This window comes from Miscanthus floridulus, chromosome 4 (assembly GCF_019320115.1).
Source record: "Miscanthus floridulus cultivar M001 chromosome 4, ASM1932011v1, whole genome shotgun sequence".
Lineage (NCBI taxonomy): Eukaryota > Viridiplantae > Streptophyta > Magnoliopsida > Poales > Poaceae > Miscanthus > Miscanthus floridulus.
The window spans coordinates 97,184,230-97,253,692 of record NC_089583.1 but is presented as its reverse complement, the minus strand read 5'-3'; the positions used below and the strand labels follow the sequence as shown (position 1 = coordinate 97,253,692).

Genomic DNA, 69,463 nt, shown 5'->3' with positions numbered 1-69,463 from the left:
GTCACTGCATGTATCAAGGCATTTCTTTCCCTCTTTGTCGATACTGGGGCATACCTGTCATGCAAAACAAATGTCAGTTCTGCATTTTCTCGCACAAGCATGTGATTGCTCATGTCAGTTCTTGTAGTAACTCGTGTTCTTTTGAAGGTATAATCATCTTTATAATGCATCCATGTAATTTAATATGAATGTGTGTATTAAACCCATAGATCAAGCATGTGACTGCTCTTCTTAGTTCTTCAAGTCACTGTTGACATCCCCCCTCTGTTTTTGTCTGTGAATAGTGCATAGTTTTCTTTGGTCCAACATAGCATGTCTCCAATAATACAGGAGGATGTGGATATTTCCATAGTGATTCACCTAGTCTGATATCTCATCTTTTCTGCAGAGTGGTAAATCTTGCTTGGGTGAGATAATTTACCGATACATAACAGCTGAGCAGTTCTCACCAGAATGTCTCCTAGATTGTTTGGATCTATCATCTGAGCACCACACACTTGAAGTGGCAAACAGAATAGAAGCTGCCATCCATGTTTGGAAACTGAAAGGCAAAAAAAAATCAACACCTCAAGCCAAATCAAAGAAATCTTGGGGTGGAAAGGTGAAGGGTCTTGTTGGAGATAAGGAAAAGAGCAACACTTTGTCTGAAAGAGCTGATGGTCTATTGCAGAGCCTAAGATTGAGGTATCCTGGTCTGCCACAAACTTCCCTTGACATGAACAAGATCCAGTATAACAAGGTAAAGCTCGTGCAAAGACAAGTAACCATCCAAATCAAAATTGATCAAGTCTTTCTTTTCAATTAAACAAATCATAATATTCACTTTGTTTCTTGCATATTTTTCCAGGATGTTGGACAGTCCATACTTGAAAGTTACTCAAGGGTTCTGGAGAGCTTGGCATTCAACATAATTGCGAGAATTGATGATGTGATTTATGTTGATGATGCTACAAAGAAATCAGCTGCTGCCGAATCTGTTTCGATCTTCAATCGTGGCACAGGTGTGCCAGTTCAGAAAAGGATCTCTCCAAGCCCATTCTCTATTCAGAATACGCCATATGCCTCTCCATTTGCAACACCCACTTTCTGCTCCTCCACCCCAGTTACAGGCAGCCCTGGAAGAGTACAACCCCCATTCAACAAAAACAATCTAGGAACACAAGAAATCAAGGTCGAAAAGCTTTTTTCTGGCGATCTAGAGAAGGTCTGGACATATGCTGGAAACCTGAGCGCAAGGAAAGATGCGGGAGATGCTCCTGAGAGAGACTGAAGGGCGGTGGAGGAAGGTAGACAGGTACCGACAGTCGACAGATCCTGTAATTGCGAGTAGCTAGAATTTCCTGTACAGAAGCAGCATGAGTAATTTTTTGTGCTTTTGTAGCAAGCCGATCATTGTGTACTCTGCTTACAATGAATGGATGTCACCTGATCTGAATCTGAACAGAGAAACTTGTAGTTTCAGCTGTAGTTTTTCTGGATTAGCTATTTAGCGGTGTACTTGTTCGTGTTTATACTGCAAGGCTGGGTTCAGCAGCAAGTGACTGAATTCCTGCTCCTGCTGCTGCTGCTTTTTTGGTCGCTGAAGGTGTTGGTCAACAGCTAACTTTAGGACTTGTTTAGGACCTTTCAAAAGTTTACTCTATATCCTATCGAATGTTGGGCGTATGTATGAAGTATTAAATATAAACTGAAAAAACTAATTACACAATTTATGATTAATTTGCGGGATGAATTTTTTAAACCTAATTAGCTACGGTTTGACAATGTGGTGCCCCAGTAACACATGTTAATGACGGATTAATTAGGCTTAATAAATTCGTCTTGCGGATTATTAACGGATTTTGTAATTTGTTTTTTTATTAGTATCCGAACGTCTCATGTAACACTCGATGTGACACTTCAAAACTTTACGGCCCGTTCGGCTTGCCGAAACTTGACTGAAAAACACTGTTCTGGCTGAATTGTTGTGATAATACTGTTCCGCCTGAAAAAACAAGCTAAATAGTGTAGATTATAAGGTAAGCCGAACGGAGCCTACGTCCTCATGTAATATTGGACGTGACACTTTAAAACTTTATGCCCTATATTTATACACGAGGCCGTCGCAGTGGAATGTAAGCTGATGTTGTATTCCGATGCCTGATCTTCTGCTGCCTGTTTCTGTATATGCATGATCTGTCCAGTGCTATTGAGAGTTCGTTGCTGATCACATCAGCTGAGCGGAACCTGTCTGACGCAGCAGGTGCTGCTTGTTCACTGCCGCTTTTGCTAGCGTCCAGGTGAGATGTAGATGCGCCAAATGATAAAATGACACACTATTCATTGCGGGTACTCAAATCCAGTTGACAGATCGTCAGATCTCTGTTCTCTCTTGCTCTTCATTGCAACTGGACGGTACTGGTTCGTGTTTATACTGTAAGGCTGCGTTGAATGCCTTGTCTTATATCATATCGAATATTTAGATACTAATAAAGGACATTAAATATAGATTAATTATAAAACCAATTACATAGATATAGGCTAATTTGCGAGACGATTTTTAAGCCTAATTAATTTGTCATTAGCACATGTTTACTATAGCACCACGTTATCAAATTATGGACTAATTAGGCTTAAAAGATTCGTCTCGTAAATTAGTCGTAAGTTGTGTAATTAGTTTTATAATTAGTCTATATTTAATACTCCATGCATGTGTTTAAACATTCGATGTGACAGAAATTTTAGGAGAGCACGTAGAAACCAAACGGGGCCTTGTTATGGGGTGCCTGATCTAAATACAAGTGAGGAGTATCCAGCACGCTTTACCCTCCACGACCGTTGCCACACTCGCAGCCGAGTACATAGGTCGTGTTTGGCCGGGCTCCGGCTCCGGCTCCGGCTCCGCGGCAGCTCCGGCGGAGGAGCCACACCAAACGCGCTGGCCGGAGGAGCCGCTTCTGCCCGTCCCCACCAGAGGGGCCGAAGCCCTTTTGCACGTACGGAGGAGGAGCTCGGATTTGTGGCTTTGCAGCTCTGGCTCTGGCTCCCGCAACGGAGCACCGCGGGCGGAGCCCGGCCAAACACGGCCATAGTAGCACGAGGGCAACCAGCCAGCGCACCGAGCAGTAGCGGTCAACAACCATGTGTCCCGCGTCGCCCACACATTGCCCCGTTCGGCTTATCCCATATCCGGCTCGTTCAACTTCTTTTTTCAGCCGGAACAATGTTTTTCTCTCACAACATTTTAGCCAGAAACAATATTTTTCAGCCAAGATTCAGCAAACCGAACGGGGCCAATAATTGGCTTTTAAGCTAGCTCTAAGTATTTTTTTTCATATTTTAATAGAAGAGAGAGAAAAACTAGCTCTTAATTAGGAGCTAAGCTCTTGCACATATTTTAAGGTTTTGTGTGAATGTCATGTGGACTGGTCTATGTTAAAAGCTATGTGCTAAAAATTAGCACTATTAGAGAAGTTAGCTCAGAGCTAGTAACTAGCTCTAATCATTACGGGCGCCCTAAGCAACTGACACCGCCCGTTCCTCGATCAGAGATCCACCTCTACCACCTCCTTCCTCACCGAGCCACTCATTTGCTCATTGGCTCCCCTCTGCGTTTTGGGATGACTAGCAGGAGCAATACTGAGGGCCTGTTTGGAACGAAGAAATCCAAAACGCAGGAATAGGAAAAAATGCAGGAATAAGATATGATGAAAAGTGAAAAGCTACGGGATTTCAAAATACACGAACAGAAAATTTAGGTTGTTTGGAACACAGGAATTTATAACATAGGAATTGTAATATGTTAGGCAAATATGGGTACTAATTGTAACATGTTACTATTGTGGGACCCATGCACTTACTCATCCACCCGCTTTTAGCAGCAGACAACCATGCATCTGATGAATTATTGCCGTAGTCACCTCGGGCTTCCGCGAAGGAATCAGAAACCAAAGATTGGAGTGGAGTTTTGCTTTCCCGTGAAACTGCAGAGAAGCTACAGTGTTTCATAGGAAAGGAAAGATTACTTTCCTATGTTCCAAACGCTCTACTGCCCTCCTGTTCCTGTGTTTTTGTTTCCTTTGATTTTCCTACGAAAATCCTTTGTTCCAAACGCCCCCTGAAATCTGGATGTTCATATGCTTACTCGAGCAATTGCCTTTGTATGGAAGGGATTATAATTTAACACCAATGACATATACGAGAATCATGTTTTTTTTGGCAAATAAGGGATTTAGGTCTATTCCAATGACATTGTAAGGAATTTTTGTTTCCCAATTATTGAAACCAGCCCACATGGGTGTGTGGGGTGGGTGGTGGTGGGGGGGAGGGGGGTGGTGATGTACTCTCGGTCGATTCACGCTTATTTGCAACGTGCCAGTATGCAATGCAGGCGCGTACGAGATGAAAAAACAACACAAAAAAGGGTTCTAGATCGAAATCTAGACAGATGAATGGGCGAGGTAGGTCTTCATGTCGGACGCGGAAAAGCCATTGAAGTTACAGCTCAGCACGGTGGTGTAGGCGCCGACCTCGTGGAACACGAGCCAGTCCCCGATGCGTAGCTCCGGCAGATGGTAACCCCCAGTCGCACGTGGGACCGAACACCGTCGACGGGTGTGTCTCATCACTCTCACCGCCTTCGTCGTCGTCGCCGGCGGCAGCGCGACTCGACACTGGCACAGGGCGTGGCACGTAGTTCTCGACGTGGACGCAGCACAGCGTGCCGAAGAAACCATCGTCGATCCAGTACTGGCGCACCTCGCCGCGCGTGCGCTTCCCGAAGACGCGCGCGGCGAGCGTGAACGGCGTCTCGGCGAAATAGCGCCCTGGCTCGCCAATCACCTGGAGGCCGGGGACGTCCCCAAAGTGGCGCGTCAGCGCGGAGTTTATCACGTCGCACGCGTCCTGCAACGTGGAGGCGGTGCCAGCCGTGAAGCCCCCGTCGATGTCCAGGATGCGCATGGGTGGCATGCCGCGAGCGGCGGCGGCGTCGAACACCGCGCGGGCCTCCTCCACGGCAGCGTCGTAGACGCCCACGCGGGACACGGCGCTCCCGACGTGGAACGCGACGCCCGAGACCGACAGGTCCGCGCTCTGCGCGGCGCACAGGAGCGGCGCCACCTCCTCCTGCCGCGCGCCGTACTTGGTGCCCAGGTCCCATTAGGGCGTCTCCGGCGTCGGGGACCTTGAGCCGGAGCAGAAACTTGCACCTGGGGTGGAAGAGCCTTAGCTTGTCCACCTCCTCCACCGAGTCGAAGGTGGTGAGGTTAACGCCGACGCTCGCGGCGTGCTCGATGTGTGCCTCGGGCTTGCATGGGTTCGCGTAGATGATGCGGTCAGCGGTGACGCCTAGTGCGAGCACGGCGTCCATCTCGGCAGGGCTGGCGCAGTCGAAGCCCGCGCCGAGAGCGGCCAGGGCTCCGAGCAGCGCCGGGTTGTTGTTGCACTTGACGGCGTAGTACGGCGGCACAGCCTTGAGCCCACGCCGCGAACAGCTCGACCACCTTGCCGAGGTTTAGCACGCTGAACGCGCTCGTCACTGGAGGATCTGCCGTGACAAAAATGCGGCGGATGAGACCAGTGACGGCGTCCTTCTCGTTAGTAGCGTCGTCGCACGGGAGGCGAGCACCTCCAGGCCCTTAACGCCGGGCGCCTCAAGCACAGCTCGCATGGCTGCTGCTTCAGCCATGGACTGTGTACTGAGGTGAGGTCTACGCGCGCGCGAGATAGGGGGCAGACCTCCTGTTGGTTCAGGTCCTTAAAGAAAGGCAGCGTGTGTGATGCTGCCATTGTATTGTACTCCTCCTATATCTATCTATATATGTATTATATACAAATATACATACATATATTAGTAATTAATATTAAAATGTATAACCGTGGGAGAATCCGTGGCCTCCGAGCGACCAGCGTCTCTGCTGCATGACGGCCTCTTTATTGGTCACGTGGCCCTCTCGCGCTGCTGTCAGCCAATCACAAAAACTCTGGCTGCTCTCGGTTTAGTGTATAAATAAATACTGCAAAACTATCCCTCCAAAAGCATCTCCAAGAGACTTTTTTATATCTTTTCTAATTTACAGTAATAGAGATTTCAGTGAAAAAAATACCTCTAACAGTTTCTTCAATTGAATATCTAAATATAGACATCTTCTACTCCGAATTGTCGCTGGCCAAAGATGGACATCGAAGATGGTTCTCTATACTACATACAAGATATTGAAAAATAGTTGGAGTGTACAGAGATATAGAAAACGGTTATTACTCAAGGCTCTTGGAGATGCTCAGAGTTACTTTGTCTTTAGGGTATATAATAAATAAATATTTACATAGGTGCAAAACTATCCATATGAGTTACTTCTTTAGCTCAAACTGCTCCAACATTGTAGCTAACTAAAATTTCTAACAAAGAGACCCAAGGAAAATAATAAAATATTATTTCATTTTAGCTACTCCTTCCATCCCATAAAGAATATCATTCTCACTTTCCAAAAAGTAAAATATTTTTAACTTTAATCAAATACATACAAAGACTATTAATATTTATTGTGCATAACAAATATCTTTAGATTAATAGTTGAAATATTTTTATAATCAGCTTATTTGGAGATACAAATTGTCGGGTACCATAAAACAGGGTACCCCGAGCGTATACCAAAAGAATCACTTAAACCCCATCAAAAAACAAAGCCAAAGGGTAACCCATTTGTTAAACCCCGGCCTCGTCCGAGCCCACCGGCTCTCCGCCTCGCTCCTGGCCTCGCGCGGGAGGTCTCGGCGGCCTGCCAAACCTCCGCCTCGCGCGAGGCCTTGCACGGGGGGCCTCGACGGGGAACCGATTTTCCGTCTCGCCCGAGGCCCCACGCGTAAAGCCTCGGATGAGATGTCGATTCTCCGTCTCGCTCGAAGCCGGCTCGGCAATAATCCGTCGCTTCTGCCTCGACCGGGCTCCTCGACAGAGCGTCACGTCCCATTAATGCGTCAACCACTCCCGCAATCTCAGCCGGACGACGGCTCGACACCGCAGAGTGACCGACGGGACAAGGAGTCGCGTCGACGCCATACCGACTAGGACAGGGCGCGGCTGGGATTACCGGCCACTGTGTTCTGGTGCTGTGCCCACGATCAGCGCCTGCACTACACTGTACCACGTAACCCCCGCCCCGGAGACAACGCGGCATGGGGAGTCTAGTCCGGGTCACCATAGCCTCGAAATCAGCGTACGAGACCAACTGTTCCCTCTAAGCCTCGGTAATCTACTTCAGAGGCTCGGCAACCCCGGGATTCACGTCTGCCGAGCCTCCCACGATGGTTCGGCCTCGGCACCCACTGAGCCTCGGCTTCTCGCGCAGTCAACACACAGTGACCCGCACGCCGACCGCCACGCCCGCTGTGAGGTAACCCTGGAGCTCCCACGACGCACATGATCGGATGTGACCGGCGCGTCGCACCAGTACTTCAAGGATGGGACCACTCCGTCGCCCACGCCGCCACAGTAACAGGCTACAGGGCTCGGACACGCCGCCTCCGTCCACACGACGCCGTGTAGCTAGCGAATGTATCACCCTGGTCCCCCCTTCAACTATAAAAGGGAGGGACTTGGGCCGTTTTTAGAGAGAGAAGGAGGATTAGGCCTACGCCCACGCAACGAACTCACGCATAAACGCACAGACAAACACTCAAGCTTCCCTGCTGCCTGAGATCAACATCTCAAGCAATCCACGCCGCCCCACGTAGAGACCTGGGATTAGCTCCCTCTCTCGCCCTGCTTGTAACCCCCTACTACAAGCACTTCGGTGCAAGGAATACAAGATCGATCTCTCAAACTAGACGTAGGGTGCTCATTACCCGAACCAGTATAAATCTTGTGTCTCTTTGCATCACCATCCGGGATTAGGAACATGCAGTACAAATTTACTAGTTGGTTGAGGGCTCGCTGGTCTGAAACACCGACAGTTGGCACGTCAGGTAGGGGCCTCTGCGTGTTAGCTTCGTCGTCCCAACAAGTTCCGGATGGCAAACCCCGTACGACCGCTACGTCTCGGTACAGTGATCTGGTTCGGGAGCTTAGAGTTCATGTCTCTAGGATGTGAGTACGATATGGTACTTCTCACACCCCGAGCCCCGCCGACCGATGACGACGTCACGCACCCATAGCCCAGGCGCAGGCAGCGCCCGGGCGGCCGCTCTCATCGCGCTCCCCAGGCACGACGCGAGCAGGGCCACGCCGACACCACGCGAACCCAGGGCGACACGCCGCGCCCCGCCAGTATCCCATGCCCAGCTGTTGGCACAAGGTCCCTGGTTGGGGACCTGTCTAGCCTGTGCCTGGACAAGGGAAAGATGCCGGTGGCATGCGGCAACGCCCCGTCATCAAGCTCCGCCCCGCCACCGCGTGAGGAGCCAGCTCCGACGAAGCAGAACTCGGCGATGGCACCATCTCGGTACCCCTTCGGGTTGAGAAATGCCGCTGCCTCCTATGCTTATGCCTACACTTCTACTCACGCGAAGCCCTCGGGACACCACCAATGTTTCACCCTTGACTTCGGTACCGCGACTTCAACTCACTCCCACGACGACTCCTCGGAGGAGGACGAGGCGTGGGCCGGAGTGGATTTCTCTAGACTTCGCGACCCTGAAGCCATGCGTCGCTTCTTGGCCGCGAGCGACTACTGCTTCGGCTACTCCGACTCCGACGATGAAGGCACTTATGATCCCGCTCGTGAGTGCTTCCATGTCGGACTCAGGATGCCAAGCATCGGTGATGAGGACGAGGGGGCAGGCAACCGTACCCCGCTTCGCCAGGGAACGGGCGATGCCACGCCCTCACGCATTATCCCACCAGCAACGCGGAATGAGAACCTTGCCCTCGGACAGCTTCAACGCCTGGACCTAGAGCAACTCCGAGAGCTTTAGGCCAAGGTCGAGCAAGATCGACTCCTTCTGCAATAGCTCCAAGACACTCTCGAGCAGGAGCAGTAGGGTCGTGGTGACGGCGGAGGAGCCCGGTGGTGGGCCCGCGACGTCACCACCGCATCAACGACGACGAAGGGGGTGAGCATCCCCCTATCTTCAATCGCGCTAGCCAGAATGTCGCGGCTGCGGCAATGCTAGTCCGCACGATGCCCGAGCCCTCTACCACGGAGGGGCAACGGGTCCGCGGCGAGCTCCGGGATCTCCTAGAGACCGCCGTGGTGCAGCAGGCCGAGAGTTCCACCTCCCGACGGCGCGGAGCCGCCTTGGACCTTCCCTCGGCACCACATCGACAGGATAGGGAGGCCTCGGTTCGTCCCGAGCCCGCTCGGGCACCGATAATCAACAGGGTCCCCTTGCTGCATGACCGCCTCGACAACCAACGTGAGGCACGGGACGACCATGAGGTGGTCAGCAGGCGACGACGCCACAACAATGAGGGGCCCGCCCGCGGCTACCATCCACACTGAGGCGGCCGCTACGACAGTGGGGAGGACCACAGCCCCTCTCCTGAACCGCCTGGCCCCTGAGTTTTTAGCAGGGCCATCCGCGGCGCTCAGTTTCCAGCCCGGTTTCACCAACCAGCCAAGCTCACAAAATACAGCGGCGAAACCAACCCCGAGCTTTGGCTGGCCGATTACTGCCTAGCTTGTCAGCTAGGCGGCGTGGACGATGACCTGCTCATCATCCGCAATCTCCCCTTGCTCTTGTCAAACTCGGCACGAGCCTGGCTCGAACACCTTCCTCCCTCGCAAATCCATGACTGGCGCGACTTGGTTAGGATCTTCATCGAGAATTTCCAGGGCATGTACGTGCGCCCTGGAAACTCCTGGGACCTTAAGAGCTGTCGCCAGAAACTGGACGAGTCTCTCTGAGACTTCATCCGGCGCTTCTCCAAACAATGCACCGAGTTGCCCAGCGTCGGTGACTTAGAAATAGTCCAGGCTTTCCTCTCTAGCACCACCTGCTGAGACTTGGTCCGAGAGTTAGGCCAAAACGTGCCGCGCTCGGCCGCCGCGCTCCTCGACATCGCCACCAACTTCGCCTCGGGCGAAGAGGCAGTTGGAGCCATCTTCCCCGACAACGATGCCAAGGGGAAGCGGAGGGACGAGGCCACCGAGGCCTCGGCTCCCCGCCTCCCTAGGAAAAAGAAAAAGGGTCATTAGGGGAAGCAGGAGATCCTTGAGGCTAATCTAGTCATAGCCGCGGAGCGTAAGAATCCCTGAGGCCCCAGGGGCCCTAGGCTCTTTGACGACATGCTGAAGAAGCCCTGCCCTTATCACCAGGGCCCGGTGGGGCACGCCCTCGAGGATTGCACCATGCTTTAGCGTTATTATGCCAAGCTCGGGCTCCCCGACGACGACGCCAAGAAGAGGGGCGCCGGCGATCGGGACGATGACAAGGACGAAGGGTTCCCCGAGGTGCACAACGCCTTCATGATCTTTGGTGGACCCTCGGTGTGCCTTACAGCACGCCAGTGAAAGAGGGAACGCCGAGAGGTCTTCTCGATTAAGGTGGCCACTCCCCGATACCTCGACTGGTCTCGGGAGGTAATCACCTTTGATCGGGATGATCACCCCGACCATGTCCCGAATCTCGGGCAGTACCCACTCGTTGTCGACCCGATCATCGGCAACACTCGACTCACCAAGGTGTTGATGGACGGAGGTAGCGGCCTCAACATCCTCTATGCCAACACCCTGGAGCTCCTAGAGATCAACCAGTCGCGGCTCCGGGGTGACGCCGCGCCTTTCTATGGCATCGTGCCAGGGAAACGCATGCGACCCCTCGGGCGCATCGACCTTCTCGTTTGCTTCGGCACCCCCTCCAACTACCACAAGGAGGTCCTCACCTTTGAGGTGGTTGGGTTTAAGGGAACCTACCATGCCGTCCTGGGGTGGCCGTGCTACGCCAAGTTCATGGCAGTCCCCAACTACACCTACCTCAAGCTCAAGATGCCAGGTCCCAACGGCGTCATCACGATTGAGTCCACGTACAAACATGCATACGACTGCGACATCGAGTGCATCGAGTACGCCGAGGCTCTTATGGAGGCCAAGACCCTCATCGTCGACCTTGATCGACTCGGCAGCCAGCTACCCGAGCCCAAGCGTCAAGCCAGGACTTTTGAGCCTATGGAGGCCATCAAACTTGTCCCAATCGACCCCGCCTGCCCCAACGACTGGGCGCTGAGGATCAGCGCCACTCTCGACATCAAATTGGAAGTCGTGCTCATCGACTTTCTCCGCGCGAAAGCCGATATGTTCGCATGGAGTCCCTCGGACATGCCGAGCATACTGAGGGAGGTCGTCGAGCACGCCTTAGACATCCGGGTTGGCTCCAGGCCGGTGAAGCAGCGCCTACGCCGATTCGATGAGGAAAAATGTAGGACCATCAGTGAGGAGGTGCAGAAGCTCTTGGCGGTCGGATTCATCAAGGAAGTATCCCATCCAGAGTGGTTGGCTAACCCCGTGTTAGTCAAAAAGAAAAATGGGAAGTGGAGGATGTGTGTAGACTACACTGGTTTGAATAAAACCTGTCCGAAAGTCCCCTTCCCATTACCTCGAATCGATCAAATTGTGGACTCCACTGCGGGAAGCGAGACCCTGTCTTTCCTTGATGCGTATTATGGAACCATCAAATCAAGATGAAAGAGTCTGACCAGCTTGGGACTTCTTTTATCACACCATTCGACATGTACTACTATGTGACTATGCCTTTCGGCCTCAGAAACATAGGGGCCACATACCAGCGGTGCATGACCTAGGTCTTTGGCGAGCACATAGGGCAAACCGTTGAGGCCTATGTGGATGACATCGTGGTCAAGACTAGAACAGCCGGGGATCTCGTCGATGACCTGGGGATAGCCTTCAAATGCCTTAGAGAGAAGGGCATCAAGCTCAACCCCGAGAAGTGTGTGTTCGGGGTCCCCCGAGGCATGCTCTTGGGATTCATAGTCTCGGAACGTGGCATCGAGGCCAACCTAGAGAAGGTCTCAGCCGTAACCAGCATGGGACTGAACCGAGACCTCAAGGGGGTGCAGAGGGTCATGGGATGCCTTGCGGCCCTGAGTCGCTTCATCTCGCGCCTTGGCAAAAAAGGCTTGCCTCTGTATCGCCTCTTGAGAAAATCCAAAAGCTTTTCTTGGACCCCGAGGCCGAAGAAGCCCTCGCCAACCTCAAGGCACTGCTCACCAATCCTCCCGTCCTGGTACCGCCAGCTAGGGACGAGGCCCTCTTACTCTACGTCACTGCAACAACCCAAGTGGTCAGCGTAGCCGTGGTAGTGGAAAGGCAGGAAGAGGGGCACGCTCTACCCATCCAACGACCTATTTACTTCATCAGCAAAGTGCTCTCCGAGACTAAAACGCGCTACCCCCACATCCAGAAGCTGGTCTACATTGTAGTACTGGCCCAACGCAAGCTGCGTCACTACTTCGAGTCCCACCCAGTGACCGTGGTATCGTCTTTCCCCTTAGGAGAGATAATCCATAACCGGAAGGCCTCGGGTAGGATAGCCAAGTGGGTCGTCGAGCTTATGGGGGAAGCCTTGACTTTTGCGCCTCGAAAAGCGATTAAGTCTTAGGTCTTGGCCGATTTTGTGGCTGAGTGGACCGCACCCAACTACCATCTGCTCAAATTCAGATAGAGTGCTGGACCATGTACTTTGACGGGTCCCTGATGAAGACCGGGGTAGGCGCGGGTCTGCTCTTCATCTCGCCCCTCAGAGTACACATGCGCTACATGGTTTGGCTCTACTTCGCCACCTCCAACAACGTAGCCGAGTACGAAGCCCTCGTCAATGGCTTGCAAATCGCCATCACACTTGGGGTATGGTGTCTCGACGTCCGGGGCGACTCGCAGCTCATCGTCGATCAAGTCATGAAGGAGTCAAACTGCCTCGACCCCAAAATGGAGGTGTACTGCAAGTTGGTACGTCGCCTAGAAGACAAGTTCGACGGTCTTGAACTCAACCACATCGCGCGGAAATACAACAAGGCCACGGACGAACTGGCAAAGATGGCGTCGGCACGGGCTCCGGTCCCCCAAACGTCTTTGCCAGAGACCTCCACAAACCTTCCATCGACTGCGCCTCGATAGTGGAAGAGGGCCCGCTGGCCGAACCCACCGCAGGGCTCGACGCCCCCTCTGCCGTCGAGACTCCTTCAACCGAGCCTGAGGTCATGGAAGTCAACACGAGGCCTCCCCAGACCGACCAGGACATGGACTGGCGAGTCCCGTTCCTTTATTGGCTCACTCGTGAAGAGCTTCCTACTGACAAGACCAAAGCCCGGCAGCTTGTGCGACAAGCCAAAACTTACGTCCTTTGCAACGGTGAGTTATACCGGCGAAGTCCATCTGGCGTCCTCCAACGATGTATCACTACCGAGGAAGGCCAGGCCCTACTTTGGGACTTGCATGCGAGGGCTTGTGGGCACCATGTGGCGCCTCAGACGCTCGTCGGAAATGCCTTCCGTCAAGGGTTCTACTGGCTGACGGTGGTTGCTGATGCCACCAAGTTAGTACGCTCCTGCGAGGGATGCCAGTACTACGCGCGGTAGACGCACCTCCCGGCCCAGGCCCTCCAAACCATCCCCATTACATGGCCGTTTGACGTGTGGGGGCTCGACATGGTTGGGCCTCTACAGAAGGCCCTAGGAGGCTACACCCATCTGCTGGTAGCAATCGATAAGTTCTCCAAGTGGATTGAGGCTCGCCCGATCAATCAAATTAAATCTGAGCAAGTGGTGCTGTTTTTCACGGACATCATCCACAGGTTCGGGGTTCCAAACACCATCATCACCGACAACGGGACACAGTTCACCGGCCAAAAATTCTTGACATTCTGCGACGACCATCACATCCATGTGGCCTGGTCGGCCGTAGGACACCCAAGGACAAATGGCCAAGTAGAACGTGCTAACGGCATGATCCTACAAGGCCTCAAGCCAAGAATTTACAACCGATTGAAGAAATTTGGCAAGAAATGGCTCGCCAAACTCTCGTCGATCATCTGGAGCCTAAGGAACACTCCAAGCTGAGCCATGAGGTTCACACCTTTCTTCCTAGTCTATGGAGCCGAGGTTGTCCTCCCCACTAACTTGGAATATGGTTCCCTGAGGCTACAGGCCTACAACGAGTAAAGCAACCGCACCACCCGCGAAGACGCCCTCGACCAACTGGAGGAAGCCAGAGATGTGGCGCTACTACATTCGGCCAAGTACCAGCAAGCCCTACGGTGCTATCAGGCCCGGTGCATTCGAAGCCGAGACCTGAAGGTAGGCAACCTAGTGTTAAGGCTAAGGCAGAGCAACAAGGGCCGCCACAAGCTGACCCCGCCATGGGAAGGACCATACATCGTTGCCCAAGTGCTGAAGCCCGGGACCTACAAGCTAGCCAACGAGATGGGTGAAATCATCACCAACGCTCGGAACATAGAACAACTACGTCGCTTTTACCCTTAAATTTCCAAGCATTGTATACATTGTTTCTCAAAATACAATTAAGAAGTGTTCTTTAGTTGTTCTAATTCCTCGAGAAACCCCCTGAGCCTCGTCATGGGCCTCGGCAGTGTGATAACATCACAAGGGAGACATGGCTCTACTTCTGCAGAACTGAGCCTCCCTCGGGAGCTAGATGGGGGACTCCCCCCTAAGTCCCACGTACCATTTTTAGTCATTTTTTGAAAAAAAAATCCTACGCCAAACTCTCTAGCATGCTCTGACGAATCGGTTGTGAAAAACCCAAGGACCAAAAGTCTGTCTTGGGGCTAGAAGGCCGGTAGAGTCGCAAGACGGCCTACGCCTCTGGGCTACAACACTCCCTCACCACCTTTCGCCCAAGGGGCAGCTTAGGTTCCAAAGAGGTTTTTTTGCAAAAGACATCTGATCAGAGACAACAGAGGGCAGAGGCTCGGAAATACAAGAAAAACGATTAAGAAGCACGAGTATGTTAAAAAAGGCCTCGACAGCCATAAGCGTTACGATACAAAGTTAATCCCTATTCTATTTACATGGCCTCTTGGGCCCAGGTCAAGGCTCAGGGCCTTCAGCGTCGATAGACGGTGGGGAAGGGACCACCTCCTCTTTGAATAGCTTAGCCAGCGCCATGCCAGGGCCCTCTGCCGCCTCTATCAGCTTCACGACTGCCTCGTTGGCCTCCTCGTCATCGTCGGGCAGGACGTAGCCATCGCTGATGGCCTGGAGGTCAACGTCGATGTAGTGCGAGGCGATGACGGCCAATGCGCGCTTGACACCCGTGTGCAGCGCTCCTCAGAGCCGCTCGCGCACTTGGCCGCTCAACGCGATCAGACGGCTCCCAAGGGAGCTACCTGACTAAACCCCCTCAACCTTTAGGGCCTCGTAGGCGGTACGGGCGACATCTTTCAGTGCGTCGTGCTCCCCGATCTCAGTCTCGAGCACCGCCTACACCGCGACAGAAGCCTCGGCTACCCGGGTGACCTCCGCCTCTAACTCTACGCCATAGGAAACAAAATGGGGTTGAGCGCAAAGGGAAACAAGCGAAATAGGGATGGAAGCCTACGAGACTCACCCTTGGCCTTCTGCTCCCAGCGTCGGGCCTCGACCCGAGAGGCCTCATCTTTCTCCTTCCAGCGCTGGGCCTCGACCCGGGAAGCCTCGGCCTTCTCCTTCAAGCGCTGGGCCTCGACCCGAGTAGCCTCGGCTGCCCTAGAAGCCTCGTCCCCTAGCTCTGCATCACAACAGGGAGTTAGGGGCCGAATACAAGAAAAACAAACTAAATAAAGGGAACGAGACTCACCCTCGGCCTTCCCCCTCTAGACCACAGCCTCGGTCCGAGAGGCCTCAGCCACCTTAAGGGCCTCATCCAAGGCACCTTTCATCAGCTGGTGCGCACTCTACCCCACCCCTAGCTGCCCAGCAAGGACCTTGCCCGAGGCCGTGGCTTCTTCAGCCCGGGACCTAAAGGCATCCTGATCACCGACAACGCGGGTCAGGTCCTCCTCCAACTCCTTGACCTACATCGCCAGAGGGGCGACCTGCTCCTGGGCCATGGCCACCTTGACCTTCGCATTGGCACAACGAAGGCGCAGGTCCTCCACCTCTGCGCTTCGTGCCGATAGGAGCTCATTGGCGCCAGCAAGAAGGCCCTTCTGCCACTGGAGTTGGTCCTAGACGTCCCTCTCCCATCAAAGAAAGACCGACTTCCTAAGGGACCGGGCCTCGAGCTCCTAGGGAAACAGAACAGGGGTCATTCACTACAAGAAAACACGGAAAAAGACAACACCGCATGAGAAAAGAAAGCGTGAACCTGGGTGACTCCGGGCAGATCGTCGGCCACCACGAACAGCGCCATCCATAGCGACCGCTCCGCTAGCTGGCGGTATTGCTCGAAGGTGTCCCAGCGCCTGCCCTCGGCCGCGTCCTTGAGGGCGAATAGAGGCTCTGCCTTAGGGTCGTCCCGGCTTTGCCACAGGACATGCGGGTGATCCCACCCACGGGGCTCGGGTCGTACCTGCGCAAGGGCCAAGCTTCCCTCGCCCGAGGTTAGAACCAGCTGTTCCATGGCGCTGGCCACCTCGGCGTCAACCACCTCCTGCGCCCAGGAAGTATCGTTGGAGGAGATCGGATGGACCTCCACCTCCTGGGTGCTCTTCCGCAATGACAGCGGGCCTTGAACCAAGGGTGCCACCGAGGCCTCCACCGCCTTCATCTCCACTTCCTGGGTGGACGGCCTCACCATGATCACGTTGACCTCGGTGGTCCCGAGGGCTCTAGCCTCCGCCATCGTAGCCTCGGTGGTCGCGGGGGCTTCGGTGCCCACCGCTGTGGCCTCAGTGGTCCTGGGCGCCTCGGCCTCTGCCGCCTCGGCCTCGGAGACCCTAGGGGCCTCAACCTCAGTGGCCTCAACATTTGAGGCCACCTCGGCCCCATCTGACTCACGGGCCTTGCCCTCGCGGGGCGGAGGCGCTCCCTCCCCCGTCTATGTCGGGGCCGCCTCGGCAACCCCTCCTTGGGTGGCAGGCTCCTTCGGGTCGACCCTCGCTAATGCCGCGCCACGTTGTAGGGTGGCTTGTGCCTCCGCCACCCAGTGGGCGGTGGAGCTAGGGTTCACCTTAAGCGCCTTAAGGGGCGCCAAGGTGGGCACCTCCGCAGGACGCTTCTGGCTAAGGACAAAACATTTACAGGGTCAGCACGAGACAAAAGAATGAACGAAAAACGCTGCGGCTCCACCAAAAATATGCTTACCTCGAGCGGGGCTGCAACCGCTTCGGCACGGTGACCCTCGTCTACAAAGGTGGTGGCGGCGGTAGAGGCACGACCTCTGTATCCATCGGCACCTGCCGGTCCTCGACGGACCCCGGCGCCCCCTCGGTCCTCTGCGGGGGCAGTTGCATCACCCCCACCGCCACCTGCTCCACCACTGCCATCGAGCCCACTGGGCTGACGGCATGCTTTCCCAGCGCTCGCACCTCGGGTGTGTCGGCCTTGACCCCGAGGCGAGCGATTGCCGACCCCAGGTCAGCTCCTCCTCCGCCCCCTAGGAGCGCCGGGCTACTTGCCGATGCCCCGGGCACCGTCTCCCCGATGTCAGGGAGATGGTCTAGGGGACCCCGCCCCATCTCGCCCTCGTCATCTCCGTCCGAGGCATCTGTCGATAGTGACAGCGACGGGGACTCCTCCAACGGGAGACCATCCTTCCTTTGCTGCCGGCGGCGCTTATCTAGTTCATCATGCGCGAGGATCTTCTTCATGCGCTTCGCCACCTTGGCGTCCTTCCGCCTTTTCTACGCCTCGGCGTGTGCTCGGTTGATCGCCTGCCACCTCGCGTCCTTGGGAATGGCGGTGGGGAGGCTCGCACATCCCTCATCCCCTGTAGGAACGGCAAACACGGGTAAGGGAACAAGAAATAATGAAAAACAGGGAGGCCTCGGGGGCTGTAGTGGCACGTGACTTACCAGCGAGAGGAACCCCCGCAATGGGCGCATCGCGAAGGGGATTAGGCCACCGCCCCTTAGCTTTGCCTCCACCATCTCCCTCATTCGGTGAAGAATTTCCTCATCGGAAAGGGCAGAGGCAGACATCCGGATGCCCTCCATCGGCTCATCCGGCCTCATCTCGAACAGGCGCCGCCACCGAGCCATCAGCGGTAGCACCCTCTGGCGGTGGAAGGCGGCCACGACCACAACCGCAGTAAGGCCGTGGTCTCGCAGCCTCTCCAGCCCCTCTAGGAGCGACTGTAGCTTGGGCTGATCCTCCCTTGGGATGCCATACTTCCACCTCTCCGGGCAGCTCCCCACGATCCGTTCGATGTAGGGGGGAAGTCCACCATCATCATTATGAAGATAGAACCAGCTCGTGTACCATCGGTGATTGGTTGACGCGAACTGGGCCGGTATGTAGAGGTGCTGACGGTCCTAGCGCACTTAGAGAGTGCAGCTGCCGGCCCTCATCACCTTCCTCGTGCCCGACGTACCCGTCGGCTTAGTGGTGTGCCCCGCCCGGAAGAGGTGGAGCCATAGCTCCTAATGGGAAGCAATCCCCAGATACCCCTTATAGACAGCAACGAAGATCGCCGCCTGTGCAATAGAATTATGGTTGAAGTTGTGGAGCTCCACGCTGTAGTAGTGTGGGAGCGCCCACATGAATCGGTCCACCGGAAGGCCGAGGCCACGCTCGTGAAAAGACATGAAGCTCACGATGTAATCGTCGCAAGGCCTCACCTTCGGCTCGCCCAACGGAGCGATCCACTCTGGCCTATTGGGGTCGGTGACCGGACGAAGAAGCCCGTCGTCGACGAGTGACTGAAGCATCTCCACGGTGACGTCGGATGGACCCCAAGGGTCCACCTCGAGGACAATGATGTCGCCGGCCATGAGTGCAGTGGAGGGTTCGACTACGGCGGTGAGTCCCTCTCTCCCTCTCTCTCTCCGCCTCGCCTCTCTCCCTTCTTCCTCCTGAGGCTCTCTGCTCTAGTGACGGCTCAAAGGTGGCAAAGCTAATGTAGGCAAGGTAAGGAGGGGAGGGGCAAGGCTCATTGCGTATTTATGTAGGATGAAGGCGAAATGGACAGGCAATGAAATTGGGGAAGTTTCCCTCAGATCCGGCGCGGTTAATCCCGATCCGATTTTACCACCCACGTGCCCACCTTTTCCTCATTAATCACGAGAACAGTCAGTTACGTCCCATCCACTGACACCACGTCACATCCGACCGCTACAGCGGCAGGTGTCATTCTGCCTCCCTGAGAAAATCGCCTCAAAAGGTGCGCTAGCCGTTGTTGAGCCAATGGGGGAGATATCTCCCCACCCTATTCCTTTCAGACGAAGGAACTAGGCGCCGAGCCCATTACGGTCTAGGGGTTCGAAGGCTGGGCCCCTAAGGGTTTCGACAGCCGCCCCAGGGCAATAGAGTCAGGGACGACCGTGGGCGAGCCCACACAGGGCCGAGACCCAAGCAAGCGAAACGCTTGGGACGCCCTAGGTCGTGTTCGAGACCGGTAGGGAGGTCTCCGAATGGGATCCCACCGTAGGGAGGCACCGAGCCACTGGGGCCCAGCGAATGGCCCCGGCACCCACTAGAGAAACCCTCTAGTACTCTTGGAGTGCGTCTCTAGACCGCTAGCCAACCCCTAGAGAATAGGGCACGGGCCTCCACTCGGACTCACCCGATAATAGCTCACCGGAAGTGCCACCGCTCGCGCCCATCGAGGGTAGCTTGGCATATTCCACCCCTCCTTCTGAATGAAAAGGAAGCACGAGGGTCGTACAAAAAGCTAGGGGAACCCCTGATGGCCCTCTTGCTCCATGCAGAGGCTAAGGGGCTCTTCCTGCAACCTTGCCGAGACCCAGTGACCCAGGCTCGCATTCGAAGGGGCTTGGCAAAACAACCCCTCCTTCCGAGCGAAAAGGACGCGCAAGGGTCATTCAAAAAGCCACGGGAACTCCTAACGGCCCTCTCGCTCCGTGCAGAGGCTAGGGAGCTCTTCCTGTAGATATGCCGAGACCCTACGACCCAGGCTCGCACCTGGGGGGGGCTCGGCAAACAAACCCTCACGTGCGAGGGGCGTACAAAAAGCCAGGGGAACTCCTGATCACCCTCTTGCTCCATGCAGAGGCTCAGGGGCTCTCCCTGCAATTTTGCCGAGACCCAGCGACCTAGGCTCGCACACGAGTGGGCTCGGCAAAAAACCCCTCTGTCTAAACGAAAAGGATGTGCGAGGGTCGAACAAAAAAGTCAGGGGGGGCCCTGACTACCCTCTCGCTCCGTGCGAAGGCTTGGGGGCTCCTCCTGCACCCAAGACAAAGACAAGCGACCCAAGCTCGCACTTGAAACTCGAGAAAACGCGATAAAGGGCATCGAGCCCGTTACGATCCAGGGGTTCGAAGGCTGGGCCCCTAAGGGTTTCGACAGCCACCCCAGGGCAACAGAGTCAGGGATGACTATGGGCGAGCCCGTACGGGGCCAAGGCCCAAGCAAGCAAAACACTTGGGACGCCCTAAGTCATGTCCGAGACCGGCAGGGAGGTCTCCGAATGGGATCCCACCGTAGGGAGGCACCGAGCCACTAGGGCCCAGCGAATGGCCCCGACACCCACTAGAGAAACCCTCTGGTACTCTTGGAGTGTGTCTTTGGACCGCTAGCCAACCCCTAGCGAACGGGGCACGGGCCTCCACTCAGACTTACCCGATAACAGCTCGCCAGAAGTGTCACCGCTCGCGCCCACCGAGGGTAGCCTGACATATTCCACCCCTCCTTTCGAGCAAAAAGGAAGTGCGAGGGTCGCACAAAAAGTCAGGAGGACTCCTGATCACCCTCTCGCTCTGTGCAGAGGCTCAGGGGTTCTTCCTACGATCTTGTCGAGACCCCACGACCTGAACTCGCACTTATGGGCTCGACAGATATGATAGCATCCCTTGATCAACGTGAGAAAAAGACCCTGGAGGAATGAATCCACTCCCCCAGGGCCTCGGGGGCTACACCTGGCGGGTGCGCTCGCACGCACCCACCGAGGCCTCAAAGTACGAAACACTATTTCGCCAGGAGCTACCGCATGTCAAGCCTCGTCAAAACCTCAAGAAGAGCATCACACTCTCCCTGAGGCTCAGGGGCTACTGTCGGGTACCATAAAATGGGGTATCCCGAGCGTATACCAGAAGAATCACTTAAACCCCAACAAAAAACAAAGCCAAAGGGTAAGCCATTTGTTAAACCCCGGCCTCGTCCGAGCCCACCGGCTCTCCGCCTCGCTCCTAGCCCCGCGCGGGAGGTCTCGGTGGCCTGCCAAACCTCTGCCTTGCGTGAGGCCTTGCACGGGGGGCCTCGATGGGGAACCGATTTTTCGTCTCGCCCGAGGCCCTGCGCGTAAAGCCTCGGATGAGATGTCGATTCTCCGTCTCGCTCGAAGCCAGCTCGGCTGCCTCGATCGGGCTCCCCGACAGAGCGTCACGTCCCATTAATGCGTCAACCACTCCCGCAATCTCAGCCGGACGACGGCTCGACACCGCAGAGTGGCCGACGGGACAAGGAGTCGCGTCGACGCCATACCGACTAGGACAGGGCGTGGTTGGGATTACCGGCCACTGTGTTCTGGTGTTGTGCCCACAATCGCCTGCACTACACTGTGCCACATAACCCCCGCCCCGGAGACAACGTGGCATGGGGAGTCTAGTCCGGGTCACCATAGCCTCGAAATCAGCGTACGAGACCAACTGTTCCCTCCAAGCCTCGGCAATCTACTTTAGAGGCTCGGCAACCCCGGGATTCACGTCTGTCGAGCCTCCCACGATGGTTCAGCCTCAGCACCAACTGAGCCTTGGCTTCTCGCGTAGTCAACACATAGTGACCCGCATGCCGACCGCCACGCCCGCTACGAGGTAACCCTAGAGCTCCCGCGATGCACAGGATCGGATGTGACCGGCGCGTCGCACCAGTACTTCAAGGACGGGACCACTCCGTCGCCCACGCCACCGCAGTAACAGGCTACAGGGCTCAGACACGCCGCCTCCATTCGCACGATGCCATGTAGCTAGCGAATGTATCACCCTGGTCCCCCCCTTCAACTATAAAAGGGAGGCACCTGGGCCATTTCTAGAGAGAGAAGGAGGATTAGGCCTACGCCCACTCAACGAACTCACGCATAAACGCACAGACGAACACTTGAGCTTCCCTGCTGCCTGAGATCAACATCTCAAGCAATCCACGCCGCCCCACGTAGAGACCTAGGATTAGCTCCCTCTCTCGCCCTGCTTATAACCCCCTACTACGAGCACTTCGGTGCAAGGAATACAAGATCGATCTCTCAAACTGGACGTAGGGTGCTCATTACCCGAACTAGTATAAATCTTGTGTCTCTTTGCATCACCATCCGGGATTAGGAACACGCAGTACAAATTTACTAGTTGGTTGAGGGCCCGCCGGTCCGAAACACCAACACAAATATTGCTAATACTTTTCTAAAAAAATCTTACTCCATCTGTCCTAAAATAGATAGATGACCTTATAGCATTCAATTTTTTTCCCAAAATACTTGTGACTTTCTTAGTTTTCTATACACCTTCTCTCTTTTCTCAATACGTCTCTATCTCTACTCTCTACTCTTTGAGGGGCATTATGGTCTTTTGTCTTCGGTGTTGGTTTTGGAGAGAGATTATAAAACATCAACTAATATGGGACGGATGAAGTAAGAAAATTTGACCCGCACAAAACCCTAGGCAACTCTCTTTTTAGGATGGAGGGAGTACTATGCATGACAACATCTACCAGCCAAGTGATCTTCTGGCTTTTATTCTTTTTTTTATTCTATGTACCGGGTGCTCAAATAAGCTAAAAGTTTTTACAAATGGTAACATAGCATCGTTGCACCTATTCTTCTTTACTCTCTCTCTCTCTCACACACACACACCTCCTTTCATCACATGCTAGAGATGCTAAGCTTTCCTAGCCTATTTTTCCAACCAAAACAACAATGAAAACAAGTGCAAGGCTAAAACAAGTGCAACGAAGCGCGCTTATCTCTATCTAGCATATATAAAGAACTACTGCTCTAAAGCTGGCTATAGAATACCTTATTTATTATATCATACCTTCTAGATTTTAGTCGCCTGAAATCTAGAGGGATTTTAGGCAACAATGACGTGCCTACGCCCGCGCCCCACTCACCCGCGCTCGTCTTCCTTCTCTCTGGCGTGACTTCCTCCTCCCTGCGCACGTCTTCCTTCTCTACAGCAGCGGCGCGTCATCCTTCTCCCTAACTCTGGTGACCTTAGAAAAAGAAGGGGCCCAAGGGAGGCAGGCTGGCTAGGCGGTGGGGATGGCAGGAGGGTGATTTAAGGTTCTGGCGGCGGAGGCGGTGGCCTGGCTAGGTCGGAGCGTAAGTGAGGATGGCCATGACGGTGACGGGATTAGGGAGGGGTAGAAGGAGGCCGCCGCGGACGCATAGGGTCTCGCCGGAGCTTCACACGTAGCATTCAATGAGCTACCGGAGGGCCGCCTTTCTTTGGCGAGAAAAGAAAATCTAACTGTACAACAATAAATTACTCCTCTCCATGCATGCGAATGGCTATCCCACTAAATTCCTGAAACTCAACGCAAACAGTCCTAATTAATGGCACCCCATGATAATAATAATTATTCCGATGCCTGATCTTCAGCTGTTGATGAATTTGATGTGGCCCTCTTTAGCGCTTACTACTAGTGTATTGAGAGTTGCTGGGCCAGTTCCTCCGCGGTCCATTTGCCAGTGAGCCAGCTGCACAGCAGTCGACTGCAGAGAGGCGATGACCTATCTGACTCACATGCTGCTCGTTCACTGGTGCTTTTAGCATCGAGATGAGATCTAGGTGTGTCAAATGATAAATTGGCACACTATTTGTTCATGCGGGTAATCAAATCCAGTTGACAAATCGACAGGTCTCTTCTCTCCCTTTGCTATGCACTGCAAATGGACGGAGTACTATCTAATCTCCAGCTTCTGCGTGGAGGAAGTAAAGGACGCCTTGTTCCAGATTCTCACGGCAACGTTACCAAACCCACAGGTGAAAGCAGCATGCTTCAACCGCAGATATACCAAGCTGCCTCCCTTCGTCTCCGATCACCTCCATACGGAGCAGCATCTTTCTTCTCCATCCACGACAAGTTTGGCAACCGGACAGAGACAGTGCACAGTATAAGTAACTTGGCCGCGGCCACGTACAACACAAGCAAAGCTCTGCAGCTCTCCGCATCAAACAGACCAGTACCAGCACCAGCCGCGGCAATGGCGTCCACGACGGCAGCTACAGACGCGAAGCCGGCACCGGCCGCTGGCGGTCCGCAGCTGAAGCTGCTGGTGGACCGGCGTTCGCGGCGCGTGCTGTACGCGGAGGCCCGCAAGGACGCGGTGGACTTCCTGATCGGCCTGCTGCGCGTGCCCGCGGGCCTCGCGGCGCGCGCGCTGGCCAAGCACGGCGAGCCCGCGCCGGGCTCCCTGGGCTCGCTCTACGCGGGCGCGCTGGCGCTGGACGACGCGTTCTTCGCCTCCGGCGGCTCGCCCAACCGCGACGCGCTGCTCAGCCCCGCGGCGCTGCCCTCCGCCGCGCTCCCGCTGCTGCTCGGCGGCGCCGAGGGCGCGGTCTCGTCGCCGCTGGCGCCTCCTCCCACGCCGCAGCGGTACTTCCGGTGCAGCGCGTACATGAACCCGTGCCGCGGGAACCCGACGAACGTGACGGACGTGTCGGGCCTGCCGTGCCCCGCGTGCCGGCAGCCGATGACCGTGGAGATGCGGCTGGCGCCCGGGGCCGCGCAAGGCAAGCTGGCGCTTGCGCAGGCGCAGGAGGACGCGGGGCTCGGCGCTGGCGGGTACGTGAGGGAGGTGGTGACGTACCTGGTGATGGATGACCTTACCGTGGCGCCCATGTCCACCATCTCCGCCATCATGCTGCTCAAGAAGTTCGACGTCAAGGACTCCTCCGCGTTGGAGGAGATGACCGTTGAGCTCGGCACAAAAGAGGTGAACGAACGCTAGCTCATGCACTAGTACTGCTGTTATTCAAAGTCCCATCCATGCGCAGATGGACATGTGTCTGACGATGTTCTCAACATTTGATCCATGGACAGGCCGTGATGCTCCTCAAGGCGTCGCTGCAGTCGTCGACGGCGCTGACGGATGTCTTTAGCGGTGGCGTCTCCATTGACAGGATTGGCGGTTAATAAGCGAGTCGTCGACGTCGAACATGTACAGCCCTCTTCGTTTGGGCTTGTTTGGCTGCCATGGCTAAAAGTAACGTTGGCTGGTTTGATGTGAGAGAAAAATATTATTCGTTAATTGATAAACCATGATTTATAAGCCAAATACGATCGAGCGAACAGGCTGTACATCGGCTCGCTCGCCTTGGATTGGAAGAACTCGTAAGTCATGATCAGTCAATTGAATTGAACCATATATCAAAGCAAACGGGTATCAATGTGTACATAAGTCATGCGAACGAATCAAAGCAAAAGCAACCATGATCTCCTAATCTGAAACTCGGTGTTAATGTGTAACGATGTAAGGATGACTATCATTGCTAACAAAATAATGCAGTAAAATGGATCAATGGCTCATGTCCTATGCGTGAACGCTGAGATGGCTCGACATGGCCATGGCGGGTACAAACGACGCATCAATGACGATGTGCTGGACGCAGTGGTGAGAGCCGCCTGTGTAAGAAAATCAAAATGTTTTATGGGTGTCACTTGAGAACCTCCTATGTGTAAATACTCACTCGGTCCACAAAATAATGTAATTCTCGTTTTTTAGAGTCAAATAGATTTAACTTTGACTTAATTTGTATATAAAAAGCACTAACATTCACGATATAACATATTATAGAATATATTTTTATAATAAAATTATTTAAAAACATAAATGCTAATACTTAGTCAAATATCAGCTAGTATATTAGTATATATAACCGGTACGGTTTTTACAATTGCATTCTTTTATGGACAGAGGTAGTACAAACAAGTGATATATTCTTTTTTAATTCACTAATACACATTTGAGACTCTAAATAAACTCAATTGAAAAAAAGTTTGAACTAGATCTTTTCGTGTACTATAACTTCGGTTTAGGTCATTTTTCTTTGTAAAACTATAAAAATATTAATTTTAAAATCATTGATTAAAATAGAATTTCCTGGCTCTTATGGTTTCAAATAAAAAAATATCAACTAAAATATCGTAGATCTTTTCGAATAATACTACTTTGGTTTTGATTATATTTCTATCCAATCACATTTGATTTTTTTAGATAAATGCCAATTATTTGTACTCATGGTTTATTCTACTTATAATGGCAATAGCTGACAATGGCCCTGTTCGCTTTGCTGAAAAGCCATGACTAAAAGTATTGTTCGCTGATTTGTTGAGAGAGAAAAACACTATTCATTCGTTGAAATAGCACGCTTTATAAGACAACCGAACGTGGTCCTTTTAAGATAACTGCCTGTGTAAATCAATTTATATTTTATTAAGGCTATCACCAATAGAAGGATTCATAGTGGCGGTACTCCGCTCTTGCCGGAAGCGACGATGGCGGAGGCGAAGCCGACGATGGTGTTCGTCTACGGCACGTCGGCACCCTGAAGCGCGGGTTCCCTAACCACCCACTCCTCGTCGCCTCCGCCACCCCGTTCGTCGGAGCCGCCTCGACGGCCGGCCCGGCCTCCCTCGTCATCGGCCCCTACTCGGTCCCCTTCCTCCTCCCCACTCCCTCCTCCGCCTCCTCCGGTCGCATTGTCTCCGGCGAACTCTACGCCCCATCCCCCGCCGCTCTCGCCGAGCTCGACGCCCTCGAGGCAAGCGCCTGGCCTCCTCATTAGACTCGTTGTTCCTTTGTCCACTGCTTTGGTTTTTTCCCTCATCTCAGCCTCCCATTTTGTCGCAGGGCACCCACATCGGTGTGTACGAGCGGCGCCCGATCACCGTCGTGGCCGACGGGTCGGGCGAGGCGGTGCAGGCGGAGGCGTACTTCGCGCACCCGAGCTACGCGGAGGCGCTCTGGCGGCGCTGCGGCGGTGAGGCGGCCGAGATTGGGGAGTACACCGTGGATCATGCCGGTGGGTACGTCCCGAAGAGTGAGCGCGCTGCCGGCGTTGCTGGGCTCATTGACGCCGTCCATAGATTCCTCGCCACTGCCCCGGACAACTGACGTGGTGTGCACGGATTACTACCATAGTTCAGTGAATTTGTCACCTGTTGTTTCCTGGGCTAGTGCTTCTGTTTGCAGCTCTTGTTTTGTGGAGTCTGTTGACTGTTATGAACTGTAAAATAATATTCATGCTGCAAATTTGCAGACACTAATTTTAGGCTATGCAAGTCGTCCTATTCAGCATGACTGAATCCAAGTTTTTCGAATAATCATTCAAGGTTTGCATACAGAGCCATTTTGTCTTGTTCAGTGTAGATTGCATACAGAGCCATTCAAGTTTATCTAAGCATTGCAGTTGTAAAATCCTGAATTCTTTGGTAGTTTGGATAAATAAATGTACTTGCTGTTGGACAAGACAATTTTCACAAGTGCTAATCCATGCGCTGTTTAATGCAAAATACATCCTTGCATATAGGGAAATGTTCAGAAACCTGAAAGAAGGAATACTTTCTAGTTCTATGCAACCTAGAGATGAGGATAATTTGACAGCTGAGTTGCTAGTAAGAGGATTTGGACTGCATAGATGCATTTCTAGTAAGGGCCGTGTTGTTATTAGCAGATTCTGCTGTCCTTTTACAGTGAGGTTGAAAGTTGAGACCCACTGCTGTCATTTAGCTAGATGGGTTCGGAGAATTTATGCTCACTGTTTTCAACAAGCTGATATTTGTTTCCTTGGTGGTCAGCACACAGTTCATGAATTTCGTCTGTTCCATCTTGTTTGGATGGACTGGACCGGCAGACTGGGAAATCGTCGAGTATTGGCGCCTGTTTCATTTCATACTGTGCAGAGCAATGAACCTGAACTTGGCAATGGAGTTGATATTCTTTTCTTCTTCTTTTGGTTTCGTTTGATAAATAGAATGTGTTTTTTTTTAAACAATGGAGTTGGATAGATGCTTGGCTTGCTGAAAGGAAACAGGGACGTGTCGAGAAGCCATGCTGAATCCTTAAATCTCAGCCATTCTAAAATATAAAAAATAAAATAAAAATTCTCAGCCAGTGCTTTCCTCGTACATTGTTTTGTTTGGGCCAACCAGCCCATCACATCTTATTTCTCTATCTTTGGGCTGGGCTCGGATGGACTTAGGCACCCGTGACTGGTGGGCTAGACAGGGAAATCCCAAGTCACGACGACTTCCCCGAGACGACGGCGAAACAAGGGACTTTGGCATTTCACCCATCGTGGCAAATTGGTTTCGCACTTTTATCATCCCGCAAAGTGGTTTCGCTCGTTTACCATTATGAAACCGGTGTAACCCGCTAAAATATACTTTGGCTAGTTTTAATTCATAGAAAAAAAAAAGAAAACACCTCCTTCCGTTTCTACCCCTGCATGTCGTTGTCTTCGTCAAAACGGATCGGCCCTCTCCGGCTAAGAGCGAAGGCGTGTCTCCATCGGCGTCGAGGCCGTGCATGACCCGCCCGTGCTCATCCTCGACGAGCCCACCTCCGGCCTCGACAGCTCCTCCGCGCTCCGGATCGTCGGCGCACTCCGCGCCATGGCCGAGACACGCGGACGCACCGTGCTGCTCAGCAGCGCCTCCATGCTCCAGATCGTCGACGCGCTCCGCGCCATGGCCGAGACGCGCGGACGCACCGTGCTGCTCAGCATCCACCAGCCGGGAGCGTGCATCGTCAAGATGTTCGACTCCGTCCTCCTGCTAGCCGCCGGCTGCGTCCTCCACCAGGGCACCGTCGACCAGCTCCGCGTCCTGCTCGGGAACACGGGCCTCCACCTGCCCCCGCACGCGGACGCCGTCGAGTTCGCCATCGACTCCGTCGACGCGCTCCGCCTCCACCACCGCCGTTGTCCCCGTGATGGCTAGGAAGTAACGGGAGGCGAGGACGGCGGGCACGAGGGCAACGCGTTCCCCGCGCGCGAGGTGGACGGCGATGGGGAAGATGGCCTGGCGCATGGTGGACTCCGGGTGGCTCGGGAGGACGAAGCGCATGAGCCAGAGCGCGAGGAAGGCGGCGTGCTCGAAGACGGGGTCGACGTTGTCGTCGGCGAGGAAGTGCTTGACCCAGGCGGAGTGGTGCGCCTTCTTGCAGGCGCTACGGTTGAAGCCGAGGGCGGGGAAGCCGACGAGGACGGCGACGTCCTGGAGGGTGACGGTGTCCGGACAGCATCGTGGATGTCGAGGTGGCGCCAGAGGCGGCGTGGAGCGGGCGGAGCTTGGCGACCCAGTCTTCCCAGTGGCGGGGAATGCCGAGCCAGCCGCGGAAGGAGAGGCGGTGCTCGGCGGATGCGGCGGGGGCGGCGAGCGGAAGGGGGGAGGAGGGGGCGGGGGAGGCGTGCGGTGGAGCGGGGGGAGGAGGTGCGTCAGGCGGGGCGCTGGCCCCTCCTCCATGTCGAGGGGAACCTGGTGGACAAGGAGGAGGACGTCCTTGTCCCCGTCGTCGCAGGCCATGGCGGCGGCGGCCTGGACCTCGACACAGGACAAAGCAGGCAGGGGTAGAAACGGAAAGAAGTGTTTTCTTTTTTTTTCTATAAATTAAAACTAGCCAAAGTGTATTTCAGCAGGTTACACCGATTTTATAATGGCAAATGAGCGAAACCACTCTGCGTGCTAAAAGTGCGAAAGGACGATGGCTGAAATGCCAAAGTCCCCGAAACAAGGGGAAGCGGAAGAAAGGAAGGAAGGGGATCGCCATGGCGGCGTCGCCGCAGCAGCAAGGCCAGGGCGGCCCCGGCGGCGGCGGGTGGACTCCCGAGCAGTTCTGGTCGCTGCTGGACAAGGCGGACCGCCGCTTCGCCCGGGTGCGAGACCTTCCCCCCCTCGGCCGCCAGGAGCCCGACGCGTTCGCCAAGGCCTTCCGCGCCTACACCCAGCTCTGGCGGATGCAGCAGGAGCACCGGCACCGCCTCCTCGACGCGGGCCTCCGCCGCTGGCAGGTCGGCGAGATCGCCGCCCGCATCGCCCACCTCTACTACGCCCAGTACCAGCGCACCGCCGACACCGCGCTCCTCTCCGAGGCGTTCGTCTTCTACCACGCTGTCCTCGACCGCGCCTACTTCCAGGACGCCGACCACCACCTCTCCCCCGCCAAGCACCTCCGCTTCCTCGCCAGGTTCCTTCTCGTAGCGCTCCTGCTCGCCAGGCGCTCCCACACCGTCCCGCGCCTCGCCTCGGATATACGCACGCTCCTCGATGACTCCAAAAAGTCCTTCCAGGTGCGTCCCACTGCAATTCCAGGTTCCACACTCAAATTCGATTGATCCAGTTATCCTGATCATCAATCAATGTAATTCAATCTTCACTCTCGTATCTCATGCTGCACCGTGCAGGATGCCGAATACAAGGAGTGGAAGCATGTCGTGCAAGAGATCGCAAGGTTCCTGCGAGCTGACTCACCGTTTATGAACATGATTCCGCTCAGGTACAGCTACGCATTCGATCCGCCCCCAGATACACTTCGTACTGTACCACCTACTGTCAAGAAGCGAGGTCTCGTCTTAAGTGACACCATACTTTGCAGCTACTATCCTAACGAGGTAATGCTTCCACATCTTCCTTGCATACACCAACTTATGCCTGTGCTGGGGTGGGTGGGGAGTTAGTACCGAGGAAATAATTTCACTGTGGTTCATCCAGGTCAAATTTACAGACCTCTCCATAGATGTATTCAGAATGGTTCAGTGCCTCGAATGGGAGCCATGTGGTTCTTTTGCGCTAAACAATGGTTACAGCGCCCATGATGAAAGTGGACAAAATCAACCGAATCTATTAAAAGATTTAAGAGATGCTGCACTGCCTCCAAATCCACTTAAGACAATTCTCTATCGCCCTTCAGTGACACATTTCCTAACGGTAAGTTCACCTTTCAGTTTTTGTTTCTCACTTGGCATTGCCTTTCTCCTATTTTTCTAGAAAAACTCTGTATCCAGTAGTCCACTTATCTTGCATCTGAGTAAAACAAAACTAGATGCTCACCATCATATTTGGAAGCTCTATGGTATATGCAATGGCTTAGTTCTGAGAATACTATCACAGTACGTACTTGTGTGTTCAATCTAGTGTAACCTGTGTAACAGTTAATTTGTGTTGCTTAAAACTGCAAGGATCCTGCAATATATCGTACGAACTTAGTGATCTGAATTATCTGAAAGGAATCATGATAATGAGGGGCACTGCTTAACTCCACTTATCTGGTCCACCATTTGTGCACCCATTAGTTCATGGCATGAGTGGCTGCAAATTTTCTTAGAAAGTGTGATTGATAACACAGAAGCTTGAACATCGAATTTAAGTTGGTCTGTGTTTGTGATTTATTTAGCAAGACTAATTCAACTCTACCCATGGTTTCAAAACTTTAAGAGAAAATAGTTATATGCAGCTGTTATTTTTTATCTATTTAATCATATATTTTTTTTCTAAATATGTTTGTTTAAATCCAGGTCCTCGCCACAAAATGCGAGGAGCTTCCTTCAAATGGTATCATGTTAATATATCTTTCAGCTACAGGTTAGTAGTGCCCCAGGGTTGTTTGCTTCAATGTTGTCACATTTCTGTGTATGTCAAGGATATTTCAGTTAATATTAAAAAATCTTTCAGGGGAGATGGGAACTTCTGGATTTTGTCCTGATACTGGTGAAAAGGTTTTGAGCAACTTCAATAAGTTTGACATATCCGGTACTAGTCATACTAGTTCAAAGGAAAACAAAGAACCTTGTCTATGGTTAGGCTGCCGTGAAACTGAAGGTATTGTCTTTTCATTTTTATTGTAAGTTGCCTTTTGCTGACTAGAATTATGTCCTTTTCAATAAGAATATTGTTTCTGCCATATCTGAAATATCTAGGTTCGAATTGCATATACCCTGGTGATCTAATCCCATTTACAAGAAGACCCTTATTTTTGGTGATTAACAGTAGCACCAGCTATGCATTCAAGGCAGGTTTGATCTTTTTCCCCTCCCTAGAACTGAGCAACCACTATCTGGACAATGAGGGTTGTAGATCTTTTCCTTTTCCTTTCTGGCCTACCTCAACTTGCTTGGGACTAAAGGGCTGGTCGCTGGTATTCATTGTCTAATGCTTTGTACTGAATTGTGTAATTTTTAGGCAAAGCACAAGTACTCATAACTCATGTAATATGCAAATAAGCCATATTATGTGCATTTTTTTTTTGTATTTTGTTCAGTTTTGAAGTTTTTGTCAAACTCTGTTTGTCTGTCTTAAAACATTTAACTGCTTAGTTCAAATGTGATCTGTGGTGCTTATTTCCATCTTGATAGGACAGTTTCTTCTGTGCCCCTATTTTGCCGTGGTACCTTGTGCTTTGCGTAATTTTGTTCTTATTTTTATTTACTGTCATTCAATTTCTTTCTATGTATTGGGATATCTGGACTATTTGTTTTATTTTCCTGTAGTCTTGACTATCTGGTATCTACTGTCAAACATAATGTTCCTTTATAACTGCAGTCTATTCATGGTACTGAAAGGGGGGAGACTGCTGCCATGCTACTTTCACCGAGTTCCCGATCTTCCGCTGCGGGATTCAGTGGTGATTCTAATTGGCACAGTGGTAGCCAATTTACTATGTTCCTCACAGCTCCATTGCAAGCTTTCTGCCTTCTGATCGGCAACAATGGGACAGATATTGACAAGGTACCCATATTTTTTATGAATTTCTTCAGACATTATAGTATATTTAAAGCCTTGACATGAGTTTTGTAGGATGCATATAACAAAGCTGAGGAGTTATTGTTATTGTCCCTAAATGAATGGGCCACGACTTTAGTTGCATCATCTTCACTTCATCCTGTTTGGGTTGAAGTTTTAGGCGACCCACTCCTAAGAAGGCTACTTCTCAGGTGAGTTAGTCAAATATTGCCATGAATCTCTACTCATTCTGTCAAAAGTAGTCCTTTTTGTCTGGAACTATGAATGATTGATTTTGGGCTGCCTTTGCTTTATGAACATCACTATACTGTGCTCGCTTGTAAGTGGTTTCTTGTTACTCCCTGTGTTCCAAAATGTAGATCGTTTTAGTTTTGTCCTACTTAGTCAAACTTCTCTAAGTTTTGCCAAGTTTATAGAAAAGTACTCCTAGATCTACAACATCAATTTAGTAAATCCAACCTGAAGTATGTCTTGATAGTGCACTTATTTGGTATTGTAGATGTTAATGTACTTCTCTATAAACTTGATGAAAGTTAATTTGACTTGGGACAAAACTAAAGCGACTACAATTTAGCACGGAGGTAGTAGGTTATTAATTATCACATCTGCAGTAATGCCATATGTTGAACTGGCCTTCCAAAATCTATATCTATATATCTTATTATATTTTCAATCCCCACTAGCATTCTATCTCGCTATGCAAAGTGTCCACATCAGCATCCACTAGCACATCCCACTAGCATATGCAATTATGTCTTCATTCGAGCTATTCACATCAGCAAACCACATCATTTAATAACCTATATTTAGTTGTCCACAACAGAGTGCTAAAAATCACCTACAAACATGTATTATAATATTTATTTGTCCATATAAGTAAATATAGGTAGTATAATTTCACATGCGATTTCCGCAGCAACACGCAGGGCATTCTTCTAGTTCTACTATTTGTATCTTCCAGTCTGCTCCATAGATGATGCCTTGATACACATATATTTGATACAATCCAACTATTTTATTGGCTGAAAGTTCAGTTCGATTGTTTCTGCAGGTTCATCTTCTGCCGAGCAACCCATTCCCTGTTCAAACCAACAAACCATAAGGCAGAGTTCCTTCCGACCTGCATGCCTCCTCTGCCTGAGTCTGTTGATGCTGAGAGCATGCTCTCCCAAAGCTGTGTGATGCGAGTCGCATCATTCTTTGGCGCTGTCAGCCAGTTCTCATTTGCTGAGGTTACGACATGGCCTGATGTTGACCCTGAGGAGGCTGTTGTCACCAGTTCATCTGGCAGTGCCAACAAAGGAGGGCCTGAGACAGCCAGAGATTCAGACATTTCAAACTCATCTTCATCTTTTTGATGATGATTAGGCTGCTGCGGTGACCATCAGGCTACCTTTGTCCGCTTGTGTTAATGTTACTCATCTCCATATGCGGATCCATTTTGTAATTACTTGTGCTCCTTCATGCTTGATATTACACACATCAAGCAGACGGACTGCCTTGCCCCTTTTTTATTTTTTATTTACTGAATTGGTAATCACTAGAACATTTTGTTACCCCTTACTCAGTTTGGAGACGTGGAGCTGTGTGAGAAAGTACTCTCCATGGCTCGGTAGAATATACTCCCTCCATTCTGAATTTTAAATCATTTTTGGCTTTTGCAGATGCATAGTTTTTCTATGCATCTAGATATACATTATGTCTAGATATATAGTAAAAGCTATGTAAAAAAAGCTAAAACCGACTTATGGTTTGGAATGGAGGGAGTATTATGCTAGAGGCCAGGCGCATGCATCAACTAAACGATACCTGAAGCTTGCTGTTTCGAAAGGGTAGAGTGCAGATGAATTGTATGGATACCACCACCACCACCCCTGTTACACACATGCTAGGTCAGTGCAAACCAACAGCACCCAGACTTGTGTTTCAACCAGGTCCTTGTATTGTATGCCAGGTACTGATTCTTTCAGATCTGTTCACGCACACTTCATCTCACTGAATTATTGACGACTATAGTTTTTTCTGCGAATATGCCTGGGCACATATTTCATTAAGAGAAGGAAGCGTGACCACACACATCCAAACTAGAGAAGGGCTTGGACAACTATACTTCATAACTGAAAGCATCATTATTTTCAAATGGTAGCTACAGAACTACTAACAGTTGCAGAGAACAGTGTGAATACTGAATACACACTGATTATTGGGCTGTTAAAAACATATAAGTGCTAATATACAAGAATGGCGACATCATTGCATTCTCACTCATTGTTCAAAATCAGGGTAAAAATGTACATGGACAAGAACACAAGAATATATACGTAAAGTGCAATACAGGGACATCAACCCAAGGATGGCAGCAGAGCTGACCTTATTAGACTCACAACGGATAAGCACATAAGAAAAAAAGGATAAATTGAAAAGAGATGAATTCACAAAATACTTGCTCTTGCTTGGCTTTTATTCAGTAGTGCATTCCAACATAATGTGTTGGTCGATGAACCATAACACAGAGGTTTATCAATTACCAGGGCTTAGTTTTTCAAGTCTCAGGCTTGGTGGGATCAGTTGAGTCATCTAATCTGCTGGAGTCATTGTCCTTGTTCCGAATACCAGGAGAAGATTGCTCAACAGATTTATTTGAAGCTTCTGCCTGAGATTGGCTACTGTTGTTCTGATAGCTATTTAATGGAAGGCCTCCTTTGCTAGGATGCCCAATTTCTAAGCTTGGTGCGTCAGTTTCATGACCTTGGGTCTTGTCTTCAGACTGTAGCTGCACCTTGGATTCTTCAGAAGATCTTGAGCTGTACTCGGATTTACTAACAGCTTTGCCATCACCTGGTGCATCCTCAGTTGAGTTGGGGGCATCTTTTGTGTTCTTGCCTAGCTGCTGAAATACTGAGGCTTGTTTTCCTGATTGATCTAAAGTTTCAACTTGAGATATTCTGTTGTTCTTCAGATTGGTATTTTCTGAATCCTCAATGTCTTCTAGCTCAGCAGTTTCAATCTCATTTGGTTTACTTTGTTCAGCTTGCTTCTCATTACCCTCTCGCGGTGCAACAACAGCTTGGTCAGCCAGTTGTTGGTTCTCTGGTTCTTCACTTGATTCCCCCTTAAGCTTTGAAGGTGGTTCTTGGAGTTCCTCAAATGCTCTCGGTATGTTAGACCTTACTGTTCCATCAGCTTCTTTGTTGTTATCTTTAAATGATTGAGTACCAAACTGGTCAACTTGCTGCGACTTGGATTCTTCATTGGTTGATGCTCCTTCGAGGTTCCTTCCGGAGTTTACTCCTTTGGAGTCTGCACTCTCAGATTGCTCAACTACTTGGTTGGATGAAAGATCGCCATTTGGTAGGGTGTTGACTTGATCTTGAGTCGTAGTAGTTTTCCCATTACTCAAAACATCAAATGAAGCTCCTTTTGAACCTATTATTTCAATAGTGGTCTTGTAAGTGGTAAGGATCAACACTTTCCCCAAATTATATATATAGCTCTATGCTTGAGATGGAATGGATTCAGGGAGAAGGAATTTGTTATTTAGGAGCCTGAACAAGCAAGATCCTTACATGATCACTAGGTCTGTCTGGACAAATTTCTAGAAAGATTTTGTTGCGGATGATCTAAAATGATTCTGGAAGGTGCAATGACAGTCAATACAAACACGAAACTTGTGGCGGAAATAGTTTTTTTTTAGTATTCCTTTTCTCACTAAGTCAGAAAAACAATGCAACTCTAGTCAACTAAGAGGAAACAGACCAAGATATTACCTGATACAGGAAGTTTTTCTTCTGCTGGGGCAGCTTCGCCTTGTGTTTGCGAGGAACCAAGTTGAGTGCCTGGAGAAGATGCTAGGTACCCTGTCGGTGCCTTGGCTGCTTGACCAGTTGATTTAGCCTTGCTCAAGGCATCAAATGATACATCTTGAGTTGCTGCAGGTAATTGTGTTTGTGTCCCAGGCTTAGGAGAATAATTTTCTGCAGGCCCTTCACCAATTGAAGGGACAACATCACCAAGGGTTGGTGCTAAATCAGACCCAGACTCCGAAATATTTGCTTGGCTAGATGGAAATGTGGTTGTCTTTTCATCAACGTTAGTTCGATATGGATCAAAAGTTTGTCCTTCACGTGGTTCAGAAGAACTTTCCCGAGGAGGCTCATCAATGTGACCATCATCAGGAGTACTTTCCTGAAATTTCCTTGATGCAACCTGAGCACCTGGGAATGAAGGTTTATCTGTCTCTGGAACAGGTTTAATGGCTTGTTGATGAGTTATTGTTTGCATGTCCTCGGCTTGATCAGCTGCAGTAACAATAGTGTCTTCTTTTGTTGGCTCAGTAGAGAAAGGGGTCTGTACGGTTCGAGAAGAATTTGGACCTGTAATATGAGGAACAACCTTATTAGCAGCAGAACTATGCATAAAGAATATCAACCTAAAATTAATAGTCGGGTGAATTTCTGTTCATCGGGAATTCAGCCTACCCCAACTTGCTTGGGACTAAAAGGCTTTGTTGTTGGGAATTGCCTCACCTGGTTCAGTAGCTTCAGGAGCATCGGATGGTGCTGCTGAGTTCATCGCAGGTGTCACGGTTTGATCAGTTGAGGCTTGTTTTGGTGACTCGATATTTCCAGAGTCTTGTGAACCCTTAGAAGTTGGTGCTTGTGTTGCTGCAGGAGGTTCTGCCTCTTGCTTCTCCATAGAGCTTGTGGCTGGCATACCAGCACCACTAAGAAGAGCATCACCACCAATTTGTGCTGAATCAGGCCCAGTGCTTGAAGTTTGTGCCTGGCTAGATGGAAGTGTCCTCTTCTCATATACAATGGCACTATGCACTTTAGGGGTAGATCCTTCAGAAGCACGTCCAGCACGAGAGGTGTCTTCTTGGCTAGCAATAAGTGGGCTTCCCAAATTTCTCATCTGACCATCGTCAGGAGAAGATTCCTGGTCTCTTGATAAAGCGCCACTAGCATCTGGTGTTGAGCTTGTGACCTGACGGGTAACATTTGTCAGTGGTACACTGGTTTGATCAGCAGTGGCAGCATCCGTATCTTCTTCACTTGGTTCAGCAGAGGCAAATGATTTTGAGGCATTGGCAGATTTTTTATCTGAAATGAAAAGAGTAGTTCTATTTTAGTATCCCCTTTTTTTTTCTACTAAACCGGAAAAAAGGTGCACCTTTAGTTAACCAACAGGAAAGGTACTAAAACATTACCTGATACAGCAAATTTTTGTTCTGCTGGGGCAGCTTCACCTTGTGTTTGTGAGGAACCAAGCTGAGTTTCTGGAGAAGATGCTTGGTACCCTGTTGGTGGCTTCTCTCCTTGCCGAGTTGACTTAGCCTTGCTCGAGGCATACGGTGATACATCTAGAGTTGGTGCAGGTAGTTTTGTCTGTGCTCCAGGGTTAGGAGAATAAGTTTCCACTGGCCCATCATCTGGAGTACTTTCCTGAAATTTCCTTGATGCATCCTGAGTACCTGGGAATGGAGGTTTAGCTGTGTCTGGAGCAGGTGTAATGGTTTGTTGATGAGTTATTGTTTGCATGTCCTCGGCTTGATCAGCTGCAGTAACAACAGTGTCTTGTTTTGTTGGCTCAGTAAAGAGAGGGGACTGTACGTATTGAGAAGAATTTGTACCTGTAATGTGAGAAACAACCCTATTATTAGCAGAAGAACTATGCACACCGAACATTGAGCTGAAATAATCGCCGGGTAATTTCTGTTCATCTGGGATTGTCTCACCTGGTTCAGTACCTTGTGGAGCACCTGTTGGTGCTGCAGAGTTTATCGCAGGTGCCACAATTTGATCAGTTGAGGCTTGTCTTGGTGACTTAATATTTCCAGAGGAATCATTCTGGGAAAATGCAGTGTCTTGTAGACCCTGAGAAGTTGGTGCTTGAGTTGCTGCAGGAGGTTGTGCTTCTTGATTCTGTACAGATCTTGTAGGCAGCATATCCCCACGGGTTGGTGTTGAGTTAGGCTCATTGACTGAAGTTTGTGTTGTCTCCTTATCAACAACAGCACTGCGCACTCCAGGAGTAGGTCCGTCACGTATGTCAGAAGGAAGCACAGCATGAGAGGGTTGCTGATATTTCTGTAAAGCCTCTCTTGAATCTGGTGGTGGTGCCTTGGCTTGATGTCGAACAGTTGTCTCTGGACCTTGTGTTACATTTGGTTGATCACCTGCAGCAGTATTTGCTTCTTCTTTCCTTGGTTCAGTGGAGGAAGGGCGTTCTGTAGTATGTGCGGGTTCTTGATCTGAAATAAAGGAAATTGACCTCAGTATGCTCAGAACTATTTATCTTGGCCACGAAGAAGGTAAAGTTTTAGTTAATTCTAAAGAGAAAACAACAACAGCATTACCAGATAGAGCAGATTTCTGTTCACCTGGGGTGGCTTTGCCCTGTGGGATACCATTCTGGGTGTCTGGAACAGATTCTAGGTCCACTGTAGATGTTGTGGAAGCTTGCTGTGGTGGCTGGACTGAATTTGTACCTGTAATTTGAAGACAGTGGCCTCACCACTTGTATCAATTTCAAAAACTTAAGCTCTATGGCTCAGATGGTGTGGGTTCAAATCGTTGAATGAGAAGGGTATCAGTGTATCACCACTTAGGAGTCAGAACAGTGAATCTCTTACACGATGAATATCTATAGTTTAACATTATTTCCCAAATGATTTTGCCCACAGGTCCGCAACAGAATGCTAAAGAATTATGAAGTAAACTTTTTGCCTATAGTAGTGAAGCACACCTATGTGGACTCAATTATTGCTAATTAGAGATTTCCTCACCTGGTACAGTACCTAGGGGAGCAACTGAAGGTAAAGATGGGCTCATTGTAGGTGCCATGGCTTGATCAGTTGAAACATGTCCTGGCGACTCGATTTTTTCTAAGGAATCAGTAAGTACATTCTGGGCAGATGCAGAGTCCTGCAGATCCTGTGTTTCTGGCAAAGAACCTGCTGCTGGCATGTCACTGCTGCTAAGACGACCATCAGCACTGATTGATGTTGAACCAGGTCCAGTTTTTGAAGTTTCTGCTTCGCTAGATCCAAGCGTTGTCTCCTTATCAACAACATCACTGTGGGCTTCAGGGCTACGTCCTTGGGGTGACTCAGAAACATGCCTATCAGGAGAAACTTGCCCCTGGCTTGGAAGTTTCTCATCAATGTGATCATCCTCGGTACTTTTCTGAGTTTTACTTGAAGCATCAGGAGTACCCGAGAAGGGAGTTTTTGCTTTGTCTGCAGCAGTTGTCATGTAATTTTGATCAACTGTTCTTTCAAGTGTGCTGGTTTGATCTGTTGGAGCAACAACAGTGTCTTCTTTTGTTGGTTCAGTAGAGAAAGACGTCTGCACAGAATGGACAGAATCTTGACCTGAAATGGAAGATAAACTTTACTAGTGGCAGGACAGTTGGTTTGAAGGGTATAACTACTAGAATGCGCACTGTTTGTCCAGTCAGTACTGGAAAGAACTTCATACCTGACGGAGAAAACTTTTGTTTAACCGCAACTTGATCTGGTGCAGCACCATGTTGTGTGTCCGGAGCTGAAACTGGGACTGCTGCAGCAGGTTTGCCTTCTTGAACAACAGAGGGTGGTTTGGATGACTTTTTCTCACCTGAGTCATCAGCAGGTTCATCTTCCTGAAGTTTCCCTAAAGGACCCTGAGAGGATGGTGCAGAAAATTTTACTTGTCTCCCAGGAGTTGTTTGGGAGTCCGTGGTTTGATCAGGTGCAGCAACAATGACATCTTTATTTCTCGGATCAGTAGTGGAATCTAACTGTGTGGAAGGAGCTAAATCTCCATTCTCCTTGCTCCTTGGCTCTGAAATATGGGAAACAAACTTACAAGTGGATTAACTGTGTTTTTAAGGGTATTCCTGCTGCAGTTAATTAACTATAACTATGCCCTACTAGAGTATGAATCATTTGTCAAAACTCCATATGTGAAAGAACTTCATTACCTGGTGGAACAAACTTCTGTTCATCAACGTATAATTCATTTGGTACACTACCAAGCTGTATGCCTGAAGCTGATGCTTTTGAAGGTTTGCCTTCTTGAATAGCAGAGGATGGTCTTGAAGGTTTAGCTTTGCCCAAGTTATCACCAGGTATATTTTCCTGAACCTTCTCTGAAGGATGTTCGGTAGACAATATGTCTTGTTGGTCAAGAGTTGTTTGCAAGTCCTTGGCTTGATCACGTACAGCAACCATAGGATCTCCTTTACTTGGATCAGTAGAGGAAATTAGCATAGCTGAAGGAGATGAATCTCTAATCTCCTCATTCCTTGGACCAAGAGAGAAAGCTGGTTGTGCAGGATCAGCAGAACCTTGACCTGAAAGTTTGATATTAATAGTGAGTTTTGTCACGGCCTATAGCTAGTGCACTATATGGCAATAGTTACCTGATGAGGCAGATTTTTGCTCAGCAAGCGCTGCTTCACCAGGTGCACTACTAGGTGTCATGTCACGAGCATCTGGAGTTGCTGATGGTTTCACTGACTGAACATTTTCCAGCTCAGTGTGGAAGGAGTCTCTAGCCACACTAGGTGACGGTGCTTGAGTTGCAGGGGTTAGTTCTTCCCCTTCAACTGATAACGGTCTTCTGGCAGGTTCAATGGTACCAGTACGGTGAACATCGTCATGGCTAGCTGTATTATTAAGTGTGTCTTCTGATGTCAGAGCCTGTTTTCTGTCTGGTATGTCTTGTCGACCAATGATTGTTGGCTGTGCCGTGGTCTGTTCAGCAGTGGGAATAACAGTTTGCTCTTTCCTAGGTTCACCAGAGACCGACTCTTCTGAAGAATGAGGTGATTCTTCATCTAAAATGGAGAAAGCAATGTAAGGTGTAGCAGGATTTTTTATTTTTGGTGGAATGGAATCAACAATATGGTTTTCTCTCATGTAAAGAGAAACTAATTACCTGACAGGGCAAATTTCTTTTCAGCAGGACCTACTTCGCCTGGTTTGAAAGGAGATCTGACATGAGAACCTTGTTTTCCACTTGAAACCAATGGAGTAATTGACTCAACAGTCTGTTGACCATCGGGGGTGACTTCATGAACATCTGCCGAGGAAAGTTGGGTATCTGACGTTGGAAAAACTCTTGCGCCTTGTGGAGATTTCATTTCTTCTTGACCAGGGATTGCTTCTGATGCATGTGAAACATGTTCTTGATTTGGAACAAATGGTTTTCCTGAGTCATCAGTGCCGCGGTTATCAGGAGTTACCTCCTGGATTTTCCCTATAACACCCTGGGTATCTGGGGTTCGAATTGCTATTGTGCTCGGTGCAGGTGGTCTGGCCTGTTGCCGAAAAATCATTTGCGGCGCATTAGTATAATTAGCTGCAGAAACATTACTGTCTGCCTTTATTGGTTCAACAGGGGAAGGATGTTGTGCAGCACGAGCTGATCCTTTATCTAAAATCCACAAAGCAAACTGTCACTTTTGAGGAACTATTCATGATGCAAGTTTTCTCTAGGCTAGTCAGCAGTTAGTTTTTATACAAAAGAAATCAGTTACCTGACGGAGTGGATTTCTGTTCTGAATGGGCTACTCCAGCTGGTACGATGTCAGCACGTTGGGGATCCGCTGATGTTGGGCCAACTGCAGGCACTGTTGCTTCTTGATCAGTTACAGTTGGTTTTGCCAATTCAGCTTTTCCTGAGTCACCAGTATGTACATATTGGAATGAATCAGAGTCATGTGGAGTCTCAACAGTTGGCTGTACTTGAATTGATGCAGGTCGCGGTGTCTGGTGATCATGTAAAGATCCTGTGACAACCTCATCACCACTAGCATGATCTGTTGCTGTCTTTTCATCAATAGCTGCATCATGAGTTGACAAACTGGCATCATAAACATCTTCGTGGATTGTGGCAGGATCTCGAGTAGCTTTTGCACCCTCTAATCTTTGGCCCTCAGGCGCGCTGACAAGCTCACCGGCTTCATGACTATCAGGAGTTCTTCTCAGGGTAGGTGCTGAATCAGGACGAGCAGCTGTAATTGGTGCTTGCATTTGTTTTGGTTTCCCCACTCTTTCACCAATGTTGGACTGCTCAGTAAATTTGTCACTGATAGTGGAACCATCAGCTCTGGCAGCTTCTGGGAGTGATGGTGCAGCACGTCCAACATCAGATGCTTCTGCAACAATTGGTACAGGTGGTTCGACCCTTTGCTCACCAGATTGTTTGGCCATCTGGTTGACACTCTGTGAACTTGGAGTTGCTTCTTGACTCATCGGTCTTGTCTTTTGATCATTGTTAGAAGACTTGGCTGCCTCATCATCACTATAATCAGTAATTACACCAAGTAAGGGAGTAGCCGTGCGTTGCCATTGATCAATGGTGAATGATTTGCTAGGCAAATCCCCATCAGGAACTGCTCTTTGTAATGGTTCAGAGGCAGGTTGCACTTGGGATGTTGGTTCTTTGCTTGATAGAGATGAAGCCACTTTCTGATCATCGACAGTGTATTTTTTATATTGCTCTTCTGCACTGTGACCATCATGAATATCTGCTCTGGCTGGATCATCTCTAGCTTTTTTTGCTTCTGATATTTGTCCACCAGGTGTACTGATAAGCTCTAAATGACCAATTTCATGACCTTCAGGAGTTCCTCTCTTAGTAGGTTCTGAAGCAGGATGAGCATCTGGACTTGATGTTTGCATTCGTGTTGGTTCTCCAACGCTTTGATCAATAATTGACTGCATGGCAAACTTATCATCGATAGTGGCACGATTATCCATGGAAGCTCCTGGAAATGATGGTGAAGCATGTTGAACATCAGATATTTCTGCTTCTATTGGTACGGGTGGTTCTGCTCTTTGCTCATCAGATTTTTGCTGAGTCATTGGTGTTGGCTTCTCATCAACGGTCGACTTGGCCACCTCATCACCGGAACTACTAGCCACATCATGTAATGGTGCAGATGAAAGTTGCCATTGATAAATGGTGGATGGTTTGCTAGACAAATCTCTGTGGAGAGCTGCATCATACGATGGTTCAGAGGGAGGTTGGACTTGGGAAGTTAGTTCTCTAGTCGAAAGAGGCGGTGCCACTTTCTGGTCATCAGTGGTGTCTTTTCTAGATGGCTGTTCAGCACTGAAGTCACCATGACTTTTTACTCTTGCTGGTTCTGAAGCATCTAATTTCTCAACAAAAGTAGTTGGAGCATCAGAAGCTTGTTGATGCTTTCGTATAGAACCATCTGCTTTCTCACCAGCTGGGATGGTTTGAGCTTGCTCCTGACTGTCTTGTGCCACCAGAGGCTTCTTCTGGTAAATAGAGGACGTCTTCTCCTCCTTAACAGAGCCAGGGCCTTTAGCTTCTTCATAGGCACCTCTAGATTTCTTGGAAGTGTCAAGAACATCTGGAGACTGTATTGTATCACCAGTTGCACCACGAACATCTTCAGCTGCTGCCTGTCTTGATGGAGCACTTGCTTTCCAATGATCAGAAACTTGCTCTCCGGCTGTACCTGCCCATTTTTCCAACATTTGTTGTCGGTCAGGAACATCTTCTCTACCTTTCATCCCTTTGTCCCAAGTATCTTCCACTTCTGCATGCCTTGGAGTAGGAGCAGGTTGTTGAGAGTACATAGGTTTTGCACTAGATGGTGTAGACTCAGCAACCTTTGCTTCTTTGAAGGTATCTTTAGCCACATCATAAGCTGACAAATTGGCGTCATGAACATCTTCATGGACTGTGGCTTGATCCTGTCTAATTTTTGCAGCCTCTGATATATGTCCATCAGGTGTGCTGAAAAGCTCTGAATCAACGATTTCATGACCATCAGGAGTTTCTCTCTTGGTATGTGCTGGAGCAGAATATGGAGTTGGTAGCATTTTTGTTGGTTCTCCAACTCTTTCATCAATAATCGACTGCCTACCAAACTTATCGTCACTAGTGGCATGACGAGCTGTGACACCAGGTGTCTCTGCTCCAATTTCACCATCACCAGAACTAGAAGCTATGTCATTTAGTGGTACAGTTGCACGCTGCCATTGTTCAATGGTGGATGGTTTGGTAGATAAACCTCCACGGGAAGCTACTTCTTGTAAGGATTCAGAGGCAGGTTGAACTCGAGAAGTTGGTTCATTGCTCAATAGAGGTGGCACCACTGTCTGTTCATTGGTTATTTCTTCTTTGGTAGACAAACCTTTAGCTGCTGGTGGGTCCTTAGCATCTTTAACTTCTGTTTGCCTTGGAGGAGGAAAAGGAGCTCGCGGTGTGTACACGGGTTTTGCACTTGTTGGTGTAGAGTCAGGAAGTTTTGTTTCTTCAAAGATATTTTTATCACCATCAGGTGCAATTTGCCATGACACAGAAGCAGTGTTGGCAACTTGTATGTCTTCTTCATCATAAGGATATCTCTTTTGGAATGATGTATCTGACCTAGAAGAATCCTCGACCTTTTGTCTTCGTGGAGAAACAGGTGATCTCCAAGCATCTAAAGGCTGCTCAGTTGATGCTACTTCATCGGCAGTCTTTGATTCTTCAGAGGTGTCATTATCATCTTGGGCAGCTTTCTTGTTAGGTGTTGGCGCAGTCCCTCTTGGTTGCTTGCTGGCATCTTCAGCAGTTGGATATCTTGCTTTGGATGGAGGAGTCTGATATCTTGTTTCTTTGAAGGTGTCATCAATTGTTTGTTGCTTCCGTGAAGGAGCATCGGCCCTCTCAAAATATGAAGGTTGCACTTGGAATGACGAAGACTCAGAAACTTTTGTTTCTTCTTTGACATCTCCAGCATCATGGTCTGTCATTTGCCATGGGGTAGAAATTTTGTCTTTAGCTTGCTTGGAAGTATCTTGAGCTCCAGGATATCTCGTTTCAAATGGTGCAGGAGCATGACGAGCACCATCTAAATCTTGTCTTGGGAGAGACGATTGAGAAGTATATGAAAATCTCTCACTGGATATAGTGGAATCTGGAGCCTGTGATTCATCAAATATCTCCCTAGCATCTTGAGGTTCTCCCTGCCTTGGTACAAAACCATGGTCTCTAGGTTGCTTGCTGGTATCTTGACCACCTGGATACGCTGCTTGGGATGAAATTCTCCTGCGAGCATCTTTAGCTGCAGCTTCCCTTGATGGAGTAACACCATGTTCTTGTGTAGAAGGGGGCAGTAAAGCACCTCCCTGATCAGAAGATGCATAATCCTCAAGTTGAGACAAGACATCTTGACTCATTGGTTCTTGAGGAACAGAATGTGAGGTTGCCTGTTCTGAATCTTGTGATGGATACTGCTGCACATCTTTTCTTGGTTTTCCTTGTTGAGTAGACACTAAATGATCAGCATCATCATGCTTTAGGTCATTTAATCCAGTTTTAGCAGAATGCCACTTCTCAACCTGCTGCCTATGATGAACATCAGTTGTGTGGAGCTTGCTAGCAGAAGTATCTGTAGGTTCAAGTTCTGGTGGAGTACGGCCAGAATATGGAACTGATTCTTTGAACCGAGAATCAACACTGGTGCCTGTGCTGTCACTCTTGTAGAAATCAGATGCAGTGGGTTGGTCAGGCTCTTCTCTGGCTGATATAGAACTGGTTTTAGTATAACCAGTGCCAATGTTGGACCCAGGGAATGCATCCAATGTTTCTGAAGTTTTTCGTGTAGTAGGTTCAATATATGGTGTATCTGCATCAGTATGGCTTGGGTAGTGATCAAACACATCAAGGTCACTAGAAACATCCTTGGATGAGCTTGATTCGAGGATCGAAGCATCTTTGGTGCTCGACTTGGCTGCATCAGTTATTGGGGGCTTCTTGGCAGTGGTTGGGGAAGTAGCATGTTTAGTGCTTTGGACAGGAATAGAGTGTTTTTTAGAAGTGACAGGAGTACTTTGAACTGAGGGTGGTGGTTGAGGGTTAGTAAAGATGGTAGTTTCCTTGCTTTGGACAGCTGAAGTTTTATCAGCAGCAGTACTATGGCTTGAGGATATCAGTAATTCATCAGGGGAAGTATCACTAGGAAGAGGTTTCTTTGTTTGAGGAACTATGGAAGATGATGACACGGTATCAGTAGGAGGAACCAATATTGTCCGAGGCTCTGTTCTGATCTGCTTTCTAGGGTCTAGCTGAATTGAGTCAGCAGAGGTTCTAGGATCCTCCTCCTGCTGCTGCTGCTTCTTGAGTTCTTCTTGTTTGTTCTGCTCCTCCACCCTCTTCATATACCTCAGTACTTTCTTCCAAGAATCCCGATCAGAAATAGCATCCCACCACCTCCTTACATTTTTCCTCGAATCATAAAGGTAAAGAAACTTGTTAGACGCTTTGATATAGTGGGAGTTTGGCAGGAGAACAAGGTCGGCAAGAGTGAACTTGTTTCCAACTAGGAATTCACTGTCACTGAGCCTTTGCTCATAAACGTCCAGAACCTCTTCTAGCTTCCTTGTATGAATGTCAATATCATCATCTTCTTCTTCACCCAGGGGAAAGGCCAAATGACAAAACAAGGCCCGGCTTGGAGGGTTGAAAGCATGCTCCTCGTTGTGGAGCCATTGCTCAACTGAAGCCCTCTCAAGGGTATCCTTCCCAAGGAGGAATGGATATCCTTGATGTTCGTACTTTTCTGCTATATAACGGCAGATTTCTCTGGATTCTGAAAATAGAAGGCAGAACCATCAGCTTTAAGTGAAGCACATGTTTACATTTTTTATGAAGGCTGACCTTCAATATTGCAAGTAAAGTACAGAGTGGTTCTTATCACTTGAAGAATGTATTACAACTCTCAAAAGAAGTTTGAATAAATGAGCGCATAAAATTTAAATTCCATTTCAGTACTGCTGATTTTCTGAACCCGCTTTTCTGTTGACTGGCAAGAAATGGATCCCTAACACTTCATGTATATCACTATCACCTAATAAGAGCTAACTATTATGAGCAGTTCATCATGAATTCATTCCCTCCCCTATATTTGTATGTTTACAACTATAGTTTTGTTTCTAAAATCCTAAGTGCTGTCAATTCGCAACTGGAGAATACTGCTAAAAGTTTCCTTCTGACTTCAGCAAATGAAGACTCAACTTTTACGGCATTCGTGGGGATGTGCACATTGTTACTGAAAACATATTGTGTCCTGGGATGCCAAAGTGTAACATGTTGCTAGTCTAAGTCTATCCATAACTCCACACACTAAAAGCAATATCCTAATATTTGCATGTTAATCGAAAAAAGGAAGATACAATGTTTTACATTTTGTGACAAGGAAACAGTATCATATTACAGTTCGACCAAGACCCGGTTCACCTGAGTACTTGGTGGGAGGAGACTGTGCCCAAGGTCGCAAAAGAAGAAAGGAAGCGTTTTAATGGATGGTGATCTACACATGCTGGAATCTATGGAAGGAAAGAAACCGAAGAATCTTCAATAATACCCAGGAATCGGCTTCACAGGTTGCTTCGAGAATTAAGGAGGACATTGAGCAAAGGAGAAGGGCTTTAGAAAGGGGGGCCTAGCAAGCCGGTGTTTGTTCGGCATCCGGGCTGTGCTTCTGCGTGTTTGCCAATTCTTTTTTTCCTTTGCTTTCAAAATCGTTTGGACTTAAACCTGTGCATAAACTCTCTTTTATTCTACCTTAATTGAGAGGCAGAGCTCCTGCCATTCGTTTCAAAAAAAAAAACAGTATCATATTAGTTATACACTTTGTTGGCACATATTTTATTTTAATCCTACAGCATCCAACTGCATGTCCGCATATAAGACAACAAAAAAGATTAACACTTTTGAATATAATATATTTTTACCTTTTAGGAAATTGTAGAGCTAAGTTAATGCAAACTTGCCAGTTGTTCTACATGATCAAAATATATTAAGCTATTGTCATTCAGCTGCTATTCACAAGTATATGCCCAAATTTGAAATCTCGAAAGAACAAAATGATGATATAATCAGGCAATATTATCTACTCACTCCGTTTCAAATTGTAAGTCATTTTAGCTTTGTCCTAAGTCAAACTTGTTTAACTTTAACCAAGTATATCAATACATTAACATCTACAATATCATAGATGCACTATCAAGATATATTTCATAATGTATCTAATGAAACTAGTTTGACATTATAGATGTTTTTGTATTTTTCTATAAACTTGGTCAAAGTTAGAGAAATTTGACTTAGGACATAATTTGGAATGGAGTATAGGATATACAAATGTATTGTCAAATTTCATTCACAACTGAAGGCCAATTCTTATGCCCTCTCAGAGTTGCATCCATGTGTTTACACGTTACTGATTTCATTGCTGGCCAATGTTTGCCGCAAAGGAACATTTAAGTAAAGCTTGCATGGATCCAGCTTATAAACAAGTTCAGTAAAGCTTTTTATGGACAAATGCTAGTTACTGATAGTGACTTAGTGCATTGGTTAATTTTCTGCCACCAAGCATTATTTTAGAGAACTGACTGGCACACACTTTGAACAAGCAAGATACTAACTACAATATCAAAATGATTGGCACACACTTCGTACATGATATGATGAAAACCCCTCTCCTTTTTTGGTGAACAAGAAGGCTCAAGAATATATTTTTAAGTGAGAAATGCCAATAAGTTAATAGATTGGTCTAAATTTATGCCAGGCTAGCCATATATACAACCTTCTGACAATTTCTTAGCGATAACTAATAAACAACCTACCTCCTAGTACCAAGCTAACTTGCCTTTTTTTTAACGAATGCAAACTTGAATATTATCCATCTGTAGAAAATATAAGCTCCAGTGTTCGAGGAAAAAAAATGAAAATATAAGCTCCAAGGAATGAAGGTCCGACATGGAATGGTAAGTTATTTTGCCAAAAATGAAGTATTACCTTCTAGAAATGTAGGGCCATCATAGAATGGAACTGGAGCATGTGATGATGCCTGCAGTAAGCAGAGAATGAAAATACAATAAGAAGATTAATTGCTCACATCTTCGAACATATTCTTCCTGCCACAAAAATTACTAGAATTGGAGACTCCAAGTACCTGCAGTCTGAGTAAACTCTTGTAAGAGGCTGTGTGAGTCTCAAACTTGACATCCTTCTCATAAAGGCATGCAAGCACCCTTGAAACATCTGGTAAGATAAAAGATTTCTCATGATAAACCTGCACAATTGGTGCTCCAATACCGAGCCCCACCATGGTGGCATGAACATAGGTTACAATGCTGAAATGGTGTGAAAGTAAACATATAACTTCCTCGTTCTCAAATATATAAGGTTCCCTGCCTCTCCTGTCAAGCAAAGAGAAGATGCTTAAAGTGTGAACAGAAAAGGAAACCAATGGAGGATGAGAACAGAACAGAATTATATAGATAAAAGAGGTAAGAGAAAAATAAAGAGAAAAGCAAAAGCTAAAGCAAATAAAATCTGAGTGGGTAGCAGTTGACCTTTAAGCTATGGCACAACCCCTCTTCTTAATATGTTCTGTACCATCGAATTTTACTGCTAAGAAATTTATATATGGTCAATATTTTCAGGAACCTGATCATAGGGCACCCTATAATTAACTAATTACTGTCAAAACTATGTAAAGATCGATGAAGTAATAGAAAATCTGCATCTTATCTAAAAATATTAGTTTGGTAAACCAAAGGAGTGTATTACAGCACACACTAAATGAAATTGGCCACTTATGGACGATGTAATGTTTCTTCTATGAAATAAAAAGAGTGCTCTATTTCATCAATTAAAAAGAACTATGAGCGGCCTCACAAGATTATAGAACAATTAATGTATGTTGTGTCATCATCTACAAGAAGTTTTATCTGAAATTCGGGCAGCATGCACAACCTCAGCAGTAAAGTGTAGAGAACTATAATAAAATCCTGGAGGCATACCTTATAAACAATGCAATCAGAGGACAGATGCGAAGAGCTAAAGATTAAAGGCACTGATCTCTCAGCTGCATAACCACTTTATTCATTCCTTGGACCTTTCATTAGAGGACAAGGACTATTATGGGAGCAGAAAAGTAATGCTAATAATGCAAGTTTAGTATCAGAAGCATACCTCTAAGAATACAACCACCCATCGAACAAGATGGATGAGCGTCATTTCATGCCAATACAAAAATATATCATGTATCTCGATTCTCACAGCAGTGCAGGAACAAAATCTGGGCACAAGAGAGCTTGCAACTTTACTCATCTTCATTCAGAGTAGAATTGAGCAGCAGGTGCCTTGTTCAGCATGACACTGCATGAGGGACTAAGGTATTGCAGCCTTTTCCTTCTCAAAAGCAAATGAATGATAAAGAACAACATAACGTGGGCATCTCAAACAGTACAATTAATAGCATGCCCAGAACGAATGCAGGGCATTCAAATTTGTAGACAGCATGTTAAAAAATAAATGGACTGCAGAAGAATCATAACACACCGAGAATTAAGATTATTCTTTCAGCTATTAAAGGATCACAACCTGCTAAAAAACAACTGTTTACAATTTAGAAGAATTATGTTCCTACATTACATATAGCTATGTTGCACGGATACAGATACGCGTATCGGTATCGGAAGGATACGGATACGCGGATACGGCAATTTCCTAAGAAACCCGATACGTGGATACGTTTTACTGTTTTTTAATAAATATAGATAATAGCGCATATTAAAATTGTGAAAGAGTGAAAGCAGTAAATTACCTTGCAATAGCAATTACCAGCCAAAGCAAAGACCGGAACTCCGGAAGCATCTCTATTCTTCAATTGCCCATTCTCGAGTTCTCCAAGACTCCAAGTCCAGAATTTGCACAGAAAAACCAAGTAACCAACTATCAATCAATTTATTACTAAAACTTGACTACTTGAGTATTCAGTAATCAGTAGTAGTTCAGTACATCACCTTGTACTACTCTTGGGCACTGACAGTAAATGGGGATTAGTACCCCTGGCTCAGTTTCAACTCTTGGGCTCTTGGTGAAGCTCAATGACAGCCATATCTCATATCTCATATGTAGACTAGCAAATTCAAGTACACTGACAGTAGTGCTGCCGCCCAGATCTGGAAGAGTTAACAAAGCAAATTCGGCATCTCATTCGCAGCATAACCCAATGCCACTATTTTTGTACAGCCACTTCGGGCAAAGGCTTTCTCAAAGCGTCCGTAAATGTTACTGAAAAAGGAGCAAGGAATCTGGCAAAGGGCTAAGCCATTTCGATCGCTCTCCATAATCAGGGTATCAACAGGTCTGGTGCTGCGCCAACTGCTCATCCAAGATTTCAACATAACTGAAACAACAGAAAACTCGAGATCTCCTGGCCAAAAGTATGAAACAAATCGCATCTAGAACATGTGGTCCTTGTCCTTCCCACCAAACAGAAACGAATGAGGCAAGGGACTCACCAGGAAGTTGTGGTACACGAACGCGCGGGGCTCCCACGACAGCACCTCCGTCCACGGCTCCCCCTTCTCCCCACGCATCTCTAGCCCCCTACAGCACGCAAGCACGAGCGACCACGCGTAAGCACCTCAGAGGAGTAAGCATCTCAGGGTAAAACCGCGCGGTAGAGAGATCGTGGGGGGGGGGGTGCGGAAACGCACGAGTCGAAGGTGGATCTGCGGAAGTGCGGGCGCGCGAGCCCCCGCGGCCCTCGGATGCCCCGGGCAGCGATAGCGCGCCGAGCGCCAGGAGCAGGAGCAGCGCCGCCACGACCGCCATCGACGGCCTCCCGCCGCGCTTCCCCATTTACTGTCAGTGCCATGCGGCGTGGGGAGCAAAGAATCAAGCATAGATGGAGAAGAAGAGGGAAGGGGATTACCTCACGGATCCACGTCACAGGGCGCCAGGGCGGAGACGAGTAGGGACGGAGGCGAGCGGAGGCGGAGGTTCGTCGCTGGCGGCCGGCGAGCGGAGGCGGAGGCTCGTCGCTGGCAGCCGGCGAGTAGGGATGGAGGCTCGTCGCCGGCGAGCAGAGGCGGAGGCGGAGGCGGAGGCTCGTCGCCGGTGGCTGGCGGCCGGCGAGCGGGGTTGCGGCGCGACGCGCGGGCGCAGCCGTGTGGCTGTCTCCGTGCGGGACTGCGGGAATGCGACTGCGGGCGTCGGGGCAGAGGGGGGCTTCTACTGGGCTGGGCCGTATCGGAACGAAGGATACGTGTCCAGTGACGTATCCGATTATCACGAAAATAATACAAAATCGGATACTCGAAGGATACGTATCCTAAGTGTATCGGACACGTATCCGTATCCGATACGTATCGGATACGCGATACGTGGCTTCAGGGAAGTATCCGTGTAACATAGACATATAGTATGAAACCCAGAAGTAACCGGGCAGCCGGAGGCTCCCACATGAGTGGGGTCTGGGGAAGGGAAAAACCGAGGCAAGCCTTCCCCCCACAAAATCTGCGGAGAGGCTGTTTCGAACCCGCGACCTGGTGACTCAGTGAGACAGCTCTCACCACTGCACCAGGCCTGCCCTTCAAAACCCAGAAGTAACAAGTACAAAAAAGTTATGACAATTTCTGGTGTACAGCCTTAAAAATTGTCCGTTTAAGTAAACTGCAGCAGTTCTTAATCAATATTGTACTGGCATTGGAGCCTGGAATACCAAGGAACTGGCACTGATCATTGCTCAGAACATCATGTCCATCAGAGTGAGTGGAACTGTTGACATTTTCACCATTACAGTGTCTCCTCGTTACAGAATTTTTCTCATTATGCTATCCCTCATTTTTCATCAACCTGTCCCATTGGCTGACAAGAAGAGAAAACCTCCATTCGTTTATGTAAGTTAGCCTTAGTTCATTAACATGAACCTCCCCCTCCAGGCCTGAAATGAGTTTATAACATTTCAGAGAAGTGATTCAGTTGATCAGGATTTTCCGGTGATTAGTTCTTCAGAAGTGCAGCAAACTCTGCATGGGTACTGGTTGCTGTTGTAAAAGCCATAGACTCAGTCCCTGCAAAGTTAACCACGGATCAAAAAAAAAAAAAAGTTTCTGCAAAGGATGCTCGCTATATATGTGGTCATTGGTGTAAAGTACTACAGTGTACCTGGATCAGCCCAGGAGTCACAAAATCATACATAGACAAACCTTCATGCTTCCTGACCCCCGGAGGAAACAAGCCCATGCCTGCCCCAGTAGGCAGAACCAACCCCCAACGAAGAACATAAAGCACCTTTCGAACGATTTCCGTGGAAGCATGGAACCAATAAGAATAAAAGACACTGCATCCCAAAGACAGCAGTGAGCCAGAAACTAACCTCCGCAACTTATCAGTATCAGTAGAATGTAGTGGAGCCGCTGTCTAGGCAGACTAGGCAGAGCAAGAGAGTATATCTCGCTCAGCTTGTCGGAGTCGTCGCCGGGGCGCATGGGGCCACGCCCATGTACGGGAGCCCCATTGGACGACACCGCGGCGTCCACGGAAGCGGATCAGCGTTTCACGAGCTGCGAATCAAACCAGGAGGAGCACAGTATGGCGGCGACGCGAGAAGCGAGCCCGAGACTTGCAGGCGACGAGAGGTCCGAACACCTCTGGGCTCTGGCACGGGCGCACGGCATCGTGGCGGCAGGGGGGAGAGGATTAAGAGAGCAAGCTGGGGAGCTCGCTGGAGGCGAGGAACAGGAGTTACAGAAGAACATCGTGTATCGCAGAGGCAAGAGACGGGCGAGGAGGAACTGAGGAAGTAGTCTACGGTTGATTTAATCGCCGGAGACGGCGACGGCGGCGAGAGGGGATTGACCGGAGTGCAGGGAGAAATTGTGCGAGGGGCCGATAGGAGGGTCCGGGCGTAACCGGGCCGGTGGGCCCGGCCGACTGCTTCCTGCGAATTTTTTTTTTAATTTTAACACTTTTTTTAACTAATTTTTAATCTAACACGGTCGGGTTTTTTTTAAAAAAACTAACATTTTTAGCCACGCCTATTACCCTGGCGTGGCCAAATACCTGTGCCGCGCTATGCATGGTGGCGCGGCAGCGGGCTGACGTGACGACGACCGGAATCGCGACCGGTGACGTGGCTCTGCCGCGCCACCGATCTTGGCGCTGTAGTGCCATGCCCTGATCCGTGGCGCGGTAGAGCCGAATAAAACTCCCGCGGCCAGTCTCGCTGTCCGAGCAGCAAGGCCGCCTAGCCGCGCGCGCCCGTGTCCGCCCACGCCACAAACGCCGGCAGCCTGCCTCCTGCCCAGCCCTCCATTGCCGCCTTCATTCCTTCCCTTCCATTCCCCGGCCGCCTCCCTCCCTCCTCATCCTCATTCAAGGTAATGACGCATATTTTATTTTCGTTTGAATGGTGGATAGGATATTATTTATGGAAGTTAAGGTTAGGAGAAAAATTATATTTGAGAACTATGGTGTACGGTTTGAAGGAAGATATTAGTTTGATTTTATCAATGTTAAGATTAATTGTTTAGTTAGAAGTATGTTTACCATGTATTTTTTTTGTTGCTATAATTGTCGGTTATATTATTTTAGTTGTATTGTAAGTAATTGCACGAAAGAGGGAATATGGACCTGACTACGTCAACCTTTTCGTTAAACATCACAAAGACAAGATGCGTGAGTTTGCTAGACAGCGCGGTATTTGTAACCCGATCGACGTTGGATTTGTCAAATGGGGATTGGAGAGACGGATGATATTAGAGGAGGAGAGGGCAAGAAAGGAGACAAGAGAGGAGACAAGAGTACAGATACAGGTCTTGAACAAGCATGTTGTTTCATTATGTGGCAGTAAGTGCTTGAAATCCTTTTTTCGTTGCCTGATTTTAAATGTAATATAGTCGCATTGCTAACTGATTGCATTTTATATATGAAGAGATTGGATGCAGTGAGGACCATATTGCAGAGGTGGCTCGTGCAGGGTACGAAGAAAAAAAGTTAGATGAGCACAGAAAGCGAGCTGGTCGCATCGTTGAATCACCGATTGTGTTGTCCGATGAGGGAGACGAGGATGAGGACGACACTGCCAGACTCAGCGAGCTCATCACTCTAGCAGAGACGGGATTACAGGTGAAGGAGGCTGAAGACGACATTGCCAGACTGAGCGAGCTCATCGCTCTAGCAGAGGCGGGCTTGCAGGCGGAGGAGGATGACGACGCGTTCTTCACTCAGGCCGTAGAGGCCGCAGATGAAGCGAATGCAGCTTACTACATGCGAAAGGCAGATCAAGGTAATGCAGGTGAGCCTAGCCACAGCAAGAGGGTTGTGGTTGAGGATGGGTACTCGAACGACGAGTTGCTTACTCAGTATGTTTCTGACTGAGGGTTTTTGATTGCGCCGTCTATTAGTTCTATGCTTTATTAATGATCAATATAGCTATGTAGTAGAAATTCCATTGTGTTATCTTATATTCTATTTAAACTACTGATGTATTGTACCCATGTATCATGTACTCGGATTACCCATGATCGATCTTAAGTGATCACATCTGTTTGTATCACATGTTCAAAATTTCTAAAACAAACGTAATCGAGTGAAATTATCTCGAATACAGCGCCTTAGCCTACTGGTTTGGCCACGCCATAGCCCAGGTTCTGCCGCGCCAGAGTCCACGACGCGTCAGTGACGCGCCATAGACCACGGCGCAGGAGTGACGCGGACAGGCAACATCTAGCTTCAATTGAGTTGTTGTCGGTGCTGTACAACTGTACAAGTGCTGCCGCGACCGTGCGCAAGTTGAAACGAACATGAAGCAAATAAATGGACGACAAGTTGCCACATAACATTTTCATTAGTTTATGAGTCTGCAAGTTTTCGACGATAATATTTGTTCGACATAAGTTCGACGTAGTGAACTAAGTCCCAGAAATGTAAGGATCCCTCGAACGCTTTTTGAAAATCTCGTCGTCCGGTGGAAGAAGGGGGTTGTCGTACCCCACCTCAAGAAGAGGGTACAACTGGTGCAGCATGGGAGGGGCCATCCTATTACAAATTGATAAACAAAGGGTTAGAGTATTCAAATTAACAATATTCAGATTAATATTATGTAGCATTGCAAAATTTGAACTACTTGTTATGTAATACGAACACAATATGAAATCACCTATTGCCCTCGTCTTCTATGCCGGCTAGCCTTGTGACCAGAGCAATTTGCTTAGCACGTCAAGCTGCTGATGATTTTCCTTCCCCCTATTGTCTAGGCAAGTGTGGGGTTTGACAACTTTAGTTATCCTCCACTTGCCATCACTCTGTCTCTTTCGTGCATTTAACCTCCACATACAACTATTTTTGCATATCACGTGGTACCTCAACTCCTGGTCCGAATGAGTAACGATGTACGGCCTATGGTGGTACACAGCATAGTCCTGAAGGAAGAGTTTCATCTCTGACATTGTGTTGAATATCATCCCCTTCCTAAGGGTTTCTTTCTCATGGTTGTATAATGAATTCCTACACATCTGGAGACCAGTGTCATAAACTGTCATATCCGTCATGCTGACATCCCTATAGTTCAGAACGCCCCTAAAAGGTACGTTCTTGGACCTTAGTTGCTCAAGCTTAGTTGTTGTGTAAGGTGGTGGCGGAACATACTGCTATGCTTCACTAATTCTGGCCCATGAATCATAGGGGGTATCATCTGCAGCCAAATCTATCACTAGTCTACCCTGAGCCTGGATACTATGCAAAATCTCAGTTGGTACTAGTAATAGCATAGTATGAACTGGTACTAGTATGGCATTAGCCGGTGTTAGCATAGCATCTGTACCTCTTTGGTCATCACCAGAATCGTCTGAATCACTGCTAACTACATCACCGATCATGTCCTTCTCCTCCTCTTTCCGTTCGAAATCATTCACATCGAAGTCATTACTTATACAATCTACTGTAGTTGAATGAAACTGCTCATGCATCAACTGACCGTCAAAATCCATGTTATCCTGAGTTGTTTCCCCTTTGACCGCTAATTCTTGGTCATTGCCTCCAAAACCATCAATGCACGGGCCGTCCTAAACACCCTGCATTCTGTACCCATTCTCCATCACCACCTCAGTCATGAGCACATTGGAACCTTGGAGAACCCTAGTGTAGCGGGACCAGTGAGCAGGGTCGTGCAAGGACATGAGGACATAGTGTGCCCTAGTCTTCCCAGTATCAAACCTCCCCTTCAGTGTGAAATCACCGCCAAACTTTGTATTCAAACGGACACAAAGGTTGTTGAAGCTAGGAGGTTCATCAAACTATTCCAATTCTTCTTCCATATCCTCAAACATGCTATCTTCTTTCCTAACACTTCCTCCATACAAAACTCTAACACAACAATTCATCTGCAAACGCATTTCAAGAAACTTCATTAAGTCGTCGAAATCGTCGTACGTAATGTCTATAGTAATATTAATACATATTCTAACTATAACTATACTAACTAATACAATATTAACATCTATACAAGGCTAACTACAACAACTAATTAGACTAAATCCAATATATAACTAGACTCAATAACTGTACTAACTAAACTACCTAACTTTACTACCTATACTAACTTACTATATTACCTATACTAACTAAACTAACTAACTTTATGTAACACCCCGGTGTTACGATCTCGTTTAGCACTGCGATTTAGGCCTAAGAAAAATTACCAAAACGAGTTTCTCGAATGTTAAAATTTTAAATATTGCGCTTAGGGTTAAAATACCATTTTTAGCAAACTATATAAGACAATACCATGCAGTTTAGGGCACTACAGACGGGCAGCCCGCATCCTTTACACGCATACTTGAGATTTCCAAGCCTAGCGGAGACTAGGAGATTAATACGATAGAGTGACAGAACAACGTAGATCGTGTAGACGGCTATCAGTCTACCGATGTAGTACCATAGCAATTTCACTGATGGACGGTAAGTTTGAGGCACTAAACAATCTGAGGCCCTATACGGTTGCATGGCCCTGCACACACATATGTATATATATGCACACACATACTGCATTGCCGAACACCTGCCTGCCTCCGTGGTCACGTCAGGATTAATGCCTTGTCACGGTAGCGCTGCCTGCCTCCGCTGTCCCTCAGTCTTTGTCAGCTGTGTTCCGTGGATGCATGGACATGTGGCCTGGTGCTTGAGACCTCGCCGCGAAGCAAAGCTCAGTCCGCCGGCCGGCCGGGTCTCATCTTTGCAATTGCACGCATGCTCCATCTCCCTAGCCCTAGCTAGCAACTCGCAACAATAGTCTAATACAAGCATGCATGTGCATTTCTCTTTTGTTTAGAGCGAGGACGGGCTGATTGGAGATGACGGGATGGCAGCACATTTCTCTCCCTCGCGTCCTTTTTCCTGAGAGCGCTTTAAAGAAGGTTGGCTGAACCCCTGGTGCGTCTGTGGCCTGCGCCACTGCCTATCGGCCTCTGCTCGCGTTGGCGTGCCTGCATGCCTTGTCTGCACCGTCATCGGCCATGTGCGTTCCTATGCCGACCACTGTGGCAAGGACGCCCAGTTAGGCCAGGGCGTGCCGATGCTGGTGTCGTGTTGTCTCTTCACAGTCGCGGCGCACCACGTTAAGGCCAAGACCAGTCAGACCGGTTTCTCACTCTCCCAGGCGCAAATGCCTCCCCGCGCGCAGCTCCTGCTCTGCCTTGCCTCATCTCCTCTGCGTGCCGCACCAAACCCACTCCTTTTCCTGTCACCGTGGCCATCGCGGGGTCATGGAAAGCCGTCGTTGTGCCCTGCTGCTAACCGTGCGTGAGTGCGCCCACGTTTCTCGGGTCCGCGTTGGGTCTGCGGCTCCATGGCGCTGTCGGTTGCTTCAGCGCCTGCTGCTCCTCAGCGCGCCTGGGCCACAGCGCTCCACCGTCATCTATGCCCGGCTCCCCTTGCTGCCGCTACCGTTGTTCCACACTGCCGCGCGCGCCCTGCACTCCGGCGTGGCCACACCCTCGCTGCCTCCGTGCGCGTAGTGCGCCCGAACACGCGCAGACTCCCTTGGTCTCACGCTTGAGCCACCGCACCACCGCCTGCTGACCGTCACCGGCAAGCCATTTCCGTGGTCAGCGGATGGGCTCCTGGCTGGTGCTCTGTTTTGTGGGAGGAGCCGAGGTGAGAAGCCCAAGAAGAAGTTTTATACATGGTCCTTTTTGCTAAATACGAGGCTCACGTAAATAGTGTGTTGTACAGCGAGTTGATTTAAAGAAAGCTCAGGGGCCTAATCGCTAAAACGCCATCCGCGCTTGGGCCGCGCCACTGCGCACCTAGGCCGTTCGCGCCACTGCCGCGCGTTGGGCCACGTTCGTCCAGCTGCTGGGCCGGCCGGAAGCCTGTGCGTCTAGGCCGCCGTGTCTCGCTGGGCCAGCCGCTGCGCGCGTAGCCGCGTCCGTGTGGACCGGCCATTCCAGCTGCTGGGCCGCCGCGCGCCTACGGGCCGAGTTGGTCGCCCGGGCCTGGTCTTGTTGCTTTGTTTTAGTTTTTGTTAATTTAGTGCCTTTCTAAAATTGAGAATGAAGTGTAGAAAAATCATAAAAATGCCAAACTAGTTTTGTTAGGCTTCTAAAATCATGATCTATCTGCTAGTATAATTTATTCATATAGTTGGATAATATTCTTGGGAGCTATATAATTATTCTAAGATACTTAATATTATAAAAAATATAAACTTGTAGGAACTTCCGTGATAAATTGGTAATAGTATTGGATCTGAAATCTTTACAGTAGGTTCCTAGCAATATTAGCTGCTCATCGTAATTTTTGTAGCTCTAGAATAATTAGTTGCTAGATAAATAATGATGTCCTATTACAAATAAAGAAACACCATTGGTTTATATAACTAAAAGAATTGTTGAGAAATAATGTTTTATGCGACAACATAGATATGTAGCCTAAGTACGGTCATCATTAGAACTAGCTCGTTCACTTAAGAGACGTAGAGCGTATTTATATGAGTCACGATTGCAGTCAGTTGATCATACCCTTGCATTTCATTACATTGCATATCATGATAGGGACGTCGATGGATCACGGAGTCATCGGGAGTTGCTGGAGAAATAGTGCTTTTGGAGATCATGTCGTCATGATGGAAAACTAACTTCTAATTATATTTTACCTAGGCAAGCCCCGGTGCATAACCCCTACTTTCTACAGTTTAAATTATATTTGTGCATTAAGTTTGAAGGAGTTGAATGAAACCACATACATATATATCTTTACCCTATGAGTCTTACTAGTACGACAGGATCATGTAGATTGCTATGCTACAGGACTCTGATAGAAGTCGAGTGATTGTCTGTCATTCGCGAGATATAGGAAATATGTTACTATATGATTATCACTTGGAATATATAAAATGGTGGAAAGGAAAATGATGTCCGGACATGGATATGGTTTGGGTATTGGTGAGTGTAAGAAGTTGTGTCGCCGCGGAGGCGGGTCATAGCCTGGTTACACCGTTTCTCCCTGTCTGGTCGATTAAGGACCGATCGTGTATATGACTCTAGGCAGGTCACAGACTTATTATCCTGAGCACATACTTGTGTATGGGCGCTTGGAAGACTTGTTGCTCTCTTGTCGTGGATCCGGCTCTTTCCGGACCGACTATCAGGGTTTGTTTTTGGTGGAGGAGGTCCTTGCACCGTACTGAGTCCGGAACTCAGAGGCGGAGGCTTGGAGTCCTAGTTTGGACGGGGACCTGGACACCCGAGACAGGAGAGTGATGGGTTGGTCCTGCTTGTGCTTAGGGTACAAGCAGGGTGTGTGTTTTCGGGGTACCCAATTAGGGGCATTGATTCGCGAATCGCCGGGCGATCCGGTATGGCTTGTCTACGGTTTAGCATCGTAGTAAGAACTGAAGATGAAAGATGGAAGATGGAAAAGGAAATCTGATTACTTACCACTTGCTTGAAAGTAGTTCAGGTGCTTACATAGAATGGTTAGTTAATGAACCAATACGGCAATTATTAAAAATCAAATATAAGGACACACGCTTAGTAATGCTTTCTGCAAATGCAATCCACAAGCCAGATAGCCTTGCTTATCTTTGGAGTTTTTTTCTTTTCTCTTGTCGGGTAAGTCTTGCTGAGTACATTGAGTACTCAGGGTTTTACTTCCCCTGTTGCAGGTGACAGGTGGACGCTTGAGTTGACCTCTATGTGTGGATTCCTCCTGGTGGCTCAGAGAGGATTTCCTTTACGCTGCGATCGTAGTTGTCATTTATAACTCTCACCAAATGTTTTTATGAATGAAAGTACTACAACTGTGTCATAATTTACGTATCAATAATTCATCATGCCATGATTAGATATTTATTTCCGCTGTAATTCTGATCACATGGTTCTATTCCGCTGTTCAATTAAATTATTTATAACTCTGATAATATGATTTCATTCCGCTGTTATATTAATAAATGTTATATTCTTATGTATATGTAAAGTGATGTAAGAAATTGTTAAGAAGGATGTAAGCTTTATTCTCTCATTTGTGATCCTGGTGGCAAAAATGTGGATTTTTGGGTTCTCCCCTGGGGTGTGTCCGATGGAACCGAGTAATCTAGTGTTCTCCCCTGAGTGCTTAGTGTCTAATGGAAGACAAGCACTCCTGTGAGACATTAAATTAGACGGTTCTGCCACACTTTACTAACTATACTAACTATACTTTAATAATTTTACTAACTTTATTAACTATACTAACTATATTAGGGGAGTACCTCGCTGCAGCGCGCTAGACCAGGTCGGGAGGCGCGGGCGCAGGCCTCGGCGGGCAGCCGCCGTGCGTGGCCGGAGGGGTGGCGCGCCGGCCGTGCCATGCTCGGCGGCGGGCTAGCTGGCGCGGGTGGACGCGGCGGCCGGCGTGCTCGGCGGCGGGCTAGCGCGGCCGGACGCGGGCGCGGCGGCCAGGCGGCCTTGCTGCGCTGCTCGAGCAACGGCGGTTGCTCGGCCACTGGCAGACGCGGGACGCGGCGGGGGTTTTATTCGGCTCTACCGCGCCACGGATCATGACGCGGCAGTGCCGCGCCAAGATCGGTGGCGCTGCAGAGCCCTGCCACGTCACCGGTCAGCGATTCCGGTCGCCGCCACATCAGTCCGCTGCCGCGCCACCATGCATGGCGCAGCACTGGTATTTGGCCGTGCAAGGGCAATAGACGCGGTCAAAAGCGTTAGTTAAAAAAAACGACCGTGTTAGATTTAAAATTAGTTTCAAAAAAATATTAAAATTAAAAAAAAATCCTTCCTGCGGCCCTGTGGGGTCCTTTTAATTTAATTTTTGACAGCTGAAGAACATTCTCAGCCCGTAGCGAAGAACTTTGTTAGAAGTATGATAGGACAATGGCGTTTTTTATTTTTGCTTCTACTGGAGCTACTCGTGATTGATTCTACTAGAGCTGCACGCGATGAACAAAAAGAACGAACCAAAGAAACTGTGGTCCCACATGAATTTATTCGTTTCTTGGGCCCTTTCATCAGGCAAAAGAGAAGAAAAGTATCGCGGATGGTGCAAGTATGGCATCACAAGTCTAACTCTTCCAAAGTCGCAAAAAAAAAGTCTAACTATTTCTAGTGCCACTCCTCGAATAATTAGTGTCGAACTGTTGATGAAGACTATACACATGTTTTTCCATTTATTAAGAATAAATTAATATATGCCATGTTCGCTTGGCTAATAACCCATGGATGGAAGTACGGTTGGCTGATTTGTTGTGAGAGAAAAATACTATTCGTTGACCAAAAAAGTATGGCTTATAAGACAAGCTAACAGGGCGATAATTTGTTCTCACGGCACCTGGGGAACAAAAACTTGGCATAGGAGAACCCAAACTTTGTTCTGAGCAGCAGGAGAGATGTGGGTGCCTTGTTCTGTTTTTTTTTTTTTTTTTGACAACAAACAACTTTATTATCAACAGCAGGCAGCTGTTAGGAGCCTTACAGAGTTCAAGGCAACAGATTGTAGTGCCTCTAGGAGAGTGCACTGAACATGAACTGCATTAGAGCAGGTACATAATAAGCCTGGTGAAACAGGTGATTGCGATTCTAAGAGGGCTTGCCTAGCTAAGACATCAGCCGTCTGGTTGTGAGCTCTCTAGATCCTGAGAATTCTCAAATCTCTTTGGCCTGTGAAGTTGTAGAAGGTTTGAGTGAAGTATTTGATCCTCCAGTCCGGTGAATCAGTTTGGTCGAAGCCGTTTAGGAAGTGCACCAGCTGCTGATTGTCAGAGGAAGGTAACCTGTTGCAAGCCAAGGCAGTCAGTGACAATTGCCGCAAGGGCTCTTGCCGCAGCCTCGGCCATCAGTACAGATGTTGTGGCCGTCATTAGCGCCTTGATGTAGATTGTCTGCGCCGGTTGAACCTGGGTGTTGATGATGAGCAGATGTATTCCTGCATTTCTTGAAGTAAGAGAGGGTAGGTCAGGTGTTGTTGAGGCATCGGTGCAGCATCTGACACCCTGCAGCAAGGCTGGAAAGCGAACGAGGTATCTGGCCTCCGATAGATCCATGTCTGCTTGCATGGAGTGTATTGATGGAGTAGCGGTTCCTGCACTGAGCCTTTAGTTCGGGAAATTTGGAATTTGAGGTTACTGTAGCATCTTTGTTTTTATTTGGTAAATAGTGTCCAAACATTGACTAATTAGGCTTAAAACGTTCGTCTCGCAATTTCCCACCAAACTGTGTAATTAATTTTTTCTTTTCGTCTATATTTAATGCTCCATGCACGTACCGTAAATATTCGATGTGACAGGTACTATAGTAACATTTTAGACTTTGAGGTCCAACGATCAGTGTACCTGACTGCGGCGCGTCGGCCATGTCCTGCCCTTGCTGGTTGGCTGTGTGGGGTCGGTGATGTGACCTGCAGGGAGAGGGGCTGTACCTGTTCGTTTGTTTTTATACGGTCTTAAATTATAAGCTAAAATATTATTTTTTTTTTCCTAGCAAACCCGCTAGTAATAAATAATTCACGATTGAAGATCGTTGAGCTATGGAATTGGTGTCTGCAGGTTGGGGTTGTAGGGAATCCCGGTGGCTATTGATGCGTGCCTCCACCGCATGATGCACCTGGCAAGGAGTCCAGGTCTTTCTCTGAAATCTTGTGTCGTTTCTGGCCTTCCATAAATACCACATGAGCTGCGTTTGGCTGATCCCAAATTCAGTTTGATTCGCTTATTTTTTTTCATCCGAAATAGTGTTTTCGCCCGTGTTTAGTTGGTGGAAAGTTGTAAATTTGGCTACTGTAGCATTTTGTTTTTATTTGATAATTAGTGTTCAATCATGGACTAATTAGGCTCAAAACATTCGTCTTGCAATTTCCAACCAAACTGTGCAATTAGTTTTTTTTCGTCTATATTTAATGCTCCATGCACGTATCGCAAGATTCGATGTGATGGATACTGTAGCACTTTTTGAAAAAACTTTTCGCAAACTAAACACAGGCTTCCTCTCACAAATTCAATCATGAACAGTAACTTTCAGTCGCTACAGCATTTTTGTGTCAGCCGAACGCCCCCATGGTGGTTAGTATCTTGGTAAACAGATCATTAGAGATAGAGGTAGGGATAATAGCTTGTAGGATCAGTGCACTCCATCGTGGTCTTGCAGAAGGTTGGCTGCGTGTAGGGGGGGCTTGTGGAGAACCAAACAGCCCAAGAAGATGGCAATGAAAAAATAGATGGGCGTCGTCTTCTACTGCACCACAAACTGCACAATGTTTGTCAATGTGAGTGCTATACCTTGATGCTCTTTCAGCAGTATCAAGAGCTTTTTGTTAGATAATCTTTTGCATCTCTGTGAATGCACAGCAGGTGAAGGCGGCATCGAAAAGGGCTCCCTGCAGTTGCACTGTAGCAGCTGCAGAAACAGGCGTCGAACGGCTCACCTGCCACACTATAGCCACAACAGGGGCAGGTGTCAGAGTCAGCATTGCTGTCACATCTAGTCACTGTAGCAGCATGGCAGCTGTACTAGGACTAGATGAATAGAGTTGTATAAATAGTTTGCCACTGCAACTCAGTAAAGAGAGAGTTCAGATTTGCCATCTCCTATACAGAGTTTCGGCCAACGTTGGTGTCTCTGTTGTGTGTGTATGCTATGTTCTTCCTTCCTCTACCTCTAGCCATAGTGTGTGGTCGGACAACGTCTGTCGTGGTCGGCCGTGCTCGGTAAGACTGGTGAAAGGTCGACTCACCTGAGCCGGTGATTGTTGTGGGCTAACAAGTGGTATCAGAGCCGCACAAACGCCATCGCTGGACTAACCGCTGGCGATGACGCACGGTTCGGAGATGGGCAACAGCAGTGGCACTGCTGTGGCTACCCAGCCATGACAGGAGGTCGTTGTTCGTACGATGCGGGAGGTCAGCGGCACCAGTTGATCGACGCTGACTCGCACCAACTATGGAGAGTGGTCGGTGACCATAAAGGTTAAGCTCAGAGCCCGACGACTCTGGAATGCTGTTGACAAAGGCACCAAAAATGAAGAAGATGACATGTCAGTGTTAGAAGCTATCCTCGTTGTTGTACCGGTGGAGTACAGGGAGCCGTTGAGGGCGAAGAGCTCTATTAAGGAGGCATGGGTGACTGTTGTGGCGATGCGCGTCAGTTCCGATCACGCAAAGAAGACGACAGCCCAGCTTCTGAAGCAGGAGTATGCCAACCTCAAGTTCAAAGATGGTGAATCGGTGGAGGACTTCTCCCTCTGCCTACAGACGCTCATCAGCAAGCTGAAGAGCCACGACGTCACCATTGACGAAGAGGAGGCGGTCTCCAAGTACCTCCACTCTGTGCCAACAAAGTACATCCAGATCGCTCTCTCTATAGAGACGATGCTGGACTTATCCACCCTCACCATCGAGGATGTGATAGGCCATTTTGCGGGCGGTGGACGAGCGCCTAGAGAAGGCGACAACAACAAAGGACAGCGGCAAACTGCTGCTGACAGATGAGGAGTGGGCTGCTCGGAGGAACTCTAGGGTAGCCTCCTCCAACCGCGGTGGCGATGGCAAGTGTCATGGCAAGGCTTCTTTAGAGAAGAAGAAGCGGGTCGACCCCAACGCCTGCTGGCGCTGCGGGAAGATGGACCATTGGGCATGGGAGCGCCCAAATCACAAGCAGGAGAAGAAGGCTGAGGCTCATCTAGTGTAAGCTGATGATGATGATGAGGCCACTATCGTGATGGAGACTTCTGTGCACTGCACGACATCGAGGCTGAGAAGAAGGGAGAGGTGACGACAGTGGAAGGACCTAGGAAGACCCTAAAGGCTGTCAACCTCGATGAACCGCTCGCCCAAGTCCACCTCGGACGTGTGGATGGCGAGCAGAAGCAGCGGTGGTATTTGGACTCTAGTGCCAGCAAAGACATGATGGGCTCCAAGGCAGCCTTCTCCGAGCTCGACGACGATGTTACTGGTATGATGAAGTTTGATGATGGCTCAAGGGTGGTTATCCGAGGGCGCGACACCATTATCTTTAGGTGCCAGAATGGCAAGCACCGCACGTTGATGAATGTATATTACATCCTGCAGCTGTGTTCAAGCATCATCAGCATTGGTCAGCTGGATGAGCGCGGTAGTGAGGTACTGATCAAGGACGGAGTCCTCAGGATCAGGGACCAGGGGCAGCGACTTCTTGCCAAGGTGAAGAGGTCCTTAAACCGGTTGTACCTACTCGACCTGAAGGTAGAGAAACCAGTGTGTGGCAAGGCACACTAAGAAATCATGGCTGTGGCATGCTCAGTTCAGACATCTTAGCTTAGACGCGCTTGGTCGGCTGGAGAAGATGGTCCAAGGGTGACCCCACATTGAGCACGAAGGTGAGCTGTGTGACAGCTGCCTGGCCGAGAAGCAAAAGAGGCTGTCATTCCCAAAAGCAGCCAAGTATCGCGTGGAGGATGCTCTCGAGCTCGTCCACGATGACCTTTGTGGGCCGATCACGCTAGCCACAAATGGTGGTCGGCGGTACTTCCTCCTGCTCGTGGATGATTATAGTCGCTACATGTGGCTGCAACTCCTAACGAGCAAGGACTAAGCGGTGGCGGCGAATTCACTTCGGTGGAGTTCGCTGCGTACTACGTGGATCAGGGTGTGGTGTGCCACCACACCGCGCCATACTCGCCACAACAGAATGGCATGGTGGAGAGGCGGAACCAGATGATGGTCAACATGGCTCGATCCATGATGAAGGCCAAAGGCATGCCGGCAAGGTTCTGGGGTGAGGCGGTGACCACGGTGGTGTTCATCCTCAACCACGCACCCACCAAGGCTCTAATGGGCAAGACGCCATTCGAGACTTGGCATGGATGCAAGCCGAGCGTGTCTTTCCTCCAGACATTTGGCTACATCGGCCACGTTAGGAAGACAAAGCCGATCCTCACCAAGCTAGAGGTCAGGAGCACACCAATGGTGTTCCAAGGCTACGCGGAGGGTACCAAGCGTATCGGCTTTATGACCCACATGGAGACAAGGTACTTATCTCGCACGACGTTGTGTTCAATGAGAAGGCGACTTGGGACTGGAACAGTTCGAGCATGGGGTAAGCTGACGGCTTCACCAGCACCTTCATCGTTGAGCACTTGGTCATCCACAGTGGTGGAGACACTGGGGAGGAGGTGTCAAGCACTCCGGGAGGGGTGTCGAGCACTCTAGCAATAGAGTCAAGCACTCCTAGGGAGGTGTCGAGCACTCTGGGAAGGGCGCCGAGCACTCTAGGAATGGAGCCATGAGGTCCTGCAGTGGTGTCGGCCACTCTAGGATAGGTGCCGACCACTACAAGATGGGTGCCAACCACTCTAGGAGGGATGCAGACCACTCTAGGAGTGGTGACGAGCTGTCTAGGAGTAGTGCCAAGCAGTTCGGGTGTTGTGCCGAGCACTCTGGCAGAACAGGGAACTCCATCAACTCCGATCGAGTTCACCTCACCTCCAAGTGACATCACTGAGTTCGTGGATGCCTTCCATGACGGTGAGGAGGTGCAGTTCCGTAGGCTAGATGATATCGTCGGCGGCACATGGCCCTTAGGCCTGGTTGGTCGGCTGCTCAATGATCAAGAGCTGCTGCTCGTTAGTATAGAGGAACCACCCACACCTGTGCTAGTCAAGCGCGATGGAGACTGGCGATGGGCGATCCTCGAGGAGATGAAGGCGATCGAGGAAAATAAGACATGGTAGCTCATCGATCCACCTCCAGGATGTCATCCGATCAGCCTAAAGTGGGTGTACAAGGTCAACCAAGACGAGCTCAGCGCCATTGTCAAGCACAAGGCGCGCCTCATCGCTCGAGGCTTTGTTCAGCATGAGGGCATTGACATCAAGGAAGTCTTTACGCCAGTAGCATGCATGGAGTATGTCTGTTTGCTACTAGCCTTGGCAGTAGTAAAGGACTGGCGCGTCCATTATCTGGACATAAAATTAGCCTTCCTCAACAATGAGCTGGCGAAGATAGTCTTCGTTAGGCAACCACCGGGTTTCGTCATCAAGGGAGCGGAGCACAGGGTGCTCCAACTACGCAAGGCGCTCTATGGGCTACGGCAGGCCCCACGAGCGTGGAACGCTAAGCTTGACGCCATGATGGGTGAGCTTGGGTTCCAATGGCGCGCAACCGAGCACACGCTCTACACATGGCGACGGGGGAAGGAGGAGCTCATCGTCGGCATGTATGTGGATGACTTGATTGTTACCGACACCTGTGCGGAGGACATCGACAGCTTCAAGCATGAGATGGTGGCTTGTTTTTGAATGAGCAATCTTGGGGCACTCTCCTACTATCTCAGCATCGAGGTGAGATAGGGGAAGGAGGAACACATGCTCAGTCAAAGCGCATATGCCTCGAAGCTATTGGAGCGGAGCGACATGGCTGAGTGCAAGCCATGCGTGACTCTGATGAAGGAGCAGCTTAAGCTAACAA

The 69,463-nt window shown here is 49.1% G+C and overlaps 5 protein-coding genes and 2 pseudogenes across 12 annotated transcripts in view; 5 read left to right on the top strand and 2 right to left on the bottom strand.

The window, feature by feature from the left end:
* LOC136552239 (rop guanine nucleotide exchange factor 1-like) overlaps positions 1–1,511 on the top strand; it is a 3,664-nt gene extending 2,153 nt beyond the window's left edge. Inside the window, exons 4-5 of the mRNA XM_066543769.1 lie at positions 389–739; positions 848–1,511. Of these exons, the coding sequence (XP_066399866.1) occupies positions 389–739; positions 848–1,270 (774 nt within the window). The 3' untranslated portion in view covers positions 1,271–1,511. The remainder of the gene's footprint in view (positions 1–388; positions 740–847) is intronic.
* Positions 1,512–4,376: 2,865 nt separating this feature from the next.
* On the bottom strand, positions 4,377–5,668 carry LOC136552238 (ornithine decarboxylase-like; annotated as a pseudogene).
* Positions 5,669–24,185: 18,517 nt separating this feature from the next.
* Positions 24,186–25,117, top strand: LOC136552237 (uncharacterized). The gene is made up of 2 exons (XM_066543767.1): positions 24,186–24,917; positions 25,025–25,117. The coding sequence occupies exons 1-2, from the start codon at positions 24,186–24,188 to the stop codon at positions 25,115–25,117; spliced, it is 825 nt and encodes a 274-aa protein (XP_066399864.1).
* A 1,362-nt stretch (positions 25,118–26,479) lies between these two features.
* On the top strand, positions 26,480–27,310 carry LOC136552236 (putative gamma-glutamylcyclotransferase At3g02910; annotated as a pseudogene).
* A 2,365-nt stretch (positions 27,311–29,675) lies between these two features.
* On the top strand, positions 29,676–34,350 carry LOC136552234 (uncharacterized). 2 transcript variants are annotated; one of them, XM_066543765.1, is made up of 9 exons: positions 29,679–30,273; positions 30,388–30,594; positions 30,695–30,910; positions 31,498–31,564; positions 31,655–31,801; positions 31,900–31,991; positions 32,522–32,707; positions 32,777–32,913; positions 33,774–34,350. In XM_066543765.1, the coding sequence occupies exons 1-9, from the start codon at positions 29,752–29,754 to the stop codon at positions 34,078–34,080; spliced, it is 1,881 nt and encodes a 626-aa protein (XP_066399862.1). In that variant the 5' UTR covers positions 29,679–29,751; the 3' UTR covers positions 34,081–34,350. The 2 variants fall into 2 exon arrangements, with proteins under 2 accessions (XP_066399863.1, XP_066399862.1); XM_066543766.1 differs by lacking the exons at positions 32,777–32,913; positions 33,774–34,350 and having other exon boundaries at positions 29,676–30,273; positions 31,900–31,995; positions 32,522–32,678.
* Positions 34,351–34,903: 553 nt separating this feature from the next.
* Positions 34,904–52,442, bottom strand: LOC136550085 (uncharacterized). 7 transcript variants are annotated; one of them, XM_066541540.1, is made up of 18 exons: positions 52,050–52,439; positions 51,350–51,961; positions 50,716–50,901; positions 50,544–50,638; positions 49,691–49,937; positions 49,534–49,585; positions 42,248–47,326; positions 41,647–42,144; positions 41,129–41,545; positions 40,688–41,059; positions 40,204–40,548; positions 39,510–40,097; positions 39,081–39,212; positions 38,460–38,975; positions 37,932–38,354; positions 37,249–37,824; positions 36,490–37,095; positions 34,905–36,148 (listed from the first exon to the last, which is right to left on the bottom strand). In XM_066541540.1, exons 5-18 carry the CDS (start codon positions 49,844–49,846, stop codon positions 35,265–35,267), a joined length of 10,644 nt encoding a protein of 3,547 aa, XP_066397637.1. In that variant the 5' UTR covers positions 49,847–49,937; positions 50,544–50,638; positions 50,716–50,901; positions 51,350–51,961; positions 52,050–52,439; the 3' UTR covers positions 34,905–35,264. The 7 variants fall into 7 exon arrangements, with proteins under 7 accessions (XP_066397642.1, XP_066397641.1, XP_066397640.1 ...); XM_066541545.1 differs by having other exon boundaries at positions 34,904–36,148; positions 37,932–38,279; positions 38,472–38,975; positions 51,350–52,442; XM_066541544.1 differs by having other exon boundaries at positions 34,904–36,148; positions 37,932–38,279; positions 51,350–52,441.
* Positions 52,443–69,408: 16,966 nt separating this feature from the next.
* The window catches only part of LOC136548866 (uncharacterized mitochondrial protein AtMg00810-like), a 336-nt gene continuing 281 nt past the window's right edge, over positions 69,409–69,463 (top strand). The window contains exon 1 of the mRNA XM_066540239.1: positions 69,409–69,463. This exon is cut by the window's right edge and continues 281 nt beyond it. Coding sequence (XP_066396336.1) covers positions 69,409–69,463 — 55 coding nt within the window.

Excerpts from the sequence above, each read along its gene's own strand:
- LOC136552237 (XM_066543767.1), top strand. The coding sequence starts at position 24,186 with ATGGCGTCCACGACGGCAGCTACAGACGCGAAGCCGGCACCGGCCGCT. Across the intron at positions 24,918-25,024 it reads TTGAGCTCGGCACAAAAGAG|GCCGTGATGCTCCTCAAGGC; the intron begins GTGAACGAACGC and ends ATCCATGGACAG.
- LOC136552234 (XM_066543765.1), top strand. The coding sequence starts at position 29,752 with ATGGCGGCGTCGCCGCAGCAGCAAGGCCAGGGCGGCCCCGGCGGCGGC. Across the intron at positions 30,595-30,694 it reads GCAGCTACTATCCTAACGAG|GTCAAATTTACAGACCTCTC; the intron begins GTAATGCTTCCA and ends TGGTTCATCCAG. Across the intron at positions 32,708-32,776 it reads ATGGGACAGATATTGACAAG|GATGCATATAACAAAGCTGA; the intron begins GTACCCATATTT and ends TGAGTTTTGTAG.
- LOC136550085 (XM_066541539.1), bottom strand. The coding sequence starts at position 49,846 with ATGGTGGGGCTCGGTATTGGAGCACCAATTGTGCAGGTTTATCATGAG. Across the intron at positions 41,546-41,646 it reads AAAGAAATTTGCCCTGTCAG|ATGAAGAATCACCTCATTCT; the intron begins GTAATTAGTTTC and ends TCTCCATTTTAG. Across the intron at positions 41,060-41,128 it reads GCAAAAATCTGCCTCATCAG|GTCAAGGTTCTGCTGATCCT; the intron begins GTAACTATTGCC and ends TCAAACTTTCAG.